This window comes from Spinacia oleracea, chromosome 1 (assembly GCF_020520425.1).
Source record: "Spinacia oleracea cultivar Varoflay chromosome 1, BTI_SOV_V1, whole genome shotgun sequence".
NCBI lineage: Eukaryota > Viridiplantae > Streptophyta > Magnoliopsida > Caryophyllales > Amaranthaceae > Spinacia > Spinacia oleracea.
In genome coordinates this window covers 56,314,690-56,386,778 of record NC_079487.1, presented here as the reverse complement: position 1 = coordinate 56,386,778, position 72,089 = coordinate 56,314,690, and the positions used below count along the sequence as shown (strand labels likewise).

Sequence of the window (72,089 nt, the reverse complement as noted above, 5' to 3'; positions counted from 1 at the left end):
AAAAGACTCGAATCAGTCTCAAACACTCCGGATTCTAAGACTCCGAATCTGACAAAGAAAACGGCCCATACCCTATTTTCAACGCCTGGCTCTGGGCGCCGAAATCTTCGGCGCCCAGCCCTGGGCGCTGAAATTACCTGGGACGTGTTCTTTCCTAATTCTTCTTGGATTAGAGCTCTAAAATTCTATCTTTCCATGAACTCTTTTCTATAAATATAGCCCCAAATTCGACGTGAAACGGACACACTATTATTATTCTGAGTATTGACTCCAACCCCTAAGCCTAAGCCTCACGCTGCGAAATTGATCACGCGTTCTGTCGCAATCGATCCAAAAATCGAACAGAACGTATCCTGTCCCGTACCTTGAGATTCGATAAATAAAAGGATAAATAGCAAAGTCAAAGTGGTTAGTTTTCTGAGAACCCTGACGCACCTCTCAAGGGTGCGTCGTAATGTGTCCCTTTTCCATGATTTAATTGCTTTCCTCGCCCTTTTATGAACCGTTAAACTAATTAAATTTGATTGTTCTTTCACGCCTAATAAAGATAATATTTTTGGGAAATTGGACTATCATGCTAGGTCCCTTTAAGCAATCTAAATCAGATAATCGCGCTCGATCTAGTATTATATGTTGCATATTATTAAAATCAATTCAGATTAGTTTAATAGTTAACGCATGTCCCTTCAATTATTTATGCTGAGCTAGTAAGGATATCCTGCCTCTGGAGTTATCGACGAGCGAGTACTCCTCTCGGTAGTTACAGTCCCCCGAACCTTCAATCTCTACCCTGCGGGTGTACGTTGAGAGATCCCCACACCAGGGATCACAAGGGAACCTACGACCGTCGTGATCAAACATAATTGCACTACCTTTATGTCACGATAACCGGATTTTGTCAGTTTTTCTCATTGTCGTTAAATACTGAATGGCAACTCCTATATTACTAGTCAATTGGGTGTAAACTCACAGGAAATCCAATTACACTTGATTTGACAAAAAGAAGTGTCACACCCACGAGGGACGAGGTCACGCATTAGCCTCGTGATTTTTCGACCCCCTCACACTATCGATTTTGCCACGACATAAAAGGACTCCTTACTTATATCGTTGAGTTTCACCAAAACTAACATGTACTCACAATTATTTGTGTACCTTACCCCTTTAGTATCGATAAGTAACACCTCGCTATGGCGGAAAACTATTACTAAGATCGATGTAAAGGATATCCAAGTAAGTGTTATTTAGGCATTGCACCTTTTAACTCAATTTTTAAATTTTTTAACTTAAGGCTCTTACTATGTTGGTTAGATTTTAAGTGAACTAAAATCCTTAATCATGCAACATAATCAAGGCACAATCTCATGCATATTTAAGACATATTTAAAAGCAATAAATAACTTAAAGCATGCATAAGATAAATGTGATCTAGTATGGCCCGACTTCATCTTGAAGCTTCAACTTCAAAGTCCGTCTTGAAAATGGATTGGAAACTCCGTCTTTAATTTCACCGTGGGAGGCGCCATTTTATTCAAATAGGATCAGCTATAATTAAACTAATTACAACTATTTGATGGTACGCAGACCATATTTAAATTGAAAAAGAAATTTCGGTGCATTAGACCAATTACATTCAAATTAATGGTACGCAAACCATATTTTCTATCCTATTTGGGCCATACTAGTCACTTCATAACCTGCAAAACAGTACATATATAATATATATCATTTACCCATTCATTATCATGAATGGCCCACATAGCTGGTTAGTAAAAACACGTTGTATGCATCACATAAATATTTGCAGCAATTAATCAAGGGCACCAATAATCTACCAATTATTCAGTCCTTATTAATTCTAATCATGTTGTTTAACCTTAAAGGATTTGTAGACCTAATCAAGAGTTTATGATTAAAAATGCTCTCACTTAAACCAATAACTTTATATGCTTTACTAATTTTAAACATAAAAATGTATTTCTAATCTAACTGGAAACATACAATTTTAATTAAAATTTAAAGCTCATATGAAATTATAATCGAATCTATTCATTTAATTTATTTTTCAGTTGAATAAATTTAAATTAATTCAAGGTTTAATTTTAGTAAAATAATTAGTATAAATAAAATTTATAATAATTATAATATTCAAAATTAAAATCCGAGAAAACAATTTAAATTATTAATTATAAAATTAATTAAAATTATTTCCGAAGTGAAAATTTAAAATTAAAACTAAACACATCAATAGTTTGCAAGACGAGGCACTTGGGCTTGCGCCCAAGCCCCATCGAGCTACGAGGCCCATGCCCCGTGCCATTGACCGTTGCACATTGCCCGCACAGCGACAACGCACACAAGCCCCATGGCCACGCACACACGCAGCCTCGAGGGCCACGCTGCGCGCAGCTTGGTGCTGTGTCGTGGCTGCCTTCCTTGCGGCAGGCTTGGTGCGTCGTGGCGTAGCGCTGCTGCCCACACGCATCTCGCTTGTTGCTGTGTGCCCATGCCCTCACCCATTGCCTTGCACGCACACCTAGGTGTAGGGCCTTGCGTGCCGCATAGCTCGTTGCTCGCTGCATTCGTACCGCACGGGCGACGAGCTCCCTTGCTCGTCGTCGCGTGCCCGCACTATACAACACCCCTTAAGGGTAACATGTAGCTTCCTTAGCTTTGTGCGTGCAACATTTTTTGGGCGATTATAAAAATTCAAAATTTTTAATTTAAAATTAATGACAAATTAATAAATCATATTAATTTCATAATTTTAGGGCTAAAAATCGAAAATTTATTAATCAATTAATTTCCGATTAACATGGATTCAAATTTAGGTCATAAAAATTTAAAATTTATCACAAATTAACAATTTTTGTGGTGGTTTTTAATCATGGGTACCTAATTAAATTATTAATTAATTATGAAAATCAAATCAATTCTAAATTATTCGAATTTCAACAAATTAATCATAATTACAAATTAGGTTGTATAATTAACAAGCCTAGGCATTCAAACTTGTTAAACATATACTGTAGGTCAATCAAAAATTCAAGATTTATCAACAAGAATCGCAAATATTCAATTTAACATCTTAAATTTACAAACTTTTGCGTTCGAAAAATTAAAACCTCCGAAAAGTCATAGTTAGGCTTCGAATTTGGGAATTCTGGGTTTCGGCGAAAATTACTGTTTTTGTCAAAATTTTAGAATGCCTTTTACATGCGGAATTGACACAAAAATCACTCGATTTGGTTGAGTAACGAATATTCTGCTGAAAAACTGCGTACATATAATTAAATAAACACAATATGCAATTAATTAACAATTACGAAAATTAATCACCCCTTTTAATTCCTTGCAAATTTGTAAAATTTAACCATGTTTTGCAATTTAGATTATGAAAATAATAAGGGGCTCGTGATACCACTGTTAGGTTATGATACATATGAATAAACATAAATTATGCGGAAAAACCATAATGCCAGGAAACATATTATTTACACATAATCATTTAGGATAATTCAGATGCATACACTTTGTAGCGTGCCCTCCCTAGCTGCGCCCGAACCGAACAAGAACAAGTCTTTAGGACTCCAAGTGTCGTCCCTCCGTAGATAGTCCACAGCACGTCCGGATCCGCCTTAAGCTTGACCAACTAGAATCGCCCTTAAGGTACTATAAATTTCGGCTATTATGGGGCAAGAGAGTAACTGATTTTTCTTGAAAATCTTACCTTTGAATACTTCAATTGTATCTATAAATTGTGACCCTAGGCACCTATTTATAGATTTATGGAAAATTACTTGTAATCCTATTAGGATACGAATTAATTAATCTTAGAATCCTAGTAGAACTCTAAATCAATTAATCAATCTTTTGGGATTAGCAAATTCAATCAACTAATGAATCCTAGTCGCTTTAGGTTTCGTAAGGTTGCACGAACGCACAGCAGCCCATTACCACGAAGCCAGCACACTGCCGCAGCCTTGGGCGCGCGCTGGGCTTGCCTTGCGGTGGGCCTAGCGCAGCCTCGGGCTGGTGCGTTGTGGCGCGCGTTTCCCTTACCGGACGTGGGCCTGGCTTCGTGCTGGGCCTTCGTCTAGCAAGCTCGTCCAATGCTAATTCGTACGACGCGCTTCCGATTAATTTCCCGATTTCGGAATTCATTTCCGATACGAACAATATTTAACATTTCCGATTCCGGAATTAATTTCCGTCTCGAACAAATATTTAATATTTCCGTTTCCGGAATCATTTTCCGATTTCGATAATATTTCCGATTCTGACAATATTTCCGTTTCCGGAAATATTTCCGATTCCGGCAATATTTCCATTTCCGATAATATTTTCCGATACGTACCATGTTTCCGTTTCCGGCAACATCTACGACTTAGATAATATTTATATTTCCGATACCATCCATATTTCCGTTTCCGGCAATATCATCGTTTCCGGAGAATTCATTTCTTGCTTATGAAGATCTCAGCTCCCACTGAAACCAAGATCCGTCGATTCCGAATATCCATAGATGGAGTATTTAATGCCATTAAATACTTGATCCGTTTACGTACTATTTGTGTGACCCTACGGGTTCAGTCAAGAGTAAGCTGTGGATTAATATCATTAATTCCACTTGAACTGAAGCGGCCTCTAGCTAGGGATTCAGCTCACTTGATCTCACTGAATTATTAACTTGTTAATTAATACTGAACCGCATTTATTAGACTTAACATTAAATGCATACTTGGACCAAGGGCATTATTTCCTTCATATAGATCGTTCTTGCCAATGGTTAACTCCAAAGGGATCTTTCTTGATCCGTTGCTAGTGTTTATGCGTATAGCATCAATATTTAGCATATCTTTATTCCCATGAATCAAGAACTATTCCTATGTACCTTTTCAAGTACCATAAGTTTTTCTTGATCTCATTCTAGTTGATCTTTACTTAGACTAATAGAGGTTGGTATATGTTTGTCATGCCTAAAGCCATACGATACATTTTTGGCGATCCTCATATTATATCATACATGATAAATTTGTTTGCAGAATAATTCCCAATTGAATTTTATTCATGTAACTTTAGCTCTTCAATTTCAGTAGATACTGAATCCAGCTAAATTCTTTGATATATAATATAGGTGAGGAATCGCACTTAGATCCTTTGATGTTTAACTTAGTAAATTCTTATACATAGTTTAAACATTCTTTACTTAGATTAATTCACATGGGTCGAATATCTCCAATGGAGTCTTTCGTGTTTGATTTTGTAAATGCCATTAATTAATCTAAAACAATATTATAAGATCTTTGTGAATGGATCTTAATACCCAGTATGTACTAAGTTTCGCCTAAGTCCATCATTGATGAATAATTTCAAATCTATGTCACAATAGAGAGATATGTGTGTGATACACATAGGACCAATTAAGTTTTACATACTCCAACTAAACTTCTTATATATCTATAAGAGTCATGTACCTTTTATGAAACTAAAATACTTATTAGCTTCACTAAAATACAGTCTCAATTCCCAATTGCTTGCTTAAGTTTGTACTTAGATTTCATAAGCTAGCTTTCCATTTCAAGTATTTATTTGGATCCACAAATCCTATGACATGCCATGTACATAGTTTCTTCCAACATTTGATTGAGGAATACGTTTTGTCATCCAATTGCCATATTTACCAATATGCAATTATTGCTTGATTTATAGACTTGAGCATTACGATTATGCATGAGGTTTCAACACAATCCACACCGTGAATTTGCTTGTAACCTTTAGCAACTAATCTAGCTTGGTGTTGTGAACACAATTCCATGTTTGATGGTTTTTATCCTTAAAACCAAATTGCAACCAATAGGAGTGAAACTATTCTTGCAAATCAACAAAATGTCAATTTTGTAATCAAAACATTGAGTGTGTTTTATAGACTTTAACCATCTTAAACATTAAGTCTATATATGGCCTCTAACCATTTTAGGGAATTTGTGTTTCGTCATAGCTTTCTTATAAGTCACAAACTCATTACTCTTCATGATAATAGTTTGACTGCAAGTTGCAGGTTTCTTTACTATTTTATAGAAGAATCTCATAGTTTCAGTGACCTGAACTCTATGTTACTTCACTATCTAATAGAAGAATCTCATAGTTTCAATGACTTGAACTCTATGCCTACATGGGTTTAGAACATCAAACAATAGAATATCAATAGCCACTTGAAAGTTCTTTGAATATTCTGTTCTCCTTGAAGCACTTGTAAAGTCTTCTAAGAGATATCTATTCTTTAAAGCCACTTCTAAAGTCCTTAAAGAATAAGTGTTCGGATTTTCTAAAGCACTTCGAAAAGCATCCGGAATGTCCGTTTATGTTTGTTGTTCGCCTCGAAGATTCGAGGTCTATTTTCTCCCACTTGTCATTTTGGAAACGAATCTCCAAAAGGACACTATTTCGAGCAAACATACATTATGTTCTCAAAAATTCGTGGTAGAAACAATAACCTTGTGTCTCATTTGAATAAATCACAATGAAATATATACCTATTCTTGGGCCTTAGTTTGTAGAATAACAAACACTAAGCTCCCACTGAGTTTAGCAACCCTTTAGATATATATTATTGAAAAGATATTCTAAAATTACTTTTCAATAGCTTTGACGAATTTGGTTTAGTTTGGTGGTAGTTGAGCATTTTTGTTTTAGAAATTATAGGAAAAGTCTTTATGATTCATCATTGATCGAATCAAGTATTAATTGACTTCGATCATTCCAATTTAGATAAACCATATCTTATGGAGCTAGATCGTGAAATTACAACACACAATCATTGATGAACGTTTTTGGTCTTAAGTAATCATCAACATGATCTAACCTAGATCTTTATGATTTCTTGCCAAGTGGATTTTATACTTCTGAATCTTTGAACTAGCCAAACAGATTCAAACTTATATTACATTGAGTAAATAAACCAATATTCACTCAAATCTAGGTGAAATAACAAAGTCATAAAATCGTTCTTTAGCCTTGAACTCTATTATCTAAGCGTTCTAACAATAGTTCATATCTTTTGTTACTTTCAACAAGTAAGACTAGCTTGTCTTGAATTGATCTAGAAGTCAATCAACTTTCAAAAGTTCATCAAAATAGAGCTTTTAATGTTGATATGGTCTAAGTAACAATGCCAAAGATTAGTGGAACTCAAATCAAGGGGTTGATTTGAACCTAGTAAAGTTTTTATTGTTAAGGAGTTGTTTGTTTTAATCAAGCATATATGACTCAACCCGTAAATGACCATTTCATTCAAATAAACAAACAAACATTGTTTTTGTCCTTTTGAATGTGAGTCTTTCTGTGTTTGAAAATAGAAATTTAGGTATGCTGATTATGGAACAAAATAGCCATTAAGTTCCAGCCTTGAAAGGACTTAAAAAAAACTAGATGACCCTACAACTAGTGTAGCAATGCCATGCTTCATTTCCCACTTGTAGGTCATTAGTGTAGCCTAGCTTCTATTGTTTGAGTTATTACTGAAGTAAGAACCTTAAGCGGTATATGATACCAAGGAAGTTTGATTGCTAGGTCACTTCTCTTTAAACATAAACTTATAGGTAGAAACCGAATCGTAAATTCCTTTCATTTGTTCCTTGTTTTCCTATTTCTTGTACCCTTTCTTATAGTCTTAAGAATTGAATTCTCTAGTGTTGACTTTTATACTTTGTTTAGACATGTCCAATGTCACTCCAACAAAGTTCTTACCATTTAATTTATGTTGAATATTTTGTTTCAACTAGATGATCTTACCAGAAGCTTCTAAAGTTCTCTAAGCATCTATTTATTCGAATGTCTAGGGACTAGACTCATTCGAGAATTAAATGGATAAAAGATATTAGGTTGTTAACCATTGGTAAAGATGAGCTTTTAAACTCAATGCTTTATGATCTCAAAACTACATTGTATTTCAAATCACAAGCACCAATCGGTTTGCCATTCGACTTTGATACTAAAAAACAACCATAAAAGTAACTAAAAGAAACGTACTTTTAAATTGCTCACTTTCTCTCATTTCCGTGAATCGTTCTTGTATTCATTACCAATCGAGGAAATTTACTGTTAACTTTCTAAGAGGATTTACTGCAGTGCAAGATATTTAATTATAAATAATAATTAAAACATACATTGAAGCATGCAAAGTCTAAACATTTATCATGAGTAAAAACTTGAAAATTAAAGCAATCATGCAATTTAAACAATTCATTAACATTTTATTCGAATTTATTGTTCCGGCAGGTGTGAATAAAATGATTCCAAGACCCTTAAATCATTGAAGAATTAAGCACATTATGTGTTTAGACTCAATTCTAAAATATTTTAGGTAAGCAAAGCCTTTCCTAATAGTCTAGAAACTACTCTTGGTTGATAGGTACGTCTAAGGACTTATTAGGTAAATCTATCTCATTTGCCACGACATAAAATGACTCCTTACTTATATTGTTGAGTTTCACTAAAACTAACACGTACTCACAATTATTTATGTATCTTACCCCTTTAGGATCAATAAGTAACACCTCGCTTAGGCGGAAAAATATTACTAAGATTGATGAAAAGGTTTATCCAAGTAAGTGTTATTTTGGCATCGGACCTTTTAACTCAATTTTTAAAGTTTGGAACTTAAGGCTCTTACTATGTTGGTTAGATTTTAAGTGAACTAAAATCCTTCATCATGCAACATAATCAAGCCACAATCTCATGCATAATTAACACATATTTAAAGCAATAAATAACTTAAAGCATGCATACAATATAAATGTGATCTAGTATGGCCCGACTTCATCTTGAAGCTTCAACTTCAAACTCCGTCTTGAAAATGGATTGGAAACTCCTTCTTGAATTTCACCATGGGAGGCGCCATTTTCTTTAAATAGGATAAGCTATAATTTAAACTAATTACAACTCTTTGATGGTACGCTGACCATATTTAAATTAAAAAACTTTGGTGCATTAGACCAATTACATTCAAATTAATGGTACGCAGACCATATTTTCTATCCTATTTGGGCCATACTAGTCACTTTTCATAACCTGCAAAACAGTACATTTACAATATACCATTCACCCATTAATTTATTAATGAATGGCCCACATAGCTGGTTAGTTGAACATATTATACATCACATAAATATTTACATCAATTAATCAAGGCTTCCAATAATCTACCAATTATTCAATCCTTATTAATTCTAATCAAGTTGTTTTAACCTTAAAGGATTGTAGACCTAATCAAGAGTTCATGACTAAAACGCTCTCACTTAAACCAATAAATTTACATGCTTTACTAATTTTAAAACTAAAATTGTTTTTCCTAGTCTAACCGGAAACATACAAATTTAATTAAAATTTTAAGCTCATATAAACTATTAATTGAATCCTGGTTTTAATTTTAGTAAAATAATTAGTATAAATAAAATTTATAATAATTATATTATTCAAAATTAAACTCCGAGAAAAAATTAAGTTACGAATTTTAAAACTAATTAAAATCGTTTTCCAACTGAAAATTTAAAATTAAATTCAAAGTGCATCAATCGGATCAAGACGAGGCCATGGGCTTGCGCCCATGCCCCATCGAGTGCACGAGTCAGCAACGCCCCTCGACTGATCGCATAGCAAGGCACGAGCATGCAGCAGCCACACCTAGATGCAGCAAGCCGAGCCACGCCTAGGCGCAGCAGCAGCTGGCTCACCGTGGCGCAGCAGCGCTCGCTGGGCGAGGCAACACTCGTTGTGGCGCAGCATCCCTCGCTGCCCATGCGCGCCTGCCTGCTCGACTTGTGCCTTGCCTCATCACCCAATCGCCTATGTCTTGCAGCACACACGCCCAGGCAGCCCACTGCGTTCCGCGCATGCCACGCTCGTTTGCTCGCTGCATTCGTACCGCATGGGCGACGAGCTCCCTTGCTCGTCGTCGCATGCCCGCACTTTACAACACCCCTTAAGGGTAACACGTAGCGTCCATTGCTTTGTGAGTGTGTAGACGCCTACTTTTGTCCCCATTCCGGAAAGGGAAGGTTCGATGATGAGAACATAAATCTCCACTTGGCAACGCATCTCCTATAAAATAACGAATCTCAATCACCTTTTCATTTCAGCCAAACCTGCTATTTATAGAAACCTGCTAAGAATAGTAACTACCGTAAAAGGTAGTTGTTAAAAGTGGCAAAGTCATAAAAGATAGAAACCTGTCAGAATTAGGTGTTGCACTCCAACATCAATCCTGAAAGAGATAGAATTTACAAAGGAATTATGTTCCTGGTATAATTCGAAAATAAGAGTTACGTATTAATTAAATTCCTAACGAACCTAGAGTTCGTAACGGGCCAAGACGCATTCCGTCATAAAGTTAATACGCACTAAAAGACTCGTATAAGTCTCAAAAAGCTCATTGTTCTAAGACTCCAAATCTGACAAGGAACTCGGCCCAGATCCCATTTTCCACGCCTGGATCTGGGCGCTGAAAATGCCAGGGGCCGTTTTATATCCGGATTCTTTTTGGATTCGTATCTTAAAATCTATCTTTCCACAAACTCTTTCCCTATAAATACAGCCTAAAAACTGACATGAAAAAGAACACACAATCCCATAATCTGAGTATTGACTCTAGCCTTAAGCCTAAGCCTCACGCTACGAAATTGATCCCTCGTTCTGTCGCAATCGACCCAAAAGTCGAACAGAACGCATCCTGCCCCTTGTAGCTGAAGAATTAAGCCTGGATACTAGAACATTTCTTGGAAACCCGAGATTCGTTAAATAAAAGGAGAAATAGCAAAGCCAAAGTGGTTAGTTTTCTGAGAACCACAACGCACCTCTCAAGGGTGCGTTGTAATGTGTCCCTCATATGATTTAATCGCTTTCATCACCCTTTTATAAAACTGTCAAACTATTAATTTGATTGATCTATCACGCCTAATAAGATAATACCTTGGACAATTGAATTATCATGCTAGGTACCCTAAATCAATCTAAATAAGATAATCACGATCGATTTAGTATTATGTGTTTCATATTGCTAAAATCAATTCAGAATAGTTTAATAGTTTAACGCATGTCCCTTCAATTATTTATGCTGAGCTAGTAAGGATAACCTGCTATGGAGTTATCGATGAGCACTCCTCTCGGTAGTTACAGTCCCCCGAACTCTCAATCTCTGCCCTGCGGGTGTACGTTGAGCGATCCCCACACCAGGGATCACAAGGGAACCTATGGCCGTCGTGGTCGAACATAATTGCACTCCCTTTATGTCACGATAACCGGATTTTGTCAGTTTTTCTCATTGTCGTTAAAAACTGAATGGCGACTCCTATATTACTAGTCAATTGGGTGTAAACTCACAGGAAATCCAATTACACTTGATCAGACAACGTCACCCCCACGAGGGACGAGGTCACGCATTAGCCTCGTGCTTTTTCGACCCCCTCACAGTGGCGACTCCACTGGGGAGTTAACGAAATACTCGTGCTCGTAGGTAATCGAAATAGCCGAAGGGTGAAACGATCCTACCCCGCGTTTATTTCCCTATGAAGTTGGGACGACCTGAAAATTAGCATATTAATGTGAACGGACAGAACCGCATGACGAATCTTGGCTCCCTTGGCATGTTTCATCTCGGGAGTTAGGAATAAGGATACCCATCGCCACTCGGGGGGTGCATACGCTTCGAATGTTGTCCACTCGGCACTTGTCACTAGTAGTACACCTATCCCAAACCCAATCGCTCGCCCACTAGGTCCCTATCATTGGTGCATGCCCCCTTGGCTTACATCGTGATTGGCCTCTTGGGGCGAAATTCGCTCGTGAATGCACTACCCCGACCGGGGCATGTGTTGGATCGACGATAGAGGAGGTAGCAAGCCGGCACAAATATTACCCATAGAAACCTATCATAAACTACGTGACATATTATTTTGCTTCATGTTGTGATGTTAGTTATGTGTAGCGAATTATGTGATTTTGTGTGACAAATAATACTAGAAAACCAACGACACTAAAAATTGCCCAAACGTGTTATGTAGCCCGGCCGATCGCCAAAAAATACGTGTTATGTAGCCCGGGCGATCGCCACAAAAATAAGCGACGCCCAGGACAGCCTGTAACGGATCCCACAACGCTGCACAACGCGTAAAGGACGTTATTAGGCAAGCACGCAAAATTAAGTCGTATGTACGAAAAAAGGATAGACGAACAGAATACGAGTACCAGTCAGGGACGCATTTTCAACGCCCCTGGCTGGGCGCCAATCATTTTCAACTCCCAGAGCTGGGCGCTGAAGTTTCTGCCTGGCCTTTTGGTCAGGTACAGCAGCCTCGGTACCCGCGCATAAAGTATACATAGCAATAAAAAAAATTCGTAACGGATTTGCTGCAAGGACGTATGAAAAAAGGCACTCGATTCTTAAAACGACTTACAAGCTAAACAACTCCTTGTGTCGTCATTAGGCCTCCTATGACGACAATGTTCGGCACCAAAACCGAGCGTGCTAATTAAATGACCTTGAATGTCACATGGGCAAAGTATTCAAAAAAAAGGATGTTCAAATAAAGTTTTCAAGGAAAAATAATGTTCGAATAAAAAATAAATAAATCCGAGTCTAGACTAGGCTATGCCAGAGTACAATCTAAATCCTAAGTCTTAGTTGTCTTATACATAGAATCGGTCCTAATGCTTGGTGTCATTCTGCAAGTTAAAAGGTTAAACCATATTGAGTCTCCCTTCCTAACATTTAAATCAATAAGCACCAATATGTAATTGTCATCCCTTGCTAAGAATCTACGGCCTCAATACTCTCTCTCACCAACAAAAATAATATATTATGTAATTCAAGTGTTTGCAAAATGGGAACAGTCACATTCTGAAAATCATTCCTCCATAGTTGTACAACCCCCAAAGTGAGCCTAAGGTGTCAATACCATTGGAAAGAAAAAAAAAATTAATGGCCTCAAGGCTTATGATCACATTGGGTCACGACTATCATAGTCCTCTTGAGCCACTCGCTCTTTGAAGTACTCCTAAATACGGACTAAAAGATTTTCCATGAATGCAACATGACGAACCATGAAAATACCCAAATCGGCATGCCATAAGACTACCATTGGGGAAGCCGCACTAATGATTCTAGTCTTGCAAAAATGAAAATTCGATCTCCCCAACTAACTTCCTTGCCAACATTAAGCAAAATGGCGCATGACAAATGAACACCCAAGGGTTAAAATCTAAAGTGTCAACCAACGAAAGTTATGGTCCAATTAACCTAAGTCTGAAAGTCGCTTGGTCAAGTATTATAGGCCTACGCCACGTCATTATTTTGAGTCCAGGCCACCTCCTTGTATTCATACACGGGTATAATCAGAAAAATTAATGAAAGTTCGAGTCCAAATCACAACTTCCAATTAAATCCCGGAAACTGGAATCTGAAAAGAAGCAAAAATTATTTTCGATGTAATTCTTTCGTTAAATTTCAATAAAGTAAAAACAACATTTTGAATCTACGCTATTTGCACATTTTAAGAAACGACTAAATACGCTTGCAAAGTAAGACAATTTAAAGGTCCACCCTAGGCCTACTAAAATTAAAGGTCCACTATAGGCCTACCAAACGAGGCTCACTCAGTCTCGCCTCGTGACTCAAAGACCACAACCATCTACCTTTTAGCCCAAATAAAAAGGGGGAGAAATCCCAAGCAAAAAAGAAAAAAGAGAAAAAGAAAAGGGAGAGCGAAAAGAGCGAGCCATGAAATACTTAGACGGTACCTCCCAAAGTGCGAAATTTACCCAAGGAAAAAAGAAAAAAGAGAAAAAGAAAAGAGAGAGCGAAAAGAGCGAGCCATAAAATACTTAGCCTCCCAAAGTGCGGAATTTACCCAAGTAAACGAAGGGAAAGAATTGAGTCAACCAATCCAAATCATACCACAAAAACTACATAAAGCTCTTCGATGTCTACCCTTTCCAATCCTCATGCTCGACTAATACCTATACAAATTATCCTATCTCATTCAACCCATCTTTCAAGCCGTCTTGAGTCACGAATAAAAAAAAGAAGACAAAAAAAAGTACATTCTACGCTTAATGTAAAAAAAAAAAAAAAAAAAAAAGAAACTTTGCAAAGCGCCTTTAAAGTTCGTCTAAAAAAAAGAGAAGCATTTAGCGCACAAAAAAGATTCGCAAATATTTAGCACAAAACGAAAAGGAGCAGCACAAAAAGGCAGCCCAGAACGCGTTTTCAACGCCTAGCCCTGGGCGCCAAAAATAATAACGCCCAGCCCTGGGCGCCGTTCTTGCTTATCACTTTTCAACTCCCAATTCCTAAAAGTGTTCGTATATTTTCCTATATACATGCGGAAGAATAACGAACACTTGGGGGGTAGAAGATCATATAAAATACGCAAAATACGCGCCCTCCAAAATTTTCGTACACATATTTCAAACATTACGGTTCCACTCGAACGTACTTGTTTAAAATTGGCATTCTAAGAAACCATTTTCTGACTAAGAACTACGCAAGACCCGATTCCAAATTAAATCTATTTAAGGCGGATACGTAGGCAATCCATGATTCGGTCCAACCAATTTACAAAAATGTTAAAGCCTATAGAATAACAAGAATAAAAAATAGAGTCCCTTATTGAAATTTAATTACTTGCAATCCAAGTCGAAAGAAAAATTTAAGTCAAAGGAAGAATCCAAGTCATCACGATGCCAAATTGAGCACACATCGAAAAATAATAAGGGCACGTACCCTTGCCAGAAGGAGGACTCACACTCCTAGGCACTTAGCCAATACTCAAAAGATCGCTTTGCCTTAATTGAATGGGGGCTAGCGCGAGCGTCCATGACCTCTAAAATACTCGACTTGACCCTCCCTAAAGCAAAGTAACTCACTTAAGGACCTTCTTTCACCACTAGACACAGTCATAATCGCCAACAAGTAGTAAAGGTAGTAAGCTTGCAATAAAGAGGATTGTTCTACGGCATCGCCCCATCGTTCCTTCGAACTCAGGGCACCCGTTCATGGTAATTCAAATGCTTGCGAATCCCCTTTGAAAAAAAATCAGACATTGTCAATAGGATTTGGCACTTAACCAAGGCGCACCCTACTCAGACATATGACACGGGCATCTAGAATCGAAATTAATGAGAAGACATAATAGCAACTGGGGGCTAAAAATTGAAATGAAAGAGCTAGGGAAAGAACTAAGTATACCTTGACCTTTTGTGCAGACATACACCAAGTAAATCTAAGTCAATTTGAAAGCGGTTTATATTCCCGCAATTCTGGAAAAGATGGCCCTAAAAGCCTAAAGCATGTGCCACACAGGCACAAGTAATATCTTGACTCCTGCACCCTCGCTTCCAGCAAATACTTAGACAACATTCCGAAAATCGTAACAGTATTTTGATTCACTCATGTAATCCTGTACGAACCCTTCTATAAGTCAACTTACTTAGGACACCTCGGATTGTACACAGTAGGACTCGGATTTCAAATAATTTTCAAAGACTTCTTCGAACATAATAAAGTGTCGTTGGTTTAAGCTAAGTATGCGTTTATCTCGATGTTGCAAGTGAGTCAAAAAGATTTCTAAATATGATTATGGGTAAAGAAAGGCACCTAGCTTTTGGTCAAGGCACACCTCAACATGTGACTACCTTGACCATGGCAATGTCGCACAATACGACACTTACAAGAGAAGTAGCAGGTCACTACTCGAACGTACCTCGCACTAAACGAGTCTGGTTCAAACTATTCATGATCCATGTCACCATGAATGCATAAAAACGTATGCCAAGCATTATAGCACCAAGCCAATCCCTTAGCTACAATTGGGAACTTGAGAAAGACACTCTAAAAATGCTCGAAATGACGATTTTATCGCAAATTCTCGACGCCAATGCTATACACACGTCATAGGGGCACAATCCTAAGGTTTGGTCGTGTAAAACGAACCTTAGAATGGCTACAACCCCTTCCAAATTCTAAGCGCTACTTAGAATATATAAAGTCACCCCACTAACAAGGGTAACTGAAAATCGCGATCACCAAAACTCCGATCAAAATACTGCACATAACACTCGCCCTACAAGCGCCCATTACACAGTCTACGTCGTTCCAAAGGAAAAGCGAAAGAAAAATCAAGGATAAAAAAAGAAGAAGAAAGAAACATCTATGAATCCTCGCATCGAACGAAGTAATAAGCCGTGCACACCCACGCAGAAGGTGCTACACTTGTTCGAGCACATGAACGAGGCGTGATGAAGTACTCCAATGCAAAAAAAAAAATTGATATCCCAACACCTGGACAAATGTTCTAAGACACGCTGTTAGGCCACACAAGCCTACGTCGCACCATAAGTTCAACCATCCCTTGGTACAAGTCTAAAAAAAAAGAGTAAGGCATATTGCGCTAATGCGGGCACGACCAAGAGTATGAGGCAAAGACTACTTATCCCCCACATTCAAAATGCAAGCCACACGACTTCTACATTAAGGATTAAAGGTAGCAAAATATTACCTACCACGGAAGGGATAGCTCGCACCTACACGAGCGGGACCCCAAGGCATCTTTCTCGAAGGAACCTACAAAAATCGTACGCTAAAAGGAAGCATCGCAACATGCATACTTGGGGGCTCCAAGGTACGAAACGACCGTAGCAAAATAAAAAAATATATACGCGATCAAAGTCTTACGCCTCAAGGTATGTTCCTCGGGCCATATAGACTCGCCCAATTATTGCAATAACTGTACGCCTTAAGAACGACAGTTCCTTTAAATAATCGCCCCAAAGCGACAAAAACCGTAGTCCACCAATCGGCTACGGCTTCTCGAGAAGTCATCACGATCACTCAACTCATTCTGATCTCTAATAAAATTCTACGTTCCAAAAATAAAGAAAAACAAAAGAGAAGAGAATACGTAGAATTTCCAAGTGAAATAAACGAACGAACAAGAGGCCAACTGTGTCATCATAAGACCAGCCCAAACAATATTTTCAACGCCCCACTTGGGCGTGAATTATTTCTAACGCCCAGGCCTGGGCGCTAAAAATGCGTCCCTGGCCCAAAAGAAACCGTGACTTCTATAGGGCCCTGCCGTATCCATTCGACTCGAAAATTGCCGATTTCTTTACTGAAAGTCGCACCTCACGGCTTTGTTAAGAGTAGCACACCACTACAAAGATCGCTCGCACTTACGAGCACGATCCCAAACACGATCAAGGACATTACAAAATGCATATCCCCAAGGAACCTCTTTGATAAGAAATGACCGTTAAGCACGAGTGCTTGGGGGCTCCAAAGAAAATATATATTTCAAAAGAGAGTATGCAAAGTTAAAAAAATATTCCCAGACTACGCTGTACAAAATCCCGTGTTTGGATAATCTCAAAAGATAAAACCGGATTATGACCTCAAGACAAAGGTCGCCGTTGATACTTATACATAGTCCCCTAATCAAGGACCCAGGTAGTGGCAAAATTGAGCCGTAAAGACTAGCTCAAAACCATGAAAGATGATGACCACGGGACAATGGTCCGTCTAAGCACGTTGTCAACCCACGTTCAGGTTGCAACTAAATCCGAGCATCCCTCGAAAGAATTCGCTCTTACAAGAATGGATAAAAAGAAATTCTCAAAAGAAATCCCAAGAACAAATTAAATGTGGACTTGCCCACCTCAATCGGGCAAGATCCTGCCACGAACCACGCGAGTCCCAAATCGAAAAGACGAATTCAGCGGGCGGGGTCTGCGTCACTAACCGCGCAGGTCCTCAGTTTTCGAAAATGAAAAGAAAATAAATTCTTCAAAAAAAACAGGCTCGCCATCTTCAGCCGGCTGGGTCTACGTCACAAACCGCGTAGGTCCTTATTTTCAAAACATCAAAACAGATTCGTCCACTTCTATCGGACGAGGCGTCCACCCTCAGCGGACAGGCTCGCCCACCTTCAGCGGGCGGGGTCTGCGTCACTAACCACGCAGGTCCTTAGTCGCTGCAGCTATAACTTTTTACGGTTTATCCTTTTCCAAAAATCAAAGGATGGTTTCCCTTTTCCAAAAATCAAAGGATGGTTTCCCTTTTCCAAAAATCAAAGGATAGTTTCTCTTTTCCAAAAATCAAAGGATGGTTTCCCTTTTTCAAAAATCAAAGGATTGGTTTCCCGTTTTTTCCAAAAAAGAGCGATGTGATGGATTTTCCTTCGTTTTACGTCCTATAAAAACAAGGGGGTTTTTCTCGTTTAGCTAACCCTGAAAATGAGAATCTTTAAGACGTTTTACCTCGTGATTGAGCTTGGCCAGGCCTAGTTTCACTTTATAGCTTTGATTTCGAAAACATCTTTAGATACCTCCAATGACAAAGTGAGGGAGTTTCTATACTATCAGTTAACTAATTCCAATGACACGTGAGGAATGTGTTAACGCTTCAAGTGATGACCCTTAAGTCAAATGTTATCACTCGGGGGCTCGTGAGACCCTCGCAAAACAGGTCACATACACCATGGCTTGTATGACGCACTCCGTCTAGTACTTTGACCATTGTCTCATCTCGAGACTCAGTCAAAGTGGGGGCTAACTGTAGACGCCTACTTTTGTCCCCATTCCCGAAAGGGAAGGTTCGATGATGAGAACATAAATCTCCACTTGGCAACGCATCTCCTATAAAATAACGAATCTCAAGCACCTTTTCATTTCAGCCAAACCTGTTATTTATAGAAACCTGCTAAGAATAGTAAATGCCGTAAAAGGTAGCTGTTAAAAGTGGCTAAGTCATAAAAGATAGAAACCTGTCAGAATTAGGTGTTGCACTCCAACATAAATCCTGAAAGAGATAGAATTTACAAAGGAATTCTGTTCCTGGTATAATTCCAAAATAAGACTTACGTCGTAATTAAATTCCTAACGAACCTAGAGTTCGTAACGGGCCCAGACGCATTCCGTCATAAAGTTAGTACGCACTAAAAGACTCGGATAAGTCTCAAAAAGCTCCATGTTCTAAGAGTCCAAATCTGACAAGGAACTCAGCCCATATCCCATTTTCAACGCCTGGATCTGGGCGCCGAAATCTTCGGCGCCCAGCCCTGGGCGCTGAAAATGCCTGGGGCCGTATTATATCCGGATTCTTTTTGGATTCGTATCTTAAAATCTATCTTTCCCTATAAATACAGCCTAAAAACTGACGTGAAAAAGAACACACAATCCCATAATCTGAGTTTTGACTCTAGCCTTAAGCCTAAGCCTCACGCTGCGAAATTGATCCCTCGTTCTGTCGCAATCGACCCAAAAGTCGAACATAACGCATCCTGCCCCTTGTAGCTGAAGAATTAAGCATGGATACTAGAACATTGCTTGGAATCCCGAGATTCGTTAAATAAAAGGAGAAATAGCAAAGCCAAAGTGGTTAGTTTTCTGAGAACCACAACGCACCTCTCAAGGGTGCGTTGTAATGTGTCCCACATATGATTTAATCGCTTTCATCACCCTTTTATAAAACTGTCAAACTATTAATTTGATTGATCTATCACGCCTAATAAGATAATACCTTGGACAATTGAATTATCATGCTAGGTACCCTAAATCAATCTAAATAAGATAATCACGATCGATTTAGTATTATGTGTTTCATATTGCTAAAATCAATTCAGAATAGTTTAATAGTTTAACGCATGTCCCTTCAATTATTTATGCTGAGCTAGTAAGGAAAACCTGCCTCTGGAGTTATCGATGAGCACTCCTCTCGGTAGTTACAGTCCCCCGAACTCTCAATCTCTGCCCTGCGGGTGTACGTTAGGCGATCCCCACACCAGGGATCACAAGGGAACCTATGGCCGTCGTGGTGGAACATAATTGCACTCCCTTTATGTCACGATAACCGGGTTTTGTCAATTTTCTTCATTGTCGTTAAAAACTGAATGGCGACTCCTATATTACTAGTCGATTGGGTGTAAACTCACAGGAAATCCAATTACACTTGATCAGACAACGTCACGCCCACGAGGGACGAGGTCACGCATTAGCCTCGTGCTTTTTCTACCCCCTCACAGCGTGCAAGTTTCATGAGAGGTTTATAAATAAATTAAAACTTTTTAATTCAAATTTATAGACAAATTAATAAATCATATTAATTTCATAAATTTAGGGAGAACAATCGAAAATTTATTATTCAATTAATTTCCGATTATCATGGATTCAAATCTAGGTCATAAAAATTTAAAATTTATCAAATTTAACAACTTTTATGGTGGTTTTTAATCATGGATACCTAATTAAATTGTCAATTAATTATGAAAATCAAAACAAATTCTAAATTATTTGAATTTCAACAAATTAATCACAATTACAAATTAGGTTGTATAGTTAACAAGCTTAGGCATTTAAATTTGTTAAACATATACAGTAGGTCAATAAAAATTCAAGATTTACAAACAAGAATCGTAAATATTTAATTTAACATTTTAAAAATTACAAATTTTGCGTTCGAAAAACTAAAACCTTCGAAAAGTCATAGTTAGGCTTCGAATTTGGGAATTCTGGGTTCTGCATCAAATCTATGATTTTAGTCAAAATTTTAAAACGCCGTTTACATGTGAAATACACTATAAAATTATACGATCCCAACTATTATTGACTAAACTGCCGAAAATTCTGCGAACATATAATTAAATAATCGCACGAATTTGCAATTAATTACCAAAAATTGAAAATTTCGAATTAATCACCCCTTTAATTCATTGCAAATTTATAAAATTTAACCATGTTAACTAATTATTATGGAATTAATTAGAGGCTCGTGATACCACTGTTAGGTTATGATACATATAATTGAATATAAATCATGCCGAAAAACCATAAAGTCAGGAATCCAAATTAATTGCCACATAACAATTAGCATAATTTAGGATACATACACTTTGTAGCGTGCCCTCCCTAGCTGCGCCCGAACCGAACAAGAACAAGTATAGGACTCCAAATGTCGTCCCTCCGTAGATAGTCCACAGCACGCTCGGATCCGCCTTAGATTTAATTAACTAGAATTTCACCTACGGTTCTATGTAATATTCGAAGCGGCTCAAGCATTATTACTTAGGCGATCCCATCGATTCCATTGCTTCCTTAGATCTCCATGACCCCCCATGAATTTGGGGGGATTCGTCAAGCTAATGACGTTAAACGAGCGCTACCGGGAGGCACCCCGCGGTTTCTTAGCATTGTTTTGGTATGTTTCTTTGCGGTGTGTTCACACTTTCCACCTTGTGCCTTGTCCGTCTATATTTTGGTGAGTTTATTCGGGTTTTAACGGTTCTTTGCGGGACTTGCTCCCACGATAATTCCGGTAACATCCTTCTAACTCTATTGCATTCTTTAGGGGACGGGCATACATCATGTTGGGGAATTTGGTTGGATGGGTAGCTGTGCCCCTACTTGCATAGTTTTAGGCCTTGAGGACATGGCATAATTCTAGCTTGGGGGGAGTTTTGTGTGTGGATGCCTACTTGTTGATGCTCATACCATTATACCATTATGTGCTTGTTTCTTTGTTTTTATTTTGATTTGGTTTGATTTTTAGTTTCTTTTCTTTTTCTTTTTGTTTATTTCTTTTTGTTTCCTTTTTGTGTGTTTTCTTATTTTCTTTTTTTTTTCTTTTGTTTTGATTTCCTTTTCGTTAAGGCAAGTTTTTCTAGGTTTTCTTAGGCAATATTCTTGATCGGGGCATATAAAATTGGAACTTGTAGATTAGAATGCTTTTATTCCTAGTTGGTAGATTTTTACACGGTTCTTAATGTCTTGGGTCGAGTCTAGGATTTGGTGTCAAGAAAGTTGGTTGAACTATGGGTAGCATGCGTCATGAACTCTTGGCTTGTGGTAAGATGGTGTCGATTTCTCTAGTGATTTGAAACCGGAGAGAATGGTATTTGCTCCCTTGAGGTTCATGTTCAAAATTAGCCCAAACACATATATATTCATTGAGTGGCATGGATCCTTAGCATTGACTTTCTTGTCTCCCGAGTTTGACCATTTCCTTCCCGAGACCGCGACCGAACTACTTTAGGGGACGATAGAGGCATTTCTTTCGGTGACTATTTTTTCTTTTTAGTTTAGAACTTTATTTTCTATTTTTCTCATATGTTTTTGTTTTCATTTGCCCCATTGCTAGCCATTTGAGCTTTGACCCTTCATTTCTTATAAGCACAATACAAGCCTAATAGCCTTTATTTTGTTTTCACCCTTAGAAGTGATAGTGAAGCTTAGAGTTATGATGCTTGATGTTTTGGATTGATTATGCAAGTTGAGGAATGAATGTTGTTTGGTGTGAATGGCAAAGTTTTGGAAGAATGGTGTATATAGTGAATAATTGATGCAAAAAAAAAAGCAAAAAGAGTTAAGTTTTGAAAAGGCCAAAAAGAAATAGAGAAAAATAAGGCATGAAAAGTTTCATTTGAAACGCAAAAAAAGAGGAAAATCAAATCAAGAAAAAAATGCAAAAAAGAGTTGTAGTTTAGAATTGTTGTTGAATAAGCTTGGGGGTGCCCCAAATAAGTGGTAAGAGTTTGTTTTTGGTTGATTATGCTTGAGTTGAGTTCTATCATTGCGCTTCACTTTAGGTATGAGCACCAAATTGCCAAATTTATTCCACACCTTACCCCTAGCCTACGTTACGCCTTAAAAGCCCTCTTGACCCTTTAAAGTTGAGTCATTGTCGGTGGAGGGAGGATTTGGTCAAGCTTAAGGAACAAGGTTGTCATGCAAAGATGTCGGGTAGCCTATCATTGATTTTTCTGGCGCCTTCGCGGTGTCTTGAGACGCTATTCTCAAGGGTGAATAAGATCTAGAGATTTGACGTGGTATGCCCGGATGTAGGGGGATTGACTAGTGCTTGCCCTTAGTTCGCTTTGCTTGATGCTCGAATCTGTCACTCGATTTAGCACATTAGTTGGCGTGTACTAATTCATTTGATTAGTAATATTAGTGTTCTTCTATACTTGTTCCATAATAAGGCCCACATCTTGGATTTTGTAGTTTAATTTCTTTTCTTCTCTTTTCTTTTCTTCTTCTTCTTTTCTTCCTTTCTTTTCTTGGTTTGTGTTTTCCATTTTTAGTCTTGCCTTGATTAGATTTGCTAGATTTAGATTTTGGTAAGTTTTTAGAATTCGTTTAGTTTCTCTTTCTTCCCTAGTTGAGTTTTGTTTGCTAGAGACTATCAAACGCTTAACTTGGGGGAGTTTGATGAGCGGCATTTATGTCGCTCTAGGCCTAGGATTTTATAGAATTTTATTATGCTTTTTTGATAGTTTTGTATAGTTTTGCTGCATTTTTATCCCCTTATTCCATCATTGTGCCAGGTAAAAATGTTGAAAATGATGGAAAATGGCTGAGAATTGCTCGAACAGGGCCTGTGCGATCGGACGGAATTTACGTGCGTTCGCACGGGTCTACAAAGTTGCCTCCAAGGTCAAGCAAGCTCGTGCGTTCGTGCCCCAAAAGTGTGCGTTCGCACGAATCTGGAAAATCGATGCAGGAACTCCAAGGAAATATGTGCGTTCATTCCCCAAAAGTGTACGCTCGCACGAATCCGGAAAATCGATGCAGGAAGTTCTAGGGATGTTGTGCGTTCGTGCCCCAGAAGTGTGCGCTCGCACGGAATTTCGGTGGGCTCGCACTGAATTCCAGTGCGAGCACACGAGGATTTTATTGAGTATTAGCAAAGTCAGAGCCGTGCGATCGCACGGTTGCTGGGCACGATCGCACGGCACGAAGGAGAAGAATCGTCGCAGAGCTCGTTCGCACAAATTCCTAGCACGATTGTACTGGTGCGATCGCACCTGAGTCTGCCCGTTCGCACAGCTGCGCGTGATTCAGTTTTCGAGTTTAAATCTCTTGTTTTTGGGGTTTAGGATAAATAGAATTTTCTTTATTTTCAATTTACGCAATTATTTTCAGAAATACAATTTAGAAAGTTTTTGGATATTTTGTTCTGAAAGCTAGAGAGAGAAACTCTTGATTCCAAGCATCAATTCTGTAATTTCTTCAACCACTAGTGCAAAAACGCTCATTTGCGTCGGTACAATTGCCTCGCTCATTCAAATGAGCGACGCAAAAATACACATTATGATTTGTAAATATGCTTTGCGTCGGTGATTTACTAATCTGTGACGCAAATGGACCTGTACAAGTTAATTTAATTATTTGCGTCGGTGATTAGTAAATCAGCGACGCAGTTTACTCTTAAATTGCGTCACACGCGTATAATTGAACGACGCAAGTGACCCTTTTATATTTTTTCATTTATTTTCTCGCATAGATCCAGGTCGAACAAACTTTTCGCCTCCTCTCCTTCTCTCTCCTCCTCCTTTCCAAATCTCCATTGCCGGAACTCCAACACCTCCCATCTCACCTTCAAAAATTCAGAATCAACCTTATCCATTCGAAGTCTTCTCTCACCAAGCCGCCCCTTTCTATTTATTCTGAAAATTCGAGCTCTGCGAAAATGGGAAGAGGGGCGAAACCCTAGGTTTCGGCGCGGGGAGAAAGGTGACATCCTGAAGCAGAAAGGCTTAGTTTTTTAAGGCTGTGAAACACACCACACTACTGGATCACGAATTGTTGGTGTTGGAGCTCTAGTTTAACTCGTCGCCCGTCCTTGGCTACCTTGATGCTCAGGTATATTCTATGTCCTATCTTGATTTCCATGTTTAATTAATTTGCTCTGAATTTTTTTAATATGAATTTGGGGTTTAGTTATGTTGGTTAGTTTGTGAATTCAAGTATTTTTTTTCAATTTTTTATATGAGTTTCGTTGTGCGCCTGTGCATTTGATGATAAATTAAGTGATTGATTTGAATTTGATGATAAATTAAGTGTTGAATTGAATTTGATGTACTGTGACCTTTTTTTTTTTTATATTGATGTTGAATTGCTAGATTTGTTAATTTTACATTTAATTAAAAGAGATTAATTACATATTCTAATTTTCTACTCTACAGATTTATCATGGAATACATGTATTCACTAGTCTTCTGTTTAATTTGTTGATTTGATTATCCAGAGCATATAATAAAATAGTTTCTCGTTGTGTGGATTGGATAAAATAAAAATTCATGCTGAAAATTTGTTTGGTAATCTTTGATAGCTTTGCTCTTTTGAATGTCTGGTTATCTTGGGGAAATTCTGAACTATGTATATGCAGGCAGTCATTTACTACACACCTGCTTCAGCTAATGACATCTTGGGCCGTTGTTTGTGCTGTTTGGTATCTAGAGCCCCAAACAATAAAACCTGGAGAGACTCCCATCGAATTTGCCGAGAGGTGAATGAATATTTCTCTCTCTGGTACATTTTTATAGACATGCTATGTTGGATACCGGATCAATTTGTTGCCTATTGTATCTATTTCTTTTTGCAGGGTCAGAGACATGATCTCTCATAGAGCAGGCCTGAAAAAGGTTCCTTGGGATGGCTACCTGAAGTGCTTACGCCCTAGCCCTAGGTTCATAGAGAGCAAGTAAGCCACCCCCCCGCCAATTATATCTACGGCGTCATTGGACTTAATTTGCCTAATCGTTTACTTGAGTGTACTTCTATGTGTTCTACTGTAACATTGGCCTATAATTCAAGTGTATACATGTGTTGATAATCAAAGAAGCCGAGTTAGCTCGTTCTTTGTAACTCTTTTGCGGAGAGGAAACGGGTAGTATTTTAAGATACTTGTTCAGAGTTGGGGTGATCCTTTATTGTATTTGGTTGTCTGTTGTTCTTAGCTGCTGTTTCTGAGTACCAATAGTACTGCTGCCATGGATTCAGGTCACCTGACGCTGCTCTATATATTCTCAAAATTGTGCTGATGTTTTGTGTTTAGTGCAACAAGTTAGTTCATCGTCTGTTGCTCTATATAATATCCGTTAATGTTGCTATTTTTCTGAATCCTGGACATGTCTTTGTATGTTTGTTACTCAAAAACTAATGGTAACATAATGCTTCTCTGTTTCGTGACAGTTTATGGGACCTCGTGCACATGATAAGAAGCTGAAACATGCCTCCTGCTAGCGTCATGACAAGGCTGATACTGATCATGGTTTGGAGAAAACTCATCAGGGACCCTAACACATACTCAAGTCTTATTGGTTTTTGCCGGTTCATTGCCCTGAACCTTCCGCCCTGAACCTGCCTATGATATTCAGGTACACCTTTGCTAATATGTACTGAATTTGTCTTCTATCCTCGTCATATAATCCAAAATTTCAAGGCTAACAAACACTAGTACAAATATGCATAATTGCGGACTGTCTCAGTGTCCAGTAGTGAACTCTGTAACATTCTTTGTTTCTTTTTGAAATAAGTAAGACTTTTTCAATTGTTTTCCATGTCCAATTCTTAGTAATATAAGTTCTTTTGATGGTTAGCTTTCAACTATTCTTTTTAATTGGTTTACTAGTAGAATTTGGATGGGTTTTTCTTTGGAAAGTTAGGGTCTGAGTTTGTTTGTTCAGCGTTCCTATGGGGCTTTGTTGTAGTTTGCAGTAGCTCTTTCATATATTGATGTTCTTGGAAATCTGATGCAAGTATGGGATTTGATTCAAAATTTATGGCATTCACTTTGGTATGTTGCTTGTAAGAGTTTGTGGTACTTCTTCTTAGATGTTAGCTGCCACTGAATCGATCTATTTCTTAGAGTCGTGAGACTGCATACTAAATTGGTATGGGACTTGTCTTTTTATGTGACTTGGATAACCAATCCTAAAATCTGAATCTATGTAGATTCAGAGTTGGACTAAAGCGTAAGTTGTAATTTTGAACTTACGTCTCTTGGAGATTATGTTGCCTGTAATAAAGAATGGAAGAAGCATATACAATACTAATGGAAGGCTTTTTATGCTGTGAATATGTGCTCTTTGCAGATGTTAACTGTTTTGTTGTAATTCGAGTCCTTGTGATTTCTTGTTTCTTTATGATAAGCTTTCTTCTTAATTCCGGATGTTGCTCTAACTTTTTTCCTTCAGATTTTTTATTTACAGCTTGATAGCTATGATATCGGAAGAGGGAAAGAGAACTAAAAGTATACCTGATACTCTGATGGCATCGCCAGTAAAATATTGTTAGTGTAATATGCAAGATTGTTAGTTAATTTGTATAATTTTTCTAATAATACCCTGTAGCATTGCCCATTAAATAATGTCAAAGGCTAATACGTGAAATAGGATTTGATAACTTGAGAGGTTAGAGGTATTGAAGGATACTTCCCAAACTGTATGTATCATGTTTCCTTTGATGCAGCTTCAACGGATATTTTCTAGATCTATATACCTCTTTTTTACGCAAGTCATGGAAGTAGAATGCTCTGGAATGTTCCCTTTTATTGATATCATTTTATTTTAATTTTTGTAGACTATTTTATTGTTGAAATTGAATATTAATTTGTATATTGTTAGTGTGAGGGAAAATATAACTAAGACTTTCACATTTTGTTTATTTTAATCTACAGATATAGTGCAGATTAAATAAATAAATTGTGGAGGTCTTTTTTTTAAAAAAAACAAAAAGTCATTTGCCACGCACATTTAGCTAATGTGCGAGGCAAATGACTTTTCAGCATGGCGCCAAAAACGTCATTTGCGTCGCACATTTAGCTAATGTGCGACGCAAATGACTTTTCAACATGGCGCAAGAAAAGTCATTTGCGTCGCACATTAAGCTAATGTGCGAGGCAAATGACTTTTCAACATGGTGCCTGAAAAGTCATTTACGTCGCACATTTGCTTAATGTGCGACGCAAATGAGGGTCATTTGCGTCGCACATATGTGCGATGCAAATGACTTTTAGTCATTTGCGTCGAGAGCTTTTGCCACGCACAATGTGCGACGCAAATGCACTTAAATGTGCGATGCAAATGAGCCTTTTTCCACTAGTGAACTCTTCTCTTTTTCATGCAATTTAATTCTTAGTTTCTAGATTCTTGCACTTGCTTAGTTGTTGATTGTTTTTCAATTCCTTAATATCTTGAATTCTTGATTTCAATTTTGAAGTTACTTTGATTTTCAGTTTGTGATTTGATTGTGCAATTGAACTCTTAATTCTCTACTTCTTTTCCTTCAATTTCATGCTTGCTAGCTTAGAGCTAATAGATAGCTTGATTTTTAGAATGATTAGTGAGTAGACTTAGGTTAGGGAAAAGGGAGAATCTAGGGATTAATTAGGGGAAATTGTTGATTGATTGTTGGTTGATTCTTGTGATTAAATAAGATTTGATGATAGGATATCCATGCTCGTTGAGTGGTAGTTGCAAATGCTATTCGATTAGATTCACGTGGAACCATAGGATAGGTTTGGCGAGAGATTGTGGGCCTATCTTGTGTGATCAGAAGGCGGTGCCTATTATATGCTAGTTAGTTTAATCTAGGATTAGGCGAAAGCTCTTCCGTGGATTAGACGCTTAGCGTTCCCTATCCGAGAGGTGGCGGGTTCGTCTTTAGATACCATTTTCCTAATCACCATTTCGTTGCATGATCACCATTGCTAAATAGTTGAATTGTTTTCCCCCGATTTCCCTAGGCTATCCCCGACTCCCTAACGTTTCCCTTTCTTGATTCAATTGTGCATAATTCTTTGTTGTTTTTAGATTCTTAAAAGTGACAATTCAAAACAAATCCTTGTTCGAACTAGATTGACTTCCAACTCAATAATCACCGTTTCTTTGGGAGAATCCCTTTGCTTACCGCTAGCCGGTAGTTGACGTGGTTTTATAAATATTGTTTGCATAGGTGGTTTTCTATCAACGACGGAAAACACGCTTATCAAAATGGCGCCGTTGCCGGGGAACGAACGTTGTTATTGAGTTTAATTGAGACTAGTTCATTATTTGAAAATACAAAAAATATTTCATTCTTGTTATAGTATTTCCTTTGCATTGCTCACGGTTTTCTTGAGTGTTTATGCTTGATAGGGGACGTGCTCGTCAAAGGATCCTCCATCCTCTTGACCTTGAATCGGAAAGGACTCTAAGGAGACTTAGGCGTGCTCGATCTAGCTCGTCAATCCATAATCGGTTTGAAGCTTTGAGTGTAGACACGGAACAAGAAGTGAGTGAACAAGTTATTGAGAACATGGCTCTCCCGGTTAAGAACTTGGGAATACCGGGAGCATTCGAAGCTACGTGTGGGATTCAAGCACCAACAACATGTGCCAACAATTTTAAGATTTGGTGCAAAGTCACCCCTTTTGTGGGAAAAGCATTGAGTCGCCTCACGAGCATCTAAAACAGTTTGAGCACTATTGTGACACAATCAAGCACAATGGTGTCACATCGGATTATGTGAGGTTGACTTTATTTCGGTTCTCTCTACTTGGGCGTGCTAGTGATTGGCTTGACAAGGAGGTCAAGCCCAACTCCCTTCGCACATGGAACGAGGTGACTAGTGCTTTCTTGAACAAATTCTATTCTCACGGGAAGACGGCGGAATTTCGCCACAAGATCCAATCCTTTAAGCAAAAGCGAGATGAGTCGCTCTTCGAAGCTTGGGATCGTTTCAAGGAGTACCAAAGGGAATGCCCTCACCATGGGATTCCTAAATGGTTGTTGCTCCAAACCTTCTACTTGGGGCTGAGTCCAAGTTCAAAGACAAGTCTTGATGCGGGCGCGGGAGGCCCCATTATGAATAAAACTGAGGATCAAATAGAGGAAATCATCGAGGATGTAGTTCAAAACTACCAATCTTGGCATGTAGGCACAAGGTGTTATGATGGCAAAGGTAGGAGTGAAGATGGTAAAGATTCGGTGTACACCATAGAGCAAGCATGGATGATAGAGAAGCTTAGCTCGCGACTAGAGAAGCTTTTAAATACACCATTTGCGGGAAGCGCAACAAGCAAGCCGCAATCTCCATCTACAATTCCAGCTCCGTCACCCACTCTTCTCACCAAGGGGAAGAGCAAGGTAAGTCCGTACGACACAATGCCTCCAGGCACCTGATTTTGTGACAATTGCCAAGATTTTAATCATTTTCCTAATGCATGTCCTTTAGCTCAAAATGTGTCTTTTGTGGATTTTGGACCTTCGTATGAAGGTGATTTTGAAATGGAATATGCTCATGCCTTGAATGATAGGTCTAGGATTGATAACAATTTTGCTAGGCAACCTAGAGGCCCTCCCATGTATGGTTCCCACCAAGGCTACGGCCAAGGAAGTGGGTATGATAACCAAGGTCGAGGTGGCTATAGAGCGCAAGGCTACCAAAGCCAAGCACCCTATGGTCAATCTCAAGGCTATGGCAATCAAGGCCATTATAATCAAGGTAGTTATAACCCCAACCATCTAGGTGGAGGGGGTTACAACTACCCCTATGGGCAAGCTAGGGGCATTTCCAATGGGGGTTATCCATTGAGTTCGGAGGTCCTTATGGTGCTTCACAACTACCACCTCCCGGATTCAATGGCCCAAGGTCTTATGGCAATCAACCCAACCCAAGTAGTTATGGCATCGCACCTCCACCACTCCCGCCTCTCAAGTTAAATCTTGAGGCTCTCATGGAGTCGTTTGTGGGGGCGCAAGCCAAGAAGAACACTGAGTTTGAGGATGGATTCAAACAATCCAACACTCAATTAAAGGTGATTGAAAATCAATTAGCTCAACTTGCTAGTGCCGTTAGGGAACATCATGCGCATACTAATCTTCCACCCCAAAGTGATGCTCCAAGGCAAATGAATGCCATAGTGACAAGGAGTGGAAGAATCCTAGATGATGTTCCTAGAGCTAACAAGGTTTCTAAGCCCAATGGGGAAGTTCGAGAGGGAGTCATTGAGTCGAGCGAAAATGATGTGGTAGAAGAGGAGCCTCCCATTAATGATGAGGGTGATACTACCATTCCAAAAGTGGCAACTCCTCTACCTCTCCCCACTCCTAAACTTCCCTATCCCCAAAGATTCATAAGACACAAGTTGGATGTGCAATTTGCGAAATTTCTCGAGTTCCTTCGTAAATTGCATATCACTCTCCCCTTTACGGATGCGTTAAAACAAATGCCTACCTACTCACTGTTAGGTTATGATACATATGACAAAACATAAATCATGCGGAAAAACCTTGTTTATTCATAAGGTTTTTCCGCATGATTTATGAAAATAATAAGGGGCTCGTGATACCACTGTTAGGTTATGATACATATGAATAAACATAAATCATGCGGAAAAACCATAATGCTAGGAAACATATTATTTACACATAATCATTTAGCATAATTTAGATGCATACACTTTGTAGCGTGCCCTCCCTAGCTGCGCCCGAACCGAACAAGAACAAGTCTTTAGGACTCCAAGTGTCGTCCCTCCGTAGATAGTCCACAGTACGTCCGGATCCGCCTTAAGCTTGACCAACTAGAATCGCCCTTAAGGTAGTATAGATTTCGGCTAAATAGAGGCAAGAGAGTGACTGATTTTTCTTGAAAATCTTACCTTTGAATACTTCAATTGTCTCTATAAATTGTGACCCTAGGCACCTATTTATAGTGATATGGAAAAGGATTTGTAATCCTATTAGGATACGCATTAATTAACTTAGAATCCTAGTAGAACTCTAAATCAATTAATTTATCTTTTAGGATTAGGATTTAATCATATTACGAATCTCGGTAGCCTTAGGATTCCGAGAAACACACACGAGTGGTACGCTAGCACCGCACGCAGGCCTTGCGGCCCACGCACAACGCCAACCCACTTCGTCGCAGCCCCGCGCGCGCGCCAAGGCCATTGCTGGGCCTTGCCTTGCGCTGGGCCTGGCGTGGCTTGGCAGCGTGTGTTTGGTGCGCTTTGGCTTGCTGGGCGATGGCCCGGCTCCGATACGAAGAATATTTAATATTTCCGACTCCGGAATTAATTTCCGTTTCGAACAAATATTTAATATTTCCGTTTCCGGAATTATTTTCCGATTCCGATAATATTTCCGATTCTGACAATATTTCCGTTTCCGGCAATATTTCCGATTCCGGCAATATTTCCATTTCCAATAATATTTTCCGATACGTACCATGTTTCCGTTTCCGGCAACATCTACGACTTGGATAATATTTATATTTCCGATACGATCCATATTTTCGTTTCTGGGAATATCATCGTTTCCAGAGTATTCATTTCTTGCTTATGACGATCTCAGCTCCCACTGAAACCAAGATCCGTCGATTCCGAATATCCATAGATGGATACGTACTATTTGTGTGACCCTACCGGTTCAGTCAAGAGTAAGCTGTGGATTAATATCATTAATTCCACTTGAACTGAAGCGGCCTCTAGCTAGGCATTCAGCTCACTTGATCTCACTGAATTATTAACTTGTTCATTAATACTGAACCGCCTTTATTAGACTTAACATTAAATGCATACTTGGACCAAGGGAATTATTTCCTTCAGCCTCCCACTTGTCCTTAGGGACAAGTGTGCATTTCCTAATTCCTTTGTCGCTCGATGCTTGCTCTTGAACATAAGGTAAGAGTTGTCATCCTGATTATGTCCAGAGGTGTTACTCGGTTTCAGAGTTCAACTGATCAAATAAACAGATAATCATAGCCTATGATTCATCTGAGCATGGCCATGCATTTTACAGTTTCTAGCTCTCCGAGTGGCCTCGTACAACTTTCAGCATCTCATCCCGATTTATGGGAGGACAATCCCAATCTTGCGATCTTGAGATTAGACTTCGTTTGATAAGTGATTACCTGAGCGGTGCGACGGTTGGTCAACGTCAAAGTAATCAGTTCTCAAACAAGTAATCTCAAATCACTCAGGTATTGAGGATTTAGTGTCTAATAATTTTAATGAAATTTAGTTATGACAGATTTTAATCTCTTACAGTAAAGTTTCATAGGTCAGTCCGATACTAGTCTTCCCAATGTAAGTATCTATGCAAATGATTATGACATTGACATGTCCACATAGTTCAAGAAACAGAACTACTAGTCATCTTGCATTCTAGTCGTCTAGCGTTTTCTATGCGTCCAATTTTATAGAAAACTCCGACCAGGGACCATTATGAACCTTTGACATTCAAGTTCACTTGATAGACATTTCTTAGTCACAGGACTGGTCCTGAAAGTCTATCTTGAATATATCGTTAAATTTGAAGGGACTCATCATTTCATAAACCACAAATTAAATGGAAAAATGAATTCTATTCATTTATGTGAATGATTAACCAATAATGTTTTACAAAGAATTAAACTCTAAAACTTTAAAACATTAAACAAGGACATCAAAGCCATTCTCCAATACGCTTGATTCCCATAGCTGCAATGTGCGAGTTGTGCTTTGCCTGCGGCAGAGGTTTAGTCAATGGATCTGAGATGTTGTTTTCAGTTCCAATCTTGCTTATCTCGAATTCTTTTCTTTCAACGAACTCTCGTAGAAGGTGAAATCTACGAAGTACATGCTTGACTCTTTGGTGGTTTCTAGGCTCCTTTGCCTGTGCAATAGCTCCGTTATTATCACAATGTAGGGCTATTGGTCCTTTAATGGAGGGGACTACACCAAGTTCTCCTATGAACTTCCTTAGCCATATAGCTTCCTTTGCTGCTTCATGTGCAGCAATGTACTCCGCTTCAGTTGTAGAATCCGCAATGGTGCTTTGCTTAGCACTTTTCCAGCTCACTGCACCTCCGTTGAGGCAGAAGACAAACCCAGACTGTGATCTGAAATCATCCTTGTCGGTTTGGAAACTTGCGTCCGTATAGCCTTTAAAAATTAATTCATCATCTCCACCATAGACCAGGAAGTCATCTTTGTGCCTTTTCAGGTACTTCAGAATGTTCTTGGCAGCAGTCCAATGTGCCTCTCCTGGGTCTGACCGGTATCTGCTCGTAGCACTGAGTGCGTACGCAACATCCGGGCGTGTACATATCATAGAATACATTATTGAACCAATCAATGATGCATATGGAATCCCATTCATTCGTCTACGCTCATCAAGTGTTTTTGGGCACTGAGTCTTGCTTAAAGTCATTCCATGAGACATGGGTAGGTAGCCTCGCTTGGAGTTTGCCATCTTGAACCTTTCAAGCACCTTATTGATATAAGTGCTTTGACTAAGTCCAATCATCTTTTTAGATCTATCTCTGTAAATCTTGATGCCCAATATGTACTGTGCTTCTCCTAGATCCTTCATCGAAAAACATTTCCCAAGCAAAATCTTGACAGAGGTCAACATAGGAATGTAATTTCCGATAAGTAATATGTCGTCGACATATAATACTAGAAAAGCAATTTTGCTCCCACTAGCCTTCTTGTATACACAAGATTCGTCTGCGTTCTTGATGAAACCAAAGTCACTTACTGCTTCATCAAAACATATATTCCAGCTCCTTGATGCCTGCTTCAATCCGTAGATTGATTTCTTTAGCTTGCATACCTTTTTAGCATTCTTTGGATCCTCAAAACCCTCAGGCTGTGTCATAAACACAGTTTCTGTTAAAACGCCGTTTAAGAAAGCGGTTTTGACATCCATCTGCCATATTTCGTAATCATAATATGCAGCGATTGCTAACATTATCCGAATAGACTTTAGCATTGCAACTGGTGAAAAGGTTTCATCGTAATCCACAACGTGGACTTGCCTGTAACCTGTTGCAACCAATCTAGCTTTTGAAACTTCAAGTTTCCCATCCTTGTCCTTTTTCAGTTTGAAAACCCATTTGCTTCCAATGGCTTGGTAGCCATCTAGCAAATCGACCAAATCCCATACTTGGTTTTCAGACATGGAGTCTAATTCAGATTGCATGGCTTCTTGCCATTGCTTGGAACTAGGGCTCGTCATAGATTGTTTGTAAGTAGCAGGTTCATCACTTTCAAGTAATAGAACATCATATCTCTCATTCGTCAAAATACCTAAGTACCTTTCCGGTTGAGATCTATATCTCTGCGATCTACGCAGGGTTACATCTCTAGATTGACCATGATTCTCACCAGATACTTCTAAAGATCTCTGAGTTTCATCCTGAATTTCATCTTGAGCATTCTCTAGAGTTTGTTGTTCGACTCGAATTTCTTCGAGGTCTACTTTTCTCCCACTTGTCATTTTGGAAATGTGATTCTTTTCCAAAAAGATACCATCTCGAGCAACAAACACCTTGTTCTCTGATGTATTGTAGAAGTAATACCCCTTTGATTCCTTTGGATAGCCCACAAGGATACATTTGTCAGATTTCGGATGAAGTTTGTCTGAAATTAATCGCTTGACGTATACTTCACATCCCCAAATCTTAAGAAAAGAGACATTTGGAGGCTTTCCAAACCATAACTTATATGGAGTCTTTTCAACAGCTTTAGACAGAGCTCTATTTATAGTGAGTGCAGCTGTATTTAGTGCATGTCCCCAAAATTCTATTGGAAGTTCGGCCTGACCCATCATTGATCTAACCATGTCTAGCAAGGTTCTGTTCCTCCGTTCCGACACACCGTTCCATTGTGGTGTTCCAGGATGAGTCAATTCTGATAGAATTCCACATTCTTTCAGATGGTCATCAAATTCATAGCTCAGATATTCACCGCCTCTATCAGACCGCAGTGCCTTAATCTTCTTGCCTAATTGATTCTCTACTTCACTCTGAAATTCCTTGAATTTGTTAAAGGATTTAGACTTATGCTTCATTAGGTAGACATAACCATATCTACTGAAGTCATCAGTGAAAGTGATAAAGTAGCTGAAACCACCTCTTGAAGGAAATAATGCCCTTGGTCCAAGTATGCATTTAATGTTAAGTCTAATAAATGCGGTTCAGTATTAATTGCCAAGTTAATAATTCAGTGAGATCAAGTGACCTGAATGCCTAGCTAGAGGCCGCTTCAGTTCAAGTGGAATTAATGAAATTAATCCACATCTTACTCTTGACTGAACCCGTAGGGTCACACAAATAGTACGTAAACGGATCAAGTATTTAATGGCATTAAATGCTCTATCTATGGATATTCAGAATCGACAGATCTTGGTTTCAGTGGGAGCTGAGATCGTCACAAGCAAGAAATGAATACTCCGGAAACGATGATATTGCCAGAAACGGAAATATGGATCGTATCGGAAATATAAATATTATCCAAGTCGTAGATGTTGCCGGAAACGGAAACATGGTACGTATCGGAAAATATTATCGGAAATGGAAATATTGCCGGAATCGCAAATATTATCGGAATCGGAAAATAATTCCGGAAACGGGAATATTAAATATTTGTTCGAAACGGAAATTAATTCCGGAATCGAAAATATAAAATGTTGTTCGTATCGGAAATGAATTCCGGAACCGGGAATTTAATCGGAAGCGCATCGTACGAATTAGCATCGGACGAGGCTTGCTAGACGAAGGCCCAGCACGAAGCCAGGCCCGCGCCCAGCAAGCCGAGCGCCCAACACGAAGGCCACAAGCGCGCTCGTGAGCTGCGAGCAAGCGCCTGCTCGTGTGGGCCGCAAGGCCTGCGCGGGTGGTCGTTCCTTGTGGCCATACGACGCTCGTGTTCGTAACGAATCCTAATCCTATCGGAATTCGTGCAAAGATTAAATCCTAATCCTAATAGATTGATTTTCTTATTTAGAGTCCTAATAGGATTCTAATTAGTAAATCCACATCCTAGTAGGATTACAATTCCTTTTCCATACCTCTATAAATAGGTGCCTAGGGTCACAATTTATAGACACGAATGAAGTATTCAAAGGTAAGGTTTTTAAGCAAAATCAGCCGAACACTTGCACCCATATAGCCTAAATTCCTAAGCAACCTTAAGGGCGATTCTAGTTGGTCAAGCTTAAGGCGGATCCAGACGTACTGTGGACTATCTACGGAGGGACGACACTTGGAGTCCTAAAGACTTGTTCTTGTTCGGTTCGGGCGCGGCTAGGGAAGGCACGCTACAAAGTGTATGCATCTATACTATGCTAAATGATTATGTGTAAATAATATGTTTCCTGGCTTTATGGTTTTTCCGCATGATTTATGTTTTGTCATATGTATCATAACCTAACAGTGGTATCACGAGCCTCTTATTATTTTCATAATCTAAATTGCATAAACATGGTTAAATATTAAAAATTTGCAGGGAATTAAAAGGGGTGATTAATTTTCGTAATTGTTAATTAATTGCAAATTGCGTTTATTTAATTATATGTACGCAGTTTTTCGGCAGAATTTTGTTACTCAACCAAATCGAGTGATTTTTTGTGTCAATTCCGCATGTAAAAGGCATTCTAAAATTTTGACAAACTTAGTATATTTCGCCGAAACCCAGAATTCCCAAATTCGAAGCCTAACTATGACTTTTCGGAGGTTTTAGTTTTTCGAACGCAAAAGTTTGAAAATTTAAGATGTTAAATTAAATATTTGCGATTCTTGTTGATAAATCTTAAATTTTTGATTGACCTACTGTATATGTTTAACAAGTTTGAATGCCTAGCCTTGTTAATTATACAATCTAATTTGTAATTATGATTAATTTGTTGAAATTCGAATAATTTAGAATTGATTTGTGTTTCATAGTTAATTAATAATTAAATTAGATGCCTATGATTAAAAACCACCATAAAAATTGTTAATATATGTTAAATTTCAAATTTTTATGACCTAGATTTGAAATTAATTGATTAATAAATTTTCGATTTTTCGCCCTAAAATTATGAAATTAATATGTTTTATTAATTTGTCATTAATTTTAAATCAAAAATTATAAATTTTTCTGAAAACGCTTATAAATGTTGCTCGCACAAAGCAATGGAAGCTACGTGTTACCCTTAAGGGGTGTTGTATAGTGCGGGCACGCGACGACGAACAAGGGAGCTCGTCACCCGTGCGGTACGAATGCAGCGAGCAACCTAGCGCATAGGCGCGCGCACGAGGCAAGGGAGCATGTTTGTGTGTGCTGTGTGCTATGGAGATGGGCGAAGGGCGAAGGCGTGGCACAAGCAGAGGCGCGCGCGCGCGAGGGCGAGAGCTGGTCGCCCAGCGATCGCTGCTCCGCGCAACAACACGCGTGGCCTCGAGGGCTTGCTTGCGCGAGCGAGCGAGTGCCCCATCGTAGCTGCTGCGATGCATGTGGGCAGGCTGCGCGCAAGCTTGGCTTGGCTTGCTGCGTTTGCGCATGGCTACTGCTGCGATGTGCCATGGGCCAGCGATGGGTCGTGCACTCGACGAGGCTTGGGCGCAAGCCCAAGTGCTCGTCATGTTACGATTATCGAGTTTTAAATTTTAATTTGAGATTTTCAGTTCATGTAATTTTAATTAATTTTAAATTTAATAATTTAAATTGTTTTCTTGGGTTTTAATTTTGAATATTATAATTATTTTAAATTTTATTTATACTAATTATTTTACTAAAATTAAAAACCTTGAATTAATTTAAATTCGACTGAAAATAAATTAAATAAGTGGATTGATTTATAAATTTATATGAGCTTTAAATTTTAATTAAATTTGTATGTTTCCGGTTAGACTAGAAATACATTTTTATTGGTTTAAGTGGGAGCCCTTTTTAGTCATAAACTCTTGATTAGGTCTTCAAATCCTTTAAGGTTAAACAACTTGATTAGAATTAATAAGGACTGAATAATTTGTAGATTATTGGTGCCCTTGATTAATTGCTGCAAATATTTATGTGATGCATACAATGTGTTTTAACTAACCAATTATGTGGGCCATTCTTGATAATGAATGGATGAATGGTATATATTGTATATGTACTTTTTTGCAGGTTATGGAGTGACTAGTATGGCCCAAATAGGATAGAAAATATGGTGTGCGTACCATTAATTTGAATGTAATTGGTCTAATGCACCAAATATGTTTTTCAATTTAAATATTGTCTGCGTACCATCAAATAGTTGTAATTAGTTTAATTATAGCTTATCCTATTTGAAGAAAATGGCGCCTCCCACGGTGATATTCAAGACGGAGTTTTCAATCCATTTTCAAGACGGACTTTGAAGTTGAAGCTTCAAGATGAAGTCGGGCCATACTAGATCACATTTATCTTATGCATGCTTTAAGTTATTTATTGCTTTAAATATGTCTTAATTATGCATGAGATTGTGGCATGATTATGTTGCTTGATTAAGGATTTTAGTTCACTTAAAATCTAACAAACATAGTAAGAGCCTTAAGTTCCAAACTTAAAAATTGAGTTAAAAGGTGCAATGCCAAAATAATCACTTACTTGGTGTGAGGGGGTCGAAAAAGCGCGAGGCTAATGCGTGACCTTGTCCCTCGTGGGTGTGAGGATTCTTTTTATTCAATCAAGTGTAATTGGATTTCCTGTGAGTATACACCCAATTGACTAGTAATATAGGAGTCGCCATTCAGTTTTTAACGACAATGAGAAAAACTGACAAAACCCGGTTATCGTGACATAAAGGGAGTGCAATTATGTTTGACCACGACGGTCGTAGGTTCCCTTGTGATCCCTGGTGTGGGGATCTCTCAATATACACCCGCAAGGTAGAGATTGAGGGTTCGGGGGACTGTAACTACCGAGAGGAGTAATTCGCTCGTCGATAACTCCAGAGGCAGGATATCCTTACTAGCTCAGCATAAATAATTGAAGGGACATACGTTAACTATTAAACTAATCATAGTTGATTTTAGCAATATGCAACATATAATACTAATTCTATCGTGATTATCTGATTTAAATAACATTAAGGGACTTAGCATGATAATCCGATTTCCCGAAAATATTATATTTGTTAGGCGTGATAGAACAATCATATTAGGTTAGTTTAACAGTTCATAAAAAGGGCGAGGAAAGCAGTTAAATCATCGAAAAGGGACACGTTACGACGCACCCTTGAGAGGTTCGTCACGGTTCTCAGAAAACTAACCACTTTGACTTTGCGATTTCTCCTTTTTATTTAACGAATCTCAATTATGGGACAGGATACGTTCTGTTCGATTTATGGATCGATTGCGACAGAACGCGTGAACAGTTTCGCAGCGAGAGGCTTAGGCTAAGGGGTTTAGAGTCAATACTCAGAATATATTATGTGTTGTTGTGTGTTGTTTCACGTCGAAACTAGGGGCCTATTTATAGGGAAGAGTTCGTGGAAAGATAGAATTGCAGAGTTCTAATCCGCAAAGAGTTAGGAAAAAACACGTACCCAGGTACTTTCAGCGCCCAGCTCTGGGCGTCAAAGATTTCGGCGCCCAGCTCTGGGCGTTGAAAATAGGATCCTGGCAATTTCAGCGCCCAGGGCTGGGGGTTGAAATTGCTGTTTGGGCCGTTTCTTTGTCAGATTCGGATTCCTAGAATCCGGAGAGTTTGAGATTAATTCGAGTCTTTTAGCGCGTATCAATTTCATGACGGAATGCGTCTGGGCCCGTTACGAACTCTAGGTTCGTTAGGATTTTAATTAATACGTAACTTTTATTTCCGAATCCTATTAGGAATAGGATTCTCGCAGTTTTCTATCTCATTTAGGATTTATGTTGGAGTGCAACACCTATTTCTGACAGGTTTCTATCCTTTATGTTTTGCCACTTTTAGAAGCTACCTTTTACGACAATTACTATTTTTAGCAGGTTTCCATAAATAGAAGGTTTCGGGTGAAATGAAATGGGGAATCGAGATTCGTTTATTTTATAGGAGATGCGTTGTCAAGTGGAGTTTTTATGCTTTCATCATCGAACCTTTCCCTTGCGGGAACGGGGACAAAAGTAGGTGTCTACAATTAGCCCCCACTTTGACTGAGTCTTGGAGTAAGACGATGGTCAAAGTATTAGACGGAGTGCGTCACACATGCCATGGTGTATGTGACCTGTTTTGCAAGGGTCTCACGAGCCCCCGAGTGATAACATTTGACTTAAGGGTCATCACTTGAAGTGTCGACATATCCCTCACGTGTCATTGGGATTTGTCAACTGATAGTATAGTAACTTCCTCACTTTGTCATTGGAAGGATCTAAAGAAGTGTAGAAACTCCCTCACTTTGTCATTGGGAGTAGCTACAGAGTTTTTCGAAATCAAAGCTATAAAGTGTAATTGGGCCTGGCCAAGCCCAATCACGAGGTAAAACGTTTTTAAAGATTCTCATTTTCAGGGCTAGCTAAACGAGAAAACCCCCTTGTTTTTATAGGACGTAAAACGAAGGAAAATCCAGCACATCGTTCTTTTTTGGAAAAACGGAAAACCAATCCTTTAATTTTTGGAAAAAGGGAAACCCAATCCTTTAATTTTTGGAAAAAGGGAAAACCGATCCTTTAATTTTCGGAAAAAGGGAAAACCGATCCTTTAATTTTCGGAAAAAGGGAAAACCGATCCTTTAATTTTCGGAAAAAGGGAAAACCGATCCTTTAATTTTCGGAAAAAGGGAAAACCGATCCTTTAATTTTCGGAAAAAGGGAAAACCGATCCTTTAATTTTCGGAAAAAGGGAAAACCGATCCTTTAATTTTCGGAAAAAGGGAAAACCGATCCTTTAATTTTCGGAAAAAGGGAAAACCCATCCTTTACTTTTCGGAAAAAGGGAAAACCGATCCTTTAATTTTCGGAAAAAGGGAAAACCGATAAAATGTTATCGCTGCAGCGACTAAGGACCTGCGCTGTTAGTGACGCAGACCCCGCCCGCTGAAGGTGGGCGAGCCTGTCCGCTAAGGGTGGACCCCCCGTCCGATAGAAGTGGACGAATCTGTTTTGATGTTTTTGAAAATAAGGACCTACGCGGTTTGTGACGTAGACCCCGCCGGCTGAAGATGGCGAACCTGTCCGCTGAGAGTGGACACCCCGTCCGATAGAAGTGGACGAATCTGTTTTGAAATTTTATTTTGTTTTTTTCTTTTTTTTTTTGAAAATAAGGACCTACGTGGTTTGCGCCGTAGACCCCGCCGGCTGAAGATGGCGAGCCTATTTTAAATTTGAAGACTTTATTTTTCGAAAACTAAGGACCTGCGCGGCTTAGAGACGCAGACCCCGCCCGCTGAGGGTGGGCGAGCCCATTTTGAATTTCTTATTTGTCTATGTAGAAAGGCTTTTGTGATTACAACCTGTTGGTGTGTCGTAATATTTTTAGATGTGTCCTATAAGTGGGTCCACACTGTGTATATTTTTGTTTAACAATATATTTTTTGAGATATCCAAACATGACATGGTGCATGGCCCAGTCCGGGAATGTGATTTTGATCACGCGCTCCTCGTTGGAGTCTATTTTTTGAGCATGGGTACATTTTTGGAGCCCAGGCCTGGGCGTTGAAATAATTCACGCCCAGGTGGGGCGTTGAAAGTGTTGTTTGGGCTGGTCTTTTGATGACACAGTTGGCCTCTTGTTCATTCGTTTATTTCACTTGGAAGTTCTATGTATTCTCTTTTTTTTTGTTTTTTCTTTGTTTTTAGAACGTGATGATTTTCTTTGAGAAGCCGTAGCCGATTGGTGGACTACGGTGCTTGTCGCTTTGGGGCGATTATTTTAAGGAACTGTTGCTCTTAAGGCGTATAGTTATTGCAGTAGTCGGGCGAGTCTATATGGCCCGAGGAACATACCTTGAGGTGTAAGACTTTGATCGCTCTTATATTTTTTTGAACGTGTTCGTGAATGATGATATGTATGTGCGAACGAGCGTTCATAGAATGGCCGTTGTGTGCGGTCCATTAATCAGTTTGCTTGAATCATTTTTATGAACAATGACTGATTTTGAATAGTTTGCTTAGAAGCTTGATAGGGGTCAGGTCCATTCATGAAGTGGGCTCAAACATCGTGCCCTTTCGATTGTTCAAACATTTGCTTCGAGATTTTTTTTATTTTGTCATGGTTGTTTCGTAGCTTGGAGCCCCCAAGTATGCATGTTGGGATGCTTTCTTTTGGCCTACGATTTTGTAGGTTCTTTCGAGAAAGATGCCTTGGGGTTTCGCTCGTGTAGGTACGAGCTATCCCTTCCGTGGTGGGTAATGTTTTGCTACCTTTAATCCTTAATGTAGAAGTCGTGTGGCTTGTATTTGGGCGATAAGTAGTCTTTGCCTCTTACTCTTGGTCGTGCTTGCATTAGCGCAATGTGCCTTACTTTTTTTTTTTAGACTTGTATTGTGGGATTATGGTGCAACGCAGGCTTGTGTGGCCTAACGGCGTGTCTTAGAACATTCCTCCAAGTGTTGGGATATCATTATTTGGAGTACTTCATCGTGTTGAATCGTTCAGGTGCTCGAACAAGTGTAGCACCTTCTGCGTGGGTTTGCACGGCTTATTACTTCGTTCGATGCGATGATTCATAGGTGTTTCTTTCTTATTTTTGTATCTGGGCAAAACTTGGCTAGCAGAAAGATTCAGCGCCCAGGCTGGGGCGTTAAAGATATCGGCGCCCAGCTCTGGGCGTTGAAATTGATTTCTGGGTATATTTTGATGATGATTTTTTTTTTCGCTTTTGCTTTGGAACGAGGTAGACTGTGTAACGAGCGCTTGTAGGGCGAGCGTTATGTGCAGTAGCTTGATCGGAGTTTTGGTGACTCGCGATTTTCAGTTACCCTTGTTAGTGGGGTGACTTTATATATTCTAAGTAGTGCTTAGAATTTGGGAGGGGTTGTAGCCATTCTAAGGTTTGTTTTTCACAATTTAAAGCTTAGGATTGTGCCCCTATGATGCATGTATAGCATTAGCGTCGAGAATTTGCAATAAAATCGTCATTTCGAGCATTTTTAGAGTGTTTTTCTCAAGCCCCCAATTGTAGCTACGGGATTGTCTTGGTGCTATAATGCTTTGCATACGTCTTTATGCATTCATGGTGATAGGGATCATGAATAGTTTGAACCAGACTCGTTTAGTGCGAGGTACGTTCGAGTAGTGACCTGCTACTTCTCTTGTAAGTGTCGTATTGTGCGACATTGCCATGGTCAAGGTAGTCACATGTTGAGGTGTGCCTTGACCAAAAACTAGGTGCCTTTCTTTGCCCATAATCATATTTGGAAATCTTTTGACTCACTTGCAACATCGAGATAAATGCATACTTAGATTAAACCAATGACACTTTATTATGTTCGAAGAAGTCTTTGAAAATTATTCGAAAATTATTTAAAATCCGAGTCCTACTGTGTACAGTCCGAGGTGTCCCAAGTAGGTTGACTTATAGAAGGGTTCGTACAGGATTACATGAGTGAATCAAAAATACTGTTACGATTTTTGGAATGTTGTCTAAGGATTTGCTGGGAGCCAGGGTGCAGACGTCAAGATATACTTGTGCCCGTTTGGCATATGCTTTAGGCTTTTAGGGCCATCTTTTCCAGAATTGCGGGAATATAAACCGTTTTCAAATCGACTTAGATTTATTTGGTGTATGTCCGTACAAAAGGTCAAGGTATACCTAGTTCTCTCCCTAGCTCTTTCATTTCAATTTTTTAGCCCCCAGTTGCTATTATGTCTTCCCATTAACGATGCTTTTTTAAATTTCGATTTTAGATGTCCGTGTCATATGTCTGAGTAGGGTGAGCCTTGGTTAAGTGCCAAGTTCTATTCACAATGTCTGTTTCTTTTTTTTTTCAAAGGGGATTAGCAAGCATTTGAATTACCATGAACGGGTGCCCTGAGTTCGAAGAAACGATGGGGTGATGCCGTAGAACAATTCTCTATATTGCAAGCTTACCGCCTTTACTACTTGTTGGCGATTATGACTGTGTCTAGTGGTGAAAGAAGGTCTGTAAGTGAGTTAGTTCGCTTTAAGGAGGGTCAAGTCGAGTACTTTAGAGGTGATGGACGCTTGCGCTAGCCCCCATTCAATTGAGGCAAAGCGATCTTTTGAGTCTTGGCTAAGTGCCTAGGAGTGTGAGTGCTCCTTCTGGCAAGGGTACGTGCCCTTATTATTTTTCGATGTGTGCTCATTTTGGCATCTTGGTGACTTGGATTCTTCCTTTGACAACCAATTTTTCTTTCGACTTAGGCTGCAAGTAATTAAATTTCAATAAGGGACTTCTGATCTTTATTCTTGTTATTCTATAGGCATTAAATATTTGTGCAAATTGGTTGGACCGAATCATGGATTGCCTACGTATCCGCCTTAAATAATATTAATTTGGAATCAGGTCTTGCGTAGTTCTTAGCCTTGAAAATGGTTTCATAGAATGCCGATTTTAAACAAGTATGTTCTAAGGTGGAAACATATTATTTGAAATGGTAGAATAAGTGAAGTTTATTATTATTTTAATCTGCTGCTTTGCCGTAAGCCAAAATTTTGTTTTATTTTTTAAGTACATGTATTTTTTGGTGGTACGTATGTCTGACTACGTGTTGTACCCCTCCAAGTGTTCGTTATTTTTCCGTGCATGTGCGGGTAAAATGACGAGCTTTTCTGGACAAAATTTGGCAAGCAGAGAGATTCAACGCCCAGGCTGGGGCGCTAAAGATTTCGGCGCCCAACTCTGGGCGCTGAAAATGATATCTGGTGAATCCCTTTTTTAGGTGCGCTAAATGCTTTTTTTTCTTTTTAGACTAACTTTAGAGGCGCTTTGCAAAGTTCCTTTTTATTATTTATTACTTTTTTGTACTTTTCATTTGTTTTCCTTTTTTATTATTCGTGACTCAAGACGGTTTGAAAGATGGGTTGAATGGGATAGGATAATTTGTGTAGGTATTGGTCAAGCATGAGGATTATGTTTGCTAGGACTCACAATTTGCAGCCTCGAGCTAGTGTCATGAGTTTACATCAACCAGGGCCAATGAGTAGCATGGGGACGGCTCAAGGGTATATCAACAGGATGCATCCAAACAAGTTATATGGTCATTATGCTAATGGTGGTGTAAGAGCAGGTTTGGACTTTGGAAATGATGGGCATGACGCACGTGTCAATGGTCGTGCGCGGTTTGCGGTTGATAACAAGTTCAAAAAACAAGAGTTGAGGTAATGGTTTCTTGGGTTATGGCGATGAGAGCATGGGTGAGCTGAACAGGGACCCCAGAGCGAAGGCGTCTAAGAACATAAGGATTGGAAACGGTAGACATCGTAGAACTTTATGATTTGGATTGGTTGACTCAATTCTCTTCCTTCGTTTTACTTGTGTAAATTTCGCACTTTGGGAGGTACGGGCTAAGTATTTCATGGCTCTTTTCGCTCTCCCTTTTCTCTTTCTATTTTTTTCTTTTTGCTCGGGATTTCTCCCCAACATAAATCTTTCAATCAATTTGGGCTAATAGGTAGATGGTTGTGGTCTTTGAGTCACGAGGCGAGACTGAGTGAGCCTCTTTTGGTAGGCCTATAGTGGACCTTTAATTTTAGTAGGGCTAGGGTTGACCTTTAAATTGTCTTACTTTGCAAGCGTATTTAGCCGTTTCTTAAAAATGTGCAAATAGCGTAGATTCAAAATGTTGTTTTTACCTTATTGAAATTTAACGAAAGAATTACATCGAAAATAATTTTTTACAGTTCTCGGGATTTAATTGGAAGTTGTGATTTAGACTCGAACTTTCATTAATCTTTCTGATTATAACCCGTGTATGAATACAAGGAGGTGGCCTAGACTCAAAATAATGACATGGCGTAAGCCTATAATACTTGACCAAGCGACTCTCAGACTTAGGCTAATTGGACCATAACTTTCGTTGGTTGACACTTTAGATTTTAACCCTTGGGTGTTCATTTGTCATGCGCCATTTTGCTTAATGTTGGCAAGGTAGTTAGTTGGGGAGATCGAATTTTTATTTTTGCAAGGCTAGAATGATTAGTGCGGCTTCTCTCTTAGTGTGTATTGCTTTACCCCAATGGTAGCTTTATGGCATGCTGATTTGGGTATTTTCATGGTTTGTCATGTTGTATTCATGGAAAATCTTTTAGTCCGTACTTAGGGGTACTTCAAGGAGCGAGTGGCTCGAGAGGACTATGATAGTCATGACCCAATGTGATTATAAGCCTTGAGGCCATTAATTTTTCTTTGCCAATGGTATTGACACCTTAGGTTCACTTTGGGGGTTGTGCGACTGTGGGGGAATGATTTCCAGAATGTGACTGTTTCCATTTTGCAAATACTATAACATATTCATTTTATTGGTGAGAGAGAGTATTAAGGCCGTAGACTCTCAGCAAGGGATGGCAATTACATATGGGTGCTCATTGATTTAAATGTTAGGAAGGGAGACTCAATATGGTTTAACCTTTTAACTTGCCGAACGACACCAAGCATTAGGACTGATTCTATGGATAAGACAACTAAGACTTAGGATTTAGATTGTACTTTGGCATAGCCTAGTCTAGACTCGGATTTACTTTTTATTCGAACATTTTTTTTTTTTTTTAAACTTCATTTGAACATTACTTTTGAATACTTTGCCCATGTGACATTCATAATTATTAGCATGTTCGGTTTTGATGCCGAGCATTGTCGTCGTAGGAGGCCTAACAACGACGCAAAGAGTTATTAATTTTTTACAAGTCGCTTTTTAGAATCGAGTGCCTTTCATACGCCCTCGCAGCAAAAAATTTCAAAAGGTTTTTTTTTTGCTACTTATATTTTTTCATGCGCGGGCACCGAGGCTGTTGTGCCTGACCAAAAGGCCAGGCAGCAACTTCAGCGCCCAACAGTGGGCGTGAGAAATTTTGGCGCCCAGCCAGGGGCGTTGAAAATGCGTCCCTGGCTGGTACTCGTTTTCTGTCTTCTGCTTATGCGACTTCGACTTGCGTGCTTGCCTAATAACGTCCTTTACGCGTAACAGCGTTTGTGGGATTCGTTACAGGCCATCCCGAGTGTCGCTTATTTTTGTGGCGATCATTCGGGTTTGCGGAACACGTATTTTGGTGTAACTCTTTGGCCAATTGGTTTATGAATGTTTGGGCAGTTTTTAAGGTCGTTGGTTTTCTAGCATTATTTGTCTAGCATTATTCGTACACACAATCATAACATAGTTCGCTACACATAACTACATTACAAACATGGATTTGAAAATTAAATATGTCACGTAGTTTATGATAGGCTTCTATGGGTAGTATTTGCGCCTGGCTTGGTACCGCTTCTATCGTAGATCCAACACATGCCCCGGTCGAGGTAGTGTCTTCAACAGACGAATTTCGCTCAAGAGGCCAACCCGCAAGTGCAAGCCAAGGGGGCATGCAGGCGAGAGGGACCTAATGGGCGAGCGATTGGGTTCGGGATAGGTGTACTACCTGCACAAGTACCGAGTGGGAAACATGCGCGGCATATGCACCCCCCTATTGGCGAAAAAAGGTATCCTTAGTCCCAACTCCCGAGGGAGCCGAGATTCGTTATGAGGTTCTGCCCGTTCACATTAATATGCTGATTTTCAGGTCGTCCTGACTTGATGGGGAAATAAACGCAAGGTAGGATCGTTTCACCCTTCGGCTATTTTGATTACCTACAAGCACGAGTATTTCCTTCACTATCCCCAGTGGAGTCGCCACTGTGAGGGGGTCGAAAAAGCGCGAGGCTAATGCGTGACCTTGTCCCTCGTGGGTGTGACGATTCTTTTTATTCAATCAAGTGTAATTGGATTTCATGTGAGTATACACCCAATTGACTAGTAATATAGGAGTCGCCATTCAGTTTTTAACGACAATGAGAAAAACTGACAAAACCCGGTTATCGTGACATAAAGGGAGTGCAATTATGTTTGACCACGACGGCCGTAGGTTCCCTTGTGATCCCTGGTGTGGGGATCTCTCAATATACACCCGCATGGTAGAGATTGAGGGTTCGGGGGACTGTAACTACCGAGAGGAGTAATTCGCTCGTCGATAACTCCAGAGGCAGGATATCCTTACTAGCTCAACATAAATAATTGAAGGGACATGCGTTAACTATTAAACTAATCTGAGTTGATTTTAGCAATATGCAACATATAATACTAATTCGATCGTGATTATCTGATTTAAATAATATTAAGGGACCTAGCATGATAATCCGATTTCCCGAAAATATTATATTTGTTAGGCGTGATAGAACAATCATATTAGGTTAGTTTAACAGTTCATAAAAAGGGCGAGGAAAGCAGTTAAATCATCGAAAAGGGACACGTTACGACGCACCCTTGAGAGGTGCGTCACGGTTCTCAGAAAACTAACCACTTTGACTTTGCTATTTCTCCTTTTTATTTAACGAATCTCAATTATGGGACAGGATACGTTCTGTTCGATTTATGGATCGATTGCGACAGAACGCGTGAACAGTTTCGCAGCGAGAGGCTTAGACTAAGGGGTTTAGAGTCAATACTCAGAATATATTATGTGTTGTTGTGTGTTGTTTCACGTCGAAACTAGGGGCCTATTTATAGGGAAGAGTTCGTGGAAAGATAGAATTGCAGAGTTCTAATCCGCAAAGAGTTAGGAAAAAACACGTACCCAGGTACTTTCAGCGTCCAGCTCTGGGCGTCAAAGATTTCGGCGCCCAGCTCTGGGCGTTGAAAATAGGATCCTGGCAATTTCAGCGCCCAGGGCTGGGCGTTGAAATTGCTGTTTGGGCCGTTTCTTTGTCAGATTCGGATTCCTAGAATCCGGAGAGTTTGAGATTAATTCGAGTCTTTTAGCGCGTATCAATTTCATGACGGAATGCGTCTGGGCCCGTTACGAACTCTAGGTTCGTTAGGATTTTAATTAATACGTAACTCTTATTTCCGAATCCTATTAGGAATAGGATTCTCGCAGTTTTCTATCTCATTTAGGATTTATGTTGGAGTGCAACACCTATTTCTGACAGGTTTCTATCCTTTATGTTTTGCCACTTTTAGAAGCTACCTTTTACGGCAATTACTATTTTTAGCAGGTTTCCATAAATAGCAGGTTTCGGGTGAAATGAAATGGGGAATCGAGATTCGTTTATTTTATAGGAGATGCGTTGTCAAGTGGAGTTTTTATGCTTTCATCATCGAACCTTTCCCTTGCGGGAACGGGGACAAAAGTAGGTGTCTACACTTGGATATCCTTTACATCAATCTAGTAATAGTTTTCGCTCAGCGAGGTGTTACTTATTGGTCCTAAAGGGGTAAGGTACACAAATAATTGTGAGTACATGTTAGTTTTGGTGAAACTCAACGATATAAGTATGGAGTCCTTTTATGTCGTCGCAAAATCGATAGGTTCTTAGACGTACCTATCAACCAAGAGTAGTTTCTAGAAGTACCTAAGATGTTTTAGAATTGAGTCAAAATACATAATGTGCTTAATTCTTTAATGGTTTTAGGGTCTTGGAATCATTTTATTCACACCTGCCGGAACAATAAATTTGAATAAAATGCTAATAACTTGTTTGAATTGCATGATTGCTTTAATTTTCAAGTTATTATTCATGATAAATGTTTAGACTTTGCATGCTGCAATGTATGTTTGAATTATTGTTTATAATTAAATATCTTGCACTGCAGTAAATCCTTTTAGAAAGGTAACAGCTAAGGAAGTTCATAGGTGAACTTGGTGTAGTCCCCTCCATTAAAGGACCAATAGCCCTGTATTGTGATAATAACGGAGCTATTGCACAGGCAAAGGAGCCTAGACACCACCAAAGAGTCAAGCATGTACTTCGTAGATTTCACCTTCTTTGAGAGTTCGTTGAAAGAAAAGAAGTCGAGATAAGCAAGATTGGAAATGATGACAACATATCAGATCCATTGACTTAACCACTGCCGCAGGCGAAGCACAACTCGCACACTGCAGCTATGGAAATCAAGCATATTGGAGAATGGCTTTGATGTCCTTATTTAATGTTTTATAGTTTTAGAGTTTAATTCTTTGTAAAACATTATTGGTTAATCATTCACAATAAATGAATAGAATTCATTTTTCCATTTAATTTGTGGTTTATTAAATGATGAGTCCCTTCAATTTGACGAAATATTCAAGATAGACTGTCAGGACCAGTCCTGTGACTAAGAAATTTCTATCAAGTGAACTTGAATTTCAAAGGTTGAAAATGGTCCCTGATCGGAGTTTTCTATAAAATTGGGCGCATAGAAAACGTTAGACGACTAGAATGCAAGATGACTAGTAGTTCTGTTTCTTGAACTATGTGGACATGGCAATGTCATAATCATTTGCATAGATACTTACTTTGGGAAGACTAGTATCGGACAGACCTATGAAACTTTACTGTAAGAGATGAAAATCTGTCATAAGTAAATTTCATTAAAAATTATTAGACACTAAATCCTCAATACCTGAATGATTTGAGATTACTTGTTTGAGAACTGGTTGCTTTGACGTTGACCAACCGTCGCACCGTAAAAGGAGGCTATAAAGGCAACGCTCAAGTAATCACCTATCAAACGAAGTCCAATCTCAAGATCGCAAGATTGGGATTGTCCTCCCATAAATCGGGATGAGATGCTTAAAAGTTGTACAAGGCCACTCGGAGAGCTAGAAACTGTAAAATGCATGGCCGTGCTCGGATGAATCATAGGCTATGATTATCTGTTTATTTGATCAGTTGAACTCTGAAACCGAGAAACACCTCTGGACATAATAAGGATGACAACTCTTACCTTATGTTCAAGAGCAAGCATCGAGCGACAAAGGAATTAGGTAAATGCACACTTGTCCCTAAGGACAAGTGGGAGACTGAAGGAAATAGTGCCCTTGGTCCAAGTATGCATATAATATTAAGTCTAATAAATGCGGTTCATTATTAATTAACAAGTTAATAATTCAGTGAGATCAAGTGAGCTGAATGCCTAGCTAGAGGCCGCTTCAGTTCAAATGGAATTAATGATATTAATTCACAGCTTACTCTTGACTGAACCCGTAGGGTCACACAAATAGTACGTAAACGGATCAAGTATTTAATGGCATTAAATACTCCATCTATGGATATTCGGAATTGACGGATCTTGGTTTCAGTGGGAGCTGAGATCGTCACAAGCAAGAAATGAATACTCCGGAAACGATGATATTACCGGAAACGGAAATATGGATCGTATCGGAAATATAAATATCATCCAAGTCGTAAATGTTGCCGAAAACGGAAACATGGTACGTATCGGAAAATATTAAATGGAAATGGAAATATTGCCGGAATCGGAAATATTGCCGGAAACGGAAATATTGTCAGAATCGGAAATATTATCGGAATCGGAAAATAATTCCGGAAACGTAAATATTAAATATTTGTTCGAAACGCAAATTAGTTCCGGAATCGGAAATATTAAATATTGTTCGTATCGGAAATAAATTCCAGAATCGGGAATTTAATCGGAAACGTATCGTACGAATTATCATCGGACGAGGCCTGCCAGACGAAGGCCCGGCACGAAGCCGGGCCATCGCCCAACAAGCCAGCGCGCCACAACGCACCAACCAAGGCTGCGCCAGGCCCACCGCAAGGCAGGCCCAGCGCGCGCCAAGGCTGCGGCAGCGTGTGGGCCTCGTGGCAATGGGCTGCGAGTGCTAGCGGGCTGCGCGCGCGCATGGCGCCCCTCGTGGGCTGCTGTGCGTGCGTGTGTGTGTTTGTGTTCATATACGAATCCTAAAGCTATCAGGATTCGATAAATGATTAAATTCCTAATCCTAAAAGGAAAAATTAATTAAATAAGAGTTCTACTAGGATTCTAGTTTAATTAATTCGTATCCTGGTAGGATTCCAGTTCGTTTTCTATACCTCTATAAATAGGTGCCTAGGGTCATAATTTATAGAGACAATTGAAGTATTCTAAAGGTAAGATTTTGAAGAAAAAAATCAGCCATACACTTGCACCTAATAGCCGAAATTCCTAAGCAACCTTAAGGGCGATTCTAGTTGGTCAAGCTTAAGGCGGATCCGGACGTGCTGTGGACTATCTACGGAGGGACGACATTTGGAGTCCTAAAGACTTGTTCTTGTTCGGTTTGGGCGCAGCTAGGGAAGGCACGCTACAAAGTGTATGCATCTATACTATGCTAAATGATTATGTGTAAATAATATGCTTTCCTGGCTTTATGGTTTTTCCGCATGATTTATGTATTGTCATATGTATCATAACCTAACACTTGAGTCACAAATAAAAAAGAGACAAATGAAAAGTACATTCTATGCTCAACGTAAAAATAAAAAAAAATAAAAAAATGTAAAAAAGCAATCTTTGCAAAGCGCCTTTAAAAGTTAGTCTAAAAAGAATAAGAAGCATTTAGCGCACCAAAAAATATCCGCCCAGAAAAAAATTTCAGCGCCCACAGCTGGGCGCCGAAATCTTTAACGCCCCAGCCTGGGCGCTGAATCTCTCTGCTCGCCAAATTTTGTCCAGAAGTGCTCGTCATTTTATCCGCACATGCTTGGAAAAATAACGAACACTTGGAGGGGTACAACACGTATTCAGATATACGTACCACCAAAAAAAATAATATACATGTACTAAAAAAAAAACAAATTTACGAGTTTTTGGCTTACGGCAAAGCAGCAGATTAAAATAATAATAAACTTCACTTATTCTACCGTTTCAAATAATATGTTTCCATCTCAGAACGTACTTGTTTAAAATCGGCATTCTAAGAAACCATTTTCTGGCTAAGAACTACGCAAGACCTGATTCCAAATTAAATCTATTTAAAGCGGATACGTAGGCAATCCATGATTCGGTCCAACCAATTTGCAAAAATATTAAAGCCTATAGAAAAACAAGAATAAGAAATAGAGTCCCTTATTGAAATTTAATTACTTGCAATCCAAGTCGAAAGAAAAATTTAAGTCAAAGGAAGAATCCAAGTCATCAAGATGCCAAAATTAACGAGCACACATCGAAAAATAATAAGGGCACGTACCCTTGCCGGAAGGAGCACTCACACTCCTGGGCACTTAACCAAGACTCAAAACATCGCTTCGCCTGAATTGAATGGGGGCTAGCGCAAGCGTCCATGACCTCTAAAGTACTCGACTTGACCCTCCCTAAAGAGAACTAACTCACTTAAAGACCTTCTTTCACCACTAGACATAGTCGTTTGCTTAAAGACCTTCTTTCACCACTAGACACAGTCATAATCGCCAACAAGTAGTAAAGGCAGTAAGCTTGCAATAAAAAGGATTGTTCTACGGCATCGCCCTATCGTTCCTTCGAACTCAGGGCACTCGTTCATGGTAATTCAAATGCTTGCTAATCCCCTTTGAAAAAAATCAGACATTGTCAATAGGACTTGGCACTTTACCAAGGCTCACCCTACTCAGACATATGACACGGGCATCTAAAATCGAAATCGAAAAGCATCATTAATGGGAACACACAATAGCAACTGGGGGCTAAAAAATTGAAATGAAAGAGCTAGGGAAAGAACTAAGTATACCTTGACCTTTTGTACAGACATACACCAAGTAAATCTAAGTCAATTTGAAAACGGTTTATGTTCCCACAATTCTGGAAAAGATGGCCCTAAAAGCCTAAAGCATATGCCAAACGGGCACAAGTAATATCTTGACGCCTGCACCCTGGCTTCCAGCAAATCCTTAGACAGCATTCCAAAAATCGTAACAGTATTTTGATTCACTCATGTAATCCTGTACGAACCCTTCTATAAGTCAACTTACTTAGGACACCTCGGACTGTACACAGTAGGGTTCGAATTTTAAATAATTTTCAAATGATTTTCAAAGACTTCTTCGAACATAATAAAGTGTCGTTGGTTTAAGCTTAGTATGTGTTTATCTCGATACTGCAAGTAAGTCAAAAGGTTTCTAAATATGTTTATGGGTAAAGAAAGGCACCTAGCTTTTGGTCAAGGCACACTTCAACATGTGACTACCTTGACCCTGGCAATGTCGCACAATACGACATTTACAAGAGAAGTAGCAAATCACTACTCGAACGTACCTCGCACTAAACGAGTCTGGTTCAAACTATTCATGATCCATATCACCATGAATGCATAAAAATGCATGCCAAGCATTATAGCACCAAGCCAATCCCGTAGCTACAATTGGGGGCTTGAGAAAAACACTCTAAAAATGCTCGAAATGACGATTTTATCGCAAATTCTCGAGGCTAATGCTATACATACATAGGGGCACAATCCTAAGGTTTGATCGTGTAAAACGAACCTTATAATGGCTACAACCCCTCCCAAATTCTAAGCACTACTTAGAATATATAAAGTCACCCTACTAACAAGGGTAACTGAAAATCGCGAGTCACCAAAACTCCGATCAAACTACTGCACCTAACGCTCGCCCTATTAGCTCCCGTTACACAGTCTACATCGTTCCAAAGCAAAAGCGAAAGAAAAATCAAGGATAAGAACTGTCAAAATATACCCACAGATAATTTTCAACGCCCAGAGCTGGGCGCCAATATCTTTAACGCCCCAGCCTGGGCGCTGAATATCTCTGCTTGCTAAATCTTGCCCTGATATAAAAACAAGAAAGAAACATATATAAATCCTCGCGTCGAACGAAGTAATAAGCCGTGCACGGCCACGCAGAAGGTGCTACACTTGTTCGAGCACCTGAACGATTCAGCGCGATGAAGTACTCCAATGCAAAAAATAATAATGATATCCCAACACTTGGAGGAATGTTCTAAGACACGCCGTTAGGCCACACAAGCCTACATTGCACCATAAATTCACCCATCCCACAGTACAAGTCTAAAAAAAGTAAGGCACATTGCACTAATGCAAGCATGACCAAGACTAAGAGGCAAAGACTAGTTATCGCCCAAATGCAAGCAACACGACTTCTACATTAAGGATTAAAGGTAGCAAAACATTACCTACCACGTAAGGGATAGCTCGCACCTACACGAGCGAAACCCCAAGGCATCTTTTTCGAAAGAACCTACGAAAATCGTACGCCAAAAGGAAGCATCCCAACATGCATACTTGGGGGCTCCAAGCTACGAAACAACCATAGCAAAATAAAAAATCTCGAAGCAAATGTTTGAACAAACGAAAGGGCACGATGTTTGAGCCCACTTCATGAATGGGCCTGAACCCTATCAAGCTTCTAAGCAAACTATTCAAAATAAGTCATTGCTAAAAAAAAAAAAAGTAATGATTCAAGCACACTGATTAATTGACCGCACACAACGGCCATTCTATGAACGCTCGTTCGCACATACATATCATCATTCTAAGTATCGAACATTCACGAATGTGTTCAAAAGGAAAAACATACAACAACAAGAGCGGTCAAAGTCTTACGCCTCAAGGTATGTTCCTCGGGCCATATAGACTCGCCCAACTATCGCAATAACTGTACGCCTTAAGAGCAACATTTCCTTAAAATAATCGCGCCAAAGCGACAGGCACCGTAGTCCACCAATCGGCTACGGCTTCTCGAGAAAATCATCACGTTCGAAAAATAAAGAAAAAAACAAAAGAAAAGAGAATACATAGAACTTCGAAGTGAAATAAACGAAAAAACAAGAGGCCAACTGTGTCATCAAAAGACCGGCCCAAACTACATTTTCAACGCCCCACCTGGGCGTAAATTTATTCCGACGCCCTGACCTGGGCGCCGAAAATGAGCCCAGGCCCCAAAAACAGCCCCAAAAACAGCTCTGACTTCTATAGGGCCCTGCCTTATTTATTCGACTTGAAAATTGCCGAAAGTCGCACCTCACGACTTCGTCAAAGTAGCATACCACTTCAAAGATCGCTCGCACTTACGAGCACGATCCCCAAACACGATCCCCAAACACGATCAAGGACATTACAAAATGCATATCCCCAAGGAACCTCTTTAACAAGAAATGACCGTCAAGCACGAATGCTTGGGGGGCTCGAAAGAAAATATATATTTCAAAAGAGAGTATGAAAAGTTAAAACAATATTCCCAGACTACGCTGTACGAAGTCCCGTGTTTGGATGTCTCAAAAAAAATAAAACCAGTTTACGACCTCAAGACAAAGGTCGCCGTTGATACTTGTACATGGTCCTCTGATTAAAGACCCAAGTAGTGGCAAAATTGAGCCGTAAAGACTAGCTCAAAACCATGAAAAGATGATGACCACAAGACAAATGGCCCGTCTAAGCACGTTGTCGACCCACATTCAGGTTGCTACTAAATCCGAGCATCCCTCGAAAGAATTCGCTCCTACAAGAATGAATAAAAAGAAATTCCCAAGAGAAATCACAAGAAAAAAAAATGAAATAGGGACTTGTCCACCTCAATCAAGGCAAGACCGAACCACGCGAGTTCCAAATCGAAAAAACGAATTCAGGGACGTCCGCCCTCAGCGGACAGGGCTCGCCCACCTTCAGCGGGCGGGGTCTGCGTCACTAGCCGCGCAGATCCTCAGTTTTCGAAAAATAGAATCTTCAAAAAACAAAATGAAACAGGCTCGCCATCTTCAGCCAGCGGGGTCTACGGCGCAAACCACGTAGGTCCTTATTTTCAAAAAATGAACACAAAACAAATTTCAAAATAGATTCGTCCACTTCTATCGGACGGGGTGTCCACCCTTAGCGGACAGGTTCGCCATCTTTAGCCGGCGGGGTCTACGTCACAAACCACGTAGGTCCTTATTTTCAAATTTCAAAAATAGATTCGTCCACTTCTATCGGACGGGGTGTCCACCCTTAGCGGACAGGCTCGCCATCTTTAGCCGGCGGGGTCTGCGTCACTAACTGCGCAGGTCCTTAGTCGCTGCAGCGATAACTTTTTCCGGTTTTCCATTTTTCCAAAAAAGAACGATGTGAGTAGCTTTCCCTTTTTCCAAAGATTGGTTTTCCGTTTTTTCCAAAAAAGAGCGATGTGCTGGATTTTCCTTCGTTTTACGTCCCATAAAAACAAGGGGGTTTTCTCGTTTAGCTAACCCTGAAAATGAGAATCTTTAAAAACATTTTTACCTCGTGATTGGGCTTGGCCAGGCTCAATTACACTTTATAGCTTTGATTTCGAAAACATCTGTAGCTACTCCCAATGACAAAGTGAGGGAGTTTCGTGAGACCCTCGCAAAACAGGTCACCATGGCTTGTGCGACGCACTCCGTCTAATACTTTGACCATCGTCTTACTCCAAGACTCAATCAAAGTGGGGGCTAACTGTAGACACCTACTTTTGTCCCCATTCCCGAAAGGGAATGTTCGATGATGAAAGCGTAAATCTCCACTTGACAACGCATCTCCTATAAAATAACGAATCTCGATCACCCCTTTTCATTTCACCCGAAACCTGCTATTTATATAAACCTGCTATTTATGGAAACCTGCTAAAAATAGTAACTGCCGTAATGGGTAGTTGTTAAAAGTGGCAAGTCATAAAACAAATTAATTATAATTACAAATTAGGTTGTATAATTAACAAGCTTAGGCACTTAAATTTGTTAAATATATACAGTAGGTCAATCAAAAATTTAAGATTTAACAACAAGAAGCGCAAATATTTATTTTAACATCTTAAAATTATAAATTTTGCGTTCGAAAAACTAAAACCTCCGAAAAGTGATAGTTAGACTTCGAATTTGGGAATTCAGGGTTCGGCCGAAAATTTAAGAATGCCTTTTACATGCAGAATTGACACAAAAATCACTCGATTTCGTTGAGTAACGAAAAAACTGCCGAAAAACTGCGAACATATAATTAAATAAACGCAAATTTGCAATTAATTACAATTACGAAATAATCACCCCTTTTAATTCGTTGCAAATTTATAAAATTTAACCATGTTAAGAAATTATTATGGAATTAATTAGAGGCTCGTGATACCACTGTTAGGTTATGATACATATAAATGAATAAAAATCATGCGGAAAAACCATAAAAGCAAGGATTCCAAATTAATTGTCACATAACAATTAGCATAATTTAGGATGCATACTCTTTGTAGAGTGCCCTCCCTTGCTGCGCCCGAACCGAACAAGAACAAGTCTTTAGGACTCCAAGTGTCGTCCCTCCGTAGAAAGTCCACAGCACGTCCGGATCCGCCTTAGGTTTAATTAACTAGAATTTCCCCAAAGGTACTATGTGTTTTCGATTTTTATGCAGCAAAATAATGACTAAATTTTATGCCTAAAACTCGTATGAATACTTTTACAACTCGTTTTAAATTGTGAACTATGATCACTTATTTATAGGGTATGGAAACGGGTATTAGAATCCTACTAGGAACAAATTAACTAATCTGAATTTAATTTAAATTCTATTAATTAATTATCTAGTAGATTTAGGAATTTAATATTAAACGAATCCTACATGATTAAGGTTTCGTACGTAAGCACAAACATGTACACACGGGCATGGCCCGCATGCGAGCAGGACACGCCCGCGCACACGCAAAGCCCGCAACAGGCTACGAAGCCCACGCGTGCTCCCTGCCATTGTGCTCGCAACCTTGGCGCGCTGGTCCTGGCGTGGCCTTGGGCTGCTGTGAGGCGCGCTAGGCTTGTTACACGCGGGCCTGGCTTCGTGCTGGGCCTTCGTCTAGCAAGCTCGTCCGATGCTTATTCTTACGACGCGCTTCCGATTAATTTCCCGATTCTGGAATTCATTTCCGATACGAACAATATTTAACATTTCCGATTCCGGAATTAATTTCCGTTTCGAACAAATATTTAATATTTTCATTTCTAGAATTATTCTGCGATTCCGATAATATTTCCGTTTCCGGCAATATTTCTGATTCAGGCAATATTTCCATTTCCGATAATATTTTCCGATACGTACCATGTTTCCGTTTCCGGCAACATCTACGACTTGGATAATATTTATATTTCTGATACGATCCATATTTCCGTTTTAGGCAATATCATCGTTTCCGCAGTATTCATTATTTGCCTTTGACGATCTCAGCTCCCACTGGAACCAAGATCCGTCGATTCCGAATATCCATAGATGGAGTATTTAATGCCATTAAATACTTGATCCGTTTACGTACTATTTGTGTGACCCTACGAGTTCAGTCAATAGTAAGTTGTGGATCAATATCATTAATCCACTTGAACTAAAGCGGCCTCTAGCTAGGCATACAGTTCACTTGATCTCACTGAATTATTAACTTGTACAATTAATACTGAACCGCATTTATTAGACTTACCATTAAATGCATACTTGGACCAAGGGAATTATTTCTTTCACCTTCATCGGGAACTTGATGGTTTGGTGATAGGTCGATGGGATGGCCTTCATGTCGTGGATCCATGGCCTACCCAAGATAATGTTGTAAGATTAAGGGAAATCAATAACACAAAATTTTACCTGTTGGTTGACTCCCTGGGCATAGACGAGCAATGTGACTTCTCCGAAAGTAGTTTTCGCTTTGCCACTGAATCCTATCAGAACCGTAGATTTCTTGACGACGTCGGTGTCTGGGTTCAACCCCATCTCCTTGAGGGCATCGAGCATCATAACGTTGGTGGAGCTACCGTTGTCGACAAGGACCCATCTGATCATACAATTCCCAACGGGAATAGATATTACCAGACTGTCATGATGTTTGTCAGGGATGTCACCTGCATCTGGTTCATCAAAGGATATAGGGGTCAGATGTTTTGCGGAAATTTCCCTTGTTGGTCTGTCGATCTTATTCTCTCGAGCATGCGTTTGTGCTGCAGAATAAGTCAAACCACAAATGTCAGAGCCTCCAGCAATAAAATTTACAGTTTTAGTATGAAGGGGAGGTGGAGGAGGTCGAGAAGGAGAATTGGAGCTTTTTTTCTTGATGACGCCTCGAGCTTTGTCAGACATGAAGTCTTTAAGATGTTCGTTCTTTAGTATGTAAGAGACTTCTCTCCTCAGCGCCACGCATTAATTGGTGGTGTGACCGATGTCGGCATGGAAATCGCACCACTTCGAGGGGTCTTTCTTTGAGTCGGGCTTGCTGGACTTCGGCGGCCATTGTACTGCTTTCTCCATCTTCGAGAGGTGGCTCATCAGACCTACCACTAGAGGAAAAAACCTTATAAGTTGCTCATCAAAAGTTGCCCTTATTTAACAAGGGCATCTTTTGACTCACAAAAATTAAACAAAAAATAAATAAATAAAACTCTGGCCTACTAATTCCCGGGAAGCGCATCTTTTGAGTTTAATGAAACCTATCTCCTTCTCGCTGCTTCCCTTTTGTTGCTGGTGCTCCCTTTTCTTCTTGCTACTCTTCTTCTGCTGAACACATCAGTTTCACATCAGTTGCTGCTGATTTGCAGCTGAACAGATCAGAAACTGATCTGTTCAGCAGCTGATCTGCTGCTACTGATCTGCAGCTGAACAGATCAGTTTCTGATCTGTTTAACAGCAGATCAGCAGCAGCAGATCAGCTGCTGAACACATCAAGACTGATATGTTCAGGTGCTGATCATTACAGTTATTACACTTCAACGTTTCTTGTATTTTGCTTTCATGTCTGTTTGCTTTAAATCAGTATTTAGCTTGGTAGATGTATATGATTTCCAGTTTCCATGATGAAGCTTTTGAGGCATTAGGAAAAGGCTATATTGCCTCAATAGTATGCAAACTTTCTAGGATGTTACCTCTTAAATAATACATTTGTCAGTTCAAGTAGAGATTATTAATCTTAGTAACCTCTAACTAATCATATCAAACATAAAAAACATTTAGAAAGTGTCCTTAGGTTCATTTGTTAATATTTGGAATTGAAAATGCATTTTTGGCCAATTATGACCTATATCGAGCCAAATGAGCCTTAGATTTGCATACGAACTTGAAATGAGTCTTATAATCATATAAATAATCATATGAATCATGAAAAACGTTTAGAATATGGAAATAGGTTCGTTTGTTGGTAGTTTGGATCAAAAATGCCATTTTTGGCCATAAATGACCTATATCGACCCAAATAAACCATAGACGTGCATAACGAACTTGAAATGAGTTTTATAATCATATAACTAATCATATGAATCATGAAAAACGTTTAGAAGATGAAAATAGGTTCGTTTGTTGGTAGTTGGGATCGAAAATGCCATTTTTGGCCATAAATGACCTATATCGACCCAAATGACCTATAGGATTGAATAGCGAACTTGAAATGAATCTTATAAACATATTACTAATCATATGAATCATGAAAAAGATTTAGAATATGGAAATAGGTTCGTTTGTTGGTAGTTGGGATAAAAAATGCCATGTTTTGCCATAAATGACCTATATCGACCGAAATGAACCATATGCGTGCATAACGAACTCGAAATGAGTCTTGTAATCATATAACTAATCATATGAATCATGAAAAACGTTTAGAATATGGAAATAGGTTCGTTTGTTGGTAGTTGGGATCAAAAATGCCATTTTTGGCCATAAATGACCTATATCGACCCAAATGACCCTTAGGCGTGCATAACGAACTTGAAATGAGTTTCATAAACATATAACTAATCATATGAATCATTAAAAATGTTTATAAATTGAATATAAGTTCGTTTGTTGGTAGTTGGGATCGAAAATGCCATTTTTGGCCATAAATGACCTATATCGACCCAAATTACCCTTAGGCGTGCATAACGAAATTGAAATGAGTCTTATAATAATATAATTAATCATAAGAATCATGAAAAACATTTAGAATATGGATATAGGTTTGTTTGTTGGTAATTGGGATCGAAAATCCCATTTTTGACCATAAATGACCTATATCGACCTAAATGAACCATAGGCGTGCATAACGAAGTTGAAATGAGTCTTATAATAATATAATTAATCATATGAATCATTAAAAAGGTTTATAATTTGAATATAAGTTAGTTTGTTGGTAGTTGGGATCGAAAATGCCATTTTTTGCCATAAATGACCTATATCGACCTAAATGAACCATAGGCGTGCATAACGAACTTGAAATGTGTCTTATAATCATATAACTAATCATATGAATTATCAAAAACGTTTAGAATATGGAAATAGGTTCATTTGTTGATAGTTGGGATCAAAAACGCCATTTTTGGCCATAAATGACCTATACCGACCTAAATGACCCTTAGGCGTGCATAACGAACTTGAAATGAGTTTCATAAACATATAACTAATCACATGAATCATTAAAAAGGTTTATAATTTGAATATAAGTTCGTTTGTTGGTAGTTGGGTTCGAAAATGCCATTTTTGGCCCTAAATGACCTATATCGACCCAAATGACCTTAGGCATGCATAACAAAGTTGAAATGAGTCTTATAATAATATAATTAATCATAAGAACCATGAAAAACATTTAGAATATGGATATAGGTTTGTTTGTTGGTAATTGGGATCGAAAATGCCATTTTTGACCATAAATGACCTATATCGACATAAATGAACCATAGGCGTGCATAACGAACTTGAAATGAGTTTTATAATCATATAACTAATCATATGAATCATGAAAAACGTTTAGAAGATGAAAATAGGTTCGTTTGTTGGTAGTTGGGATCGAAAATGCCATTTTTGGCCATAAATGACTTATATCGACCCAAATGACCTATAGGATTGAATAGCGAACTTGAAATGAATCTTATAAACATATAACTAATCATATGAATCATGAAAAAGATTTAGAATATGGAAATAGGTTCGTTTGTTGGTAGTTGGGATCAAAAATGCCATGTTTTGCCATAAATGACCTATATCGACCGAAATGAACCATAGGCGTGCATAACGAACTCGAAATGAGTCTTATAATCATATAACTAATCATATGAATCATGAAAAACGTGTAGAATATGGAAATAGGTTCGTTTGTTGGTAGTTGGGATCAAAAATGCCATTTTTGGCCATAAATGACCTATATCGACCCAAATGACCCTTAGGCGTGCATAACGAACATGAAATGAGTTTCATAAACATATAACTAATCATATGAATCAATAAAAATGTTTATAAATTCAATATAAGTTCGTTTGTTGGTAGTTGGGATCGAAAATGCCATTTTTGGCCATAAATGACCTATATCGACCCAAATTACCCTTAGGCGTGCATAACGAAATTGAAATGAGTCTTATAATAATATAATTAATCATAAGAATCATGAAAAACATTTAGAATATGGATATAGGTTTGTTTGTTGGTAATTGGGATCGAAAATCCCATTTTTGACCATAAATGACCTATATCGACCTAAATGAACCATAGGCGTGTATAACGAAGTTGAAATGAGTCTTATAATAATATAATTAATCATATGAATCATTAAAAAGGTTTATAATTTGAATATAAGTTAGTTTGTTGGTAGTTGGGATCGAAAATGCCATTTTTTGCCATAAATGACCTATATCGACCTAAATGAACCATAGGCGTGCATAACGAACTTGAAATGTGTCTTATAATCATATAACTAATCATATGAATTATCAAAAACGTTTAGAATATGGAAATAGGTTCATTTGTTGGTAGTTGGGATAAAAAACGCCATTTTTGGCCATAAATGACCTATACCGACCTAAATGACCCTTAGGCGTGCATAACGAACTTGAAATGAGTTTCATAAACATATAACTAATCACATGAATCATTAAAAAGGTTTATAATTTGAATATAAGTTCGTTTGTTGGTAGTTGGGTTCGAAAATGCCATTTTTGGCCATAAATGACCTATATCGACCCAAATGACCTTAGGCATGCATAACAAAGTTGAAATGAGTCTTATAATAATATAATTAATCATAAGAACCATGAAAAACATTTAGAATATGGATATAGGTTTGTTTGTTGGAAATTGGGATCTCAAAATGCCATTTTTGACCATAAATGACCTATATCGACCTAAATGAACCATAGGCGTGCATAACGAACTTGAAATGAGTCTTATAATCATATAAATAATCATATGAATCATGAAAAACGTTTAGAATATGGAAATAGGTTCGTTTGTTGGTAGTTTGGATCAAAAATTCCATTTTTGGCCATAAATGACCTATATCGACCCAAATGAACCATAGACGTTCATAACGAACTTGAAATGAGTGTTATAATCATATAACTAATCATATGAATCATGAAAAACGTTTAGAATATGGAAATAGGTTCGTTTGTTGGTAGTTGGGATCGAAAATGCCATTTTTGGCCATTAATGACCTATATCGTCCCAAATGAGCCTTATGTGTGCATAAAGAACTTGAAATGAGTCTATAAACATATAACTAATCATATGAATCATGAAAAACGTTTAGAATATGGAAATAGGTTCGTTTGTTGGTAGTTGGGATCGAAAATGCCATTTTTGGCCATAAATGACCTATATCGTCCCAAATGAGCCTTATGTGTGCATAAAGAACTTGAAATGAGTATTATAAACATATAACTAATCATATGAATCATGAAAAAGATTTAGAAAGTGTCCTTAGGTTCATTTGTTAGTTTTTGGGATCGAAAATGCCATTTTTAGCCAAAAATGACCTATATCGACCCAAATGACCCATAGACGTTCATAAATATCATGAAATTAGTCTTATAATCATATAACTAATCATATGAATAATGAAAAACGTTTAGAATATCGAAATAGGTTCGTTTGTTGGTAGTTGGGATCGAAAATGCCATTTTTGGCCAAAAATTACCTATATCGACCCAAATGACCCTTAGCCGTGCATAACGAAGTTTAAATGAGTCTTATAATAATATAATTAATCATAAGAATCATGAAAAACATTTAGAATATGGACATATGGTTTGTTTGTTGGTAATTGGGATCGAAAATGCCATTTTTGACCATAAATGACCTATATCGACCCAAATGAACCATAGACGTGCATAACGAACTTGAAATGAGTCTTATATTCATATAACTAATCATATGAATCATGAAAAACGTTTAGAATATGGAAATAGGTTCGTTTGTTGGTAGTTGGGATCGAAAATGCCATTTTTGGCCATAAATTACCTATATCGACCCAAATGACCCTTAGGCGTGCATAACGAAGTTTAAATGAGTCTTATAATAATATAATTAATCATAAGAATCATGAAAAACATTTAGAATATGGATATAGGTTTGTTTGTTGGTAATTGGGATCAAAAATGCCATTTTTGACCATAAATGACCTATATCGACCCAAATGAACCATAGACGTGCATAACGAACTTGAAATGAGTCTTATAATAATATAACTAATCATATGAATCATGAAAGACGTTTAGAATATGGAAATAGGTTCGTTTGTTGGTAGTTGGGTTCAAAAATGCCATTTTTGTCCAATATAATTGTTTTCGCAACCAATCTAATTTTTGTTTTCGCATATGAAACTTAATTTAATTTATTGGTTTGCCTGTACGGTGTTCTTTTAAAGGTTTTCAAAACTCCAAGGGAGGAGCCCTTTACCAAAAAGGAGTTGGATGAAGTTCGAGACAAGTGGGCTATTTACTTCAAAGATTGTGAACTACCCTCATTGTAATAAATAGAGCAGACTTGTAGTTATTCGTGACTCTTACATTATTTTGTTATTTATCGATTTAATTAGTTACATTTGAATTAATTCGGTAATATTATTGGAAATTTGAAATTTATATCATTTTTGAGAATGTCAAGCTGATGTTTGATGAAACAGAAATTATATTGCAAAATCAGAAATTATATTGCAGAATATTAGGAATTATATTGCAGATTTTTTTTAAAAAAAAAAAAAAAATCAAAAGTTGCTTTTGTTTGCAACAAGAGCAACTTATGTACAGCTTATAAGGTGCCCTTGTTTGCAACAAGGGCACCTTATGTGCAGCTTATAAGGTGCCCTTGTTGCAACAAGCTAAGGGCACCTTATAAGTTTCACATAAGGTGCCCTTTTTACAACAAGGGCACCTTATAAGTTTCACATAAGGTGCCCTTGTTGCAAACAAGGGCACCTTATAAGATTATAAGTTGCCCTTGTTAAGGGCAACTTTTGATAATTTTACAAAAGTGACCCCCCCATTGGTGGCACTTACGAAAGACAACTTATAAGCCACTTTTAAGAGCAACTTATCAAGTTTTTTCCTCTAGTGTACAGTGTCAACACAAAAAGAATATTCGTTAATTCTGGGAGGTAGATCGGGACTGTTCTTCCAATCAGTGTCGTCATCTTCCTCCACCACTGCTACTTTTTGAGGTCGGGAGTAAGCGGCAGGACGATAATCTCTCCTCTTAGGTTAGGGCAGCTGTAACACCCTAATAATTCCTTGCTTTTATAAAACCATTTTCCAACTTAAAATAAAGGAATTACTAAAGTATTACCGCCACCGTGATAACGGTTAAGGCTAGTACCAGAATTACGCAGCATAATTAAATGTCAACTAACTTTTAAAAACATAATAAATGTAATATTGAGGCCTCCTACAATTTGGAACCATAACGGCCCAAAATCCCAAACATAAATAGTTCAAACATTTCAAACATAATTAAAATAAAGTTAAATAGTTTCAAAGTACGAAAACATGCAATTCTCTCGATCATCCCAAGCCACATGATTTCGATCTACCAACCTGCTATTTTATTCTACTCCCCATCAATGCAAGTGCAAATGATAGACCATCATAAGGTCATTAAGGCAAAGGCCATGACCAAAACACACAAAACACGTAGACAGCAAAAGCTGAGTACTTACAAGCATAGAGTAAATGAAACTAAAACATGCATCACTCACTAAGTACTAATCAACATGCAAAAGCCATATAATAATAAACCATCACTCGTGAATACAAGAATCGACTCTTGACTCAAAATTTAATTAGAATAAGCTTCGAATGGGCCAAAAGAAAGTTCCATAAAGGAAAGGTGATGGGAGCCAACCATACACCAAAGAATAGATAATAAAATCGGGCCATACCGAGTGTCGGGCCATACCGACGGAATTCCTGCGCATAATAATAAATGAAACAACGTCTTGTATCATTAGTAGGAGCACGAGCTTTCCTGCAAGAGTCGCCCCATTGTTCATACTCGAGGTATATACGTTCCAAGAGTTTTACTGCATTTTTGATCAGATGCAACGGTATAAAAAGGCTAATGCGACACCTTATTGAGAACCGTTGTAATAGGGGGGCTAATGTAACGGTGTCGTGTATGAGATTTCAGAAATTCGGGCTAATGCAACGGTAGTTGGAAGCCGTTGCAATAGATGATCAAATGCGACGGTAAATTAGCCTAATGCGACGGTCTACTAGGCTAATGCGACGGGTATGCTAATTTTTTTTTCCCTATCATTTTACTTTATTTCCGCCCCTATTATTTTAGTTTATTCCCTCCTATTATTTTCCGAAAATTTCAAAACCTGACCACACATTTAATTTTCGGTAAAAATAAAGAAAAGAAAATTAAAACACAAACACTGCCAAAAGAAAATCTCCAATTATCCAGGAGAGAGAGACTGGAGAGAAAATAGGATCGAGTTTTAGGGCTTCCTCAAAAAGTTGGCAAATTCTAACTATTTGGTCTGGAATTCGCAATTAGGTTCGACATTAATCGAATTTCTTGGGCTGCGACATTCTCTCACGTCGCTTGATTGCTGTTCATCGAGCAGGAGGGTTGATTTGGGCTTCGCACAATAGTTCGAACAGGAGGGTCTGGAATTCACGGTATGTATTTTGTGTTTTTTAGGGTTCTTCATAGCTGATTATTGAAGCTTATTCTGTAAATTTGTGATATTTGATTTAGTTTACTGAACTTTGATGATGGAAGGCAGAATAGTAGTGATATTTGATAAATCTGTGATATTTGATTTGTGAGCCAATTTGTGATATTCTTAGTTTACTAAATTTGAGATATTTGATTTAGTTGACTAAACTTTGATTGAAGGCTAGCTTTTGAGCACCAGTGAGAATTGTGAAGACTGGTTATTAGTTGAGATTAATACCCCTTAATTTTCCCCCAAATTCCTAAATTAATTAGAAAGGGGTATGTTGTTATGGATATCAGAGGAAGGGGGAATGTTGTTTACTCAGTATTGGGATATTCTGGAAAAAAATGTTGATAATAAAAGGGTCATATTTTGGAGTTTCATTTCCATTTCTTGCTGAACTTTTTCACAACTCGAAAGTTGTTGTTTGAGTTCTTCTGCCTCCCTCCTTGAAGCATCCAAGTTAGAGTTTGTAAACGATGCCTCAATCTTAACACAAGCAATCTGTCTCTCAAGCTCTGTAATTCTTGTGTCAATGGCAGTAGACAATTCTGCACCCATGTTAGAAAATATAAATTTCGGCGAAAGACATGAGATATAGAGGTACAGGAAGACTGAAATAAATCAATGAAGTATAATATGATGATCTTAAGCTAAAACCTGTTTTATTTAGGGAATAACAGTTAACTTGATGATAATCTATTCTTGGCTTGTGCGTGTATTAATTCATTTTTGTTCCTCATACAGAATATTCTTGGCAAAAGCATGTAGGGTCAGTAAAGAATCTTTAAGTCTGTAGCTTTGGATAAGAAAGTTTGCAGCAAGTAATGAAGAGAATAAACTTAGCTTCAAGTAGGAAATTAGCAAAACATACATAATCAATCCAACCTCCAATCTTATATTGGTTCCCTTTCTACTCAAATCACACCAAAGCATAATCAATCCAACCTCAACGAATGTAAACAATTACAAAGAATACAAAATGTGGAAAGAATCTCAAAAAAGTTTAACTTTCCAAGCATCAAAGTATTACATTCTGAAATGAAAAATCTAAACAGTAAATTATCTTCTAAATTCCAATTCAAATCCACTTGCTTATTTCAAAATATTAACCGCAGATTTGACAATTGCATATTTGAATTCTGGCTTTTCGTGGGGTACTGCAAATTAAATTTATTTTTCGTTCTGGATTTGAGAATATAATTCAGATGAATTCAAGTATATAATAGAGATAATGAAGACACCCATTTCAGATCTTTATATAAGCCAGTGTTGGTAGATTCAAAGGGTTACCAACTTACAACATGTTACACTCTGCACTCCCAATATAAAAGATTTACTATAAATCCAAATTATACAGAACCTTTTAGTACAAATTCAGACAGCTAAACTGATTATAAAAGTGCCATTGGACAAACAATAAATCAAGAACAAACTATAAATCAAGAACTGACGGAGTTGAGAGTAGAGGAGAAGGATCGAGAAGCCTGCAAAAAGGAAGGGAGACACACATTAGAGGAGCTTCAACGATATAGAATAGACTTAGTTTTGAGAGAAGTCGAGCAATTAAAAAAATAAAGGAAAAGGAGTAATAACTTTGGCAGATTTTTGTTGAACATACAGGTATCAGACACTAATAAATCCACATCAAGAATAGTTGATAAATTACATCATAAAGAGCTCAGAATTTTAAAGTACCACATAACTAATTTAAAGATCGAGGGTGCCCATGCCAGTGCCTTCACAGTGCATATCAGATAACAGATAAGTGCAAATCATTCAAGATATTAGTGTAGATCAGTGCAAAACAGTGCAGATCAGAACAGTGCAGATCAAATAACAGATAAGTGCAGATCAGTGCAGATCAGATAACAGATAAGTGCAGATCAGATAACACATAAGTGCATATCAGATAACACATAAGTGCAGATCATATAGCAGATCATAAAAGATTAGTGCAGATCAGTGCAGATCGGTGCAAAACGGTGCAGATCAGATAACAGATCAATGCAGATTCCTTTTTTCTTTCCCTACTCGCTATCAAAAACTAATTTTTAAAATAACAGATCAAATAACAGATCAGATAAGAGTAAGAATTGAAGATAGGATAGAACATTATAGTAGGAAGTGAGAACATTATAGTGTTTTTCATGGTGGACACGAAAAGTTAAGTTACTAAAATAACCTCAGGAGCTGGTTTATATATTAGAGGTTAGTAAATGTTATCTCGTTAATAATGTTTTAGCCTTAAAATGTTCGCCTTATTTGATTAGATATTATGAATAGTATGTTCTGCATGCATTATACATTTACTGGGTTAGATTCTGATCATCTAATATGCCTGGAAATAAGATAGGTGTATTATTTTCTTTAATTGAATTTGATTGATGGTTACCATAATTCTTTTTCTTGTGCTTTTTATTAGAGTTAACACACTTAATTATTACCTTGAGGAAATGGATAATGGAACTAAGGAGTGGTGGATGGCTGCCAAATGGAGTGAAGAATATGAACGAGGAGTAAACGAATATATTAAAAGGGCCTTTTCTGCCAAGTCTGAAGGAAACCAAATTTGTTGTCCATGTGGTAGTTGTCATTATCGTTATTGGTGTTATGAAAAAGTTGTGAGAGATCACCTAGTTTGCAATGGTTTTGTGCCAAGAGCGGACAAGTTGTCAGAATTAGGGATCCACTTTGAAAGAGAAATACCTACTTGCAATGCTGATGAACAGTCGAACCAAGATGATTTGGATGATGATCTAGTAGGGTTGTTACATGATGCACGTGATGCTTTTAGAGAGGGGCCGAATGATGAGGCAAAAAAGTTTTTCCAGTTACTTGAAGGAGGTCAGGAGGAATTGTATCCCGGGTGCAAGACGCATTCCAAACTTTCCTTTATGATCAGACTATTTATCGTAAAGTGTGATCATAAGTTGACCAATGGTGCGTATGCTGATATTGCAGACCTTGTAAGGGAGGCGTTTCCTGATACAAAATTGCACAAGTCTTTTAATGAAGCGAAGAGTGCTTTAAAGGTGTTGGGGTTAAATTATACTAAGATAGATGCATGCCCCAATGATTGCATGCTGTACTGGGAAGAGCATGCAAATGCCACAAGTTGCCATGTTTGTGATACGCCAAGATGGAAGTCGAATGATGCAGAGAACGACACGCCACTTAAAAATGGAAAAGTCCATAGGATTCCCAAAAAGATCCATAGGTACTTTCCAATAAAAAGAAGGTTGCAAAGGCTATTTATGTGCCAAGAGACTGCAAGCAACATGACATGGCATACTAGTGGGCGAGAAAATGATCATCTTTTACATCATCCAGTAGACGGAAAATCTTGGAAGGAGTTTGATTCTTTGTATCCAAAGTTTGTCGAGGATCCGCGCAATGTGAGGTTGGGGCTAGCTACTGATGGGTTTAGCCCATTCAATTCAATGAGCATTGCACATAGTACATGGCCAGTTATATTGATCAATTATAACTTGCCTCCATGGATGATTATGAAGCCAGAGTTTTTGATGTTAGCTTTACTTATCCCTGGCCCTTCTTCCCCCGGTAATGATATTGACATTTATTAGCAGCCACTAATAAAGGATCTAAAGGAATTGTGGGAGTTTGGTTTGAAAACTTATGATTCTTCAAGCAATCAAAGGTTTGACATGCGTGCAGCTTTGATGACCACTGTTAGTGATTTTCCAGCTTATGCAATATTGTCCGGGTGGAGCACAAAAGCTTATTTT

The 72,089-nt window shown here is 38.6% G+C and overlaps 1 protein-coding gene and 1 pseudogene across 1 annotated transcript; one reads left to right on the top strand and one right to left on the bottom strand.

The window, feature by feature from the left end:
- Positions 1 to 29,486: 29,486 nt before the first annotated feature.
- LOC130466518 (uncharacterized) lies at positions 29,487 to 29,587 on the bottom strand (annotated as a pseudogene).
- A 41,209-nt stretch (positions 29,588 to 70,796) lies between these two features.
- LOC110785785 (uncharacterized) lies at positions 70,797 to 71,927 on the top strand. Its single transcript, XM_021990302.2, has one exon. The coding sequence runs from the start codon at positions 70,797 to 70,799 to the stop codon at positions 71,925 to 71,927; it is 1,131 nt and encodes a 376-aa protein (XP_021845994.2).
- The last annotated feature ends 162 nt before the right edge of the window (positions 71,928 to 72,089 follow it).

Coding starts and splice junctions, on each gene's coding strand:
- LOC110785785 (XM_021990302.2), top strand. CDS start 70,797: ATGGATAATGGAACTAAGGAGTGGTGGATGGCTGCCAAATGGAGTGAA.